Raw genomic sequence first — 72,089 nt, 5'->3', positions numbered from 1 at the left:
CTTCAAAGTTCTGGTATATAGGAAGTAGGCGTGGTTGTGAAGCGATTTGGCCTATTTTCACAACATATCATTGGGATGTAAGGAAACCATAACATACCAAGTTTCATTGAAATCGGTCGAGTAGTTCCTGAGATATGGTTTTTTACCCATAAGTGGGCGACGCCACACCCATTTTCCATTTTGTAAAAAAATCTGAGTGCAGTTTTCATCTGTCATTTCTTATGTGAAATTTAGTGTTTCCGACGTTTTTCGTTAGTGAGTTAACCCACTTTTACTAATTTTCAACCTAACTTTTGTATGGGAGGTGGATGTGGTTATGATCCGATTTCTTTCATTTTTAGACTGTATTGGAAGTGGCTAAAAAAAACGACTGCAAAAAGTTTGGTTTATATAGCTCTATTGGTTTGCGAGATATGTAAAAAAACTTAGTAGGGGGCGGGGCCACGCCCACTTCCCCAAAAAAATTAGTTCCAAATATGCCCCTTCATAGTGCGATCTATCATACCAAATTTCATTTCCATAGCTTTATTTATGTCTTAGTTATGGCACTTTATGTGTCTTCGGTTTTCGCCATTTTGTGGGCGTGGTAGTGGTCCGATTTTCATCATTTTCGAAAACAACCTTCCTATGGTGCCAAGAAATAAGTGTGCTCAGTTTCATCAAGATATCTTAATTTTTACTCAAGTTACAGTTTGCACAGACGGACGGACGGACATACAGACATTCCACTCTTCACCCTGATCACTTTGGTATATACAGTGGGGAGCAAAACCGTCAACATGTTTACTGAATGCGACTAAAGGTCCTTATATCTTTTTTTCTACTAGCAGTATCGGCAACATTTATACACCAAAATAAAGATAATAATTCAATTTATTAAAAATAGAAAACAGAACAGCTTTTTTTTATTCTTGAACGAAAATATACGATAAATTCCATTTACAAGTCATTTTGACAGTTTTTCACCACTGTATAAGTATGCCATGAAAGTCCCGCTATATTTACCGGAATGGCTGGGTTCGGTAATTACATGGAAGTTCTGAGTAGAGACGGAGTTAACAATTTATATTAGTAACGTTTTGTCTGTCGTGGCGATTACTAAAAATTATTATATATTATATTAAAATATGCGGACGAAGTCGCGGGTAAAAGGTAGTATTTATATAACCCTATATCTAACTCGTTTAGTTTTGGGTGTTACAAACAACCGTTATGTGAACAAAACTATAATACTCTCTTTAGCAACATTTGTTGCGAGAGTATAATAATGCGCAACTTATTATATATATATATACTAGCTGACCCGGCGAACTTCGCCCCGCCCAATTTTTATTTGAAATAATTAAAACGCTTTTTTAACTCTGTTCAAGGCCATTTATTTGTATGGAATGTTAATATATTCAGGGAATAACGTCTCTGATCAATTTTAATATTTTTGGCGAAGTTCGTTCTTTGTTTTGTTGTGTAGCGTGTAAACAAATAAAGAAGATGGCTCTCCAACTCGCTAACATGACACAATTTTAAACACACATTTTACGTTTAATAAATTTTAGCTAAAATAAACGTTTGGACTTTTAATATAACAGCATCTGCATAAATAAATGTATTCTCATGTAGCGCCATCTACTGCAATTGCACATATAGCTTTAAATTTAACTCCAAATGTACTCCATGCTTATGTTGTGCTTAAGATAAAACAGGAAAATAGTGTTTTACAGTTCATACTTAGGCTTAAGCAATGCTTAAATAGCTGATTTTTGTTTTGAATTTGCTTTGAATAATAGCTTTCAATAACAGCTTATACTTTTCCTTCAATTCCCATAGGTGCTCCGACTCGCTAGTGATGAAATTTGGGGTTCTTTTGTTTTTTTCATCAATTTTGATATAATTTTCCTCGCAAATTTATGTGTTGTCTGTTATAATTTAAATATTTCAAACATATTTTTATTAATGACATTTGTAAAACATATGTTGCCCATAACGTTGCCATATATCATAATAAAATTTTATAGAAATTAAGCATTGACTGTGAAACGCAAACCGACTACTCAGTTTGCAACAATACGTAGCTAAGATTTTATTTAGGCACAACTTAAGTATGGACTGTGAAACCGGGCATTAGCCATACAAAATTCTATACCTAAATGCAAATGAATGAAATTTTTTTTTTGCATTTAGGAAATACATGCAGAAATCAACTCTGCGATTTCCTAAATTCCTCTGAAATCTCCCAAATTCGAGGAAGATTTACTGGAAAAGAGTGGCAGCATTGCTTATTTGTCTGACCATACATATGTACATAACTTTATTTATTTCACGGATTGTATGTGATTTTTTCTTAAATTTAGAATATTGGAAGTCATAGATTCGTATAACTTTACCACAAATAATATAAACTTAACCAACGCATTTTCATTTAATGTTTTTAGCAAGTGGCAGCTTTTGTTATGACAGCCTAAATCCATGAAAATTTAGAAAGGAATGTAGCGCCATCTACTGTAACATAGCGCACTTAGCGCCATCAACTGGTGGATAGCTCTTTGCTAATAATAAACAAATAATTTGCAATAAATAAATAATGCGACTATAAGGAGAGTTATAAACTATCCTATCTTTCAAGTTGGACCAAACTGCACACAGTGTTAAAGATTTCATTAAAATCGGTTCAGTAGTTTAGGAATCCATCGAAAACAAACACGTGAGTTTTATATATTAAGACTAGGACAATTCACAATTTGGTGCAAATGGTCTTGCATAGTTGCAATTGCAAATGAGCGAGGCATATTGTTGCTTTTACACTAATAAAATATTCAGCGAATTTGCAATTGAATTGTTTCTGACGTTTTTCGTTAGTGAGTTAACGCACTTTTAGTAATTTTCAATCTGGCCTTTGTATGGGAGGTGGGCGATTTCTTTAATTTTTGGACTCTATAAGGAAATGGCTAAAATAAACGACTGCAGAAAGTTGGGTTTATATAGCTTTATTGGTTTGCGAGTTATATACAAAAAACCTATTTGAGGGTGGGGTCACGCCCACTTTTCCAAAAAAATTACATCCAAATGTGCCCTCTCTAATGGGATCCTATGTTCCAAATTCCATTTTCATAACTTTATTTATGGCTTAGTTATGACACTGTATAGGTTTTCGGATTCCGCCATTTTGTGGGAGTGGCAGTGGACCGATTTTGCCCATTTTCGAAAGCAACCTCCTCAGGGTGCCAAGGAACATATGTTCCAAGTTTCATTAAGATATCTTAATTTTTACTCAAGTTATCGCTTGCACGGACAGACGGACAGACGGACGGACAGACATCCGGATTTCAAATCCACTCGTCATCCTGATCATTTATGTATATATAACCCCATATCTAACTCTTATATTTCTTGGTGACACAAACAACCGTTATGTGAACAAAACTATTATACTCTGTGCTCTGTGCAGGTTGCGAGAGTATAAAAAATCTAAGTTCTTAAAATTAAAATTGATTTAGATATTTAGGTTTTAAGTAAAAAGGTTTGCTTTATCGAAGTTTTTATAAGAAATTGTCTTACGTTGCAGTCTTTAAAACTACCGATTTAAATAATTTTTAATTATTGTTTTCTTAGTCGTAGTTCTAGCAGAGCTCGAACTGCAAAAGTTGCTAGAAGCAAAGAATCTGAAGAGCAGACTCAGACGCGTCAGATGTTAGATTCTCAGCGCCACGCATCTCAAAGGGCCTCTGAGATGTTTACACAGACTCAGGCCCGTCAGACCCTGGATGCTGAACTCCACGCATCTCAAAGAGCTTCTGAGACAGTGGAACAGACTCAGACACGTCGAGTTTTAGATGCCGAACGTCACGCGCAATTGATTGCGGCAGAGACTGATGAAGATTCACAAAGACGACGTCTTTTAAATGATGAACGGCAGGCAGAAAGAAGACGTAAGAGAATACTCAAAATAAATGATGAATAAATTATGAATAAATGTTCTTTTTGTTTCTATTTGTCGATACACAACTAAACCTGATTAAATACAAAATAAATGATCGATACACAAAAAATAGAGTGCGTGGAGTCCCTACGGGGATAATGTAAATTTGGTGGTTGACAAACTTACGTGCACGCATATACAAATGTAAGTTTGTATTAAGTATAAACATGCACATATGTATGCGCGAAAGGAAAACCTATCACCTCATGCTCCAGAGGAGCTCAAATTGGCTTCACATGGGCGAATATATCTGGTATTTATTTTGTAAGCTGCTATGCTCGCCCCAGCGCATCAACCATGGAATTTGAAAACTTTCTCCTTGAGCTGTCTCTGGAAATTAGAGGCAAAACGCCTATAATAATAGCAGGCGTTTTTTAATGCATGGTCTACTGCTTGGGGTAGTAGAAGTACAAACCATAGTGGGCGCTTAATTTCAGAGTTTTTGAGTCAAACTAACCTTACGTTAATAAATAGCGGTACAAAAAACACATATCAGAAAGGTAATAAAGGTTCTATAATAGACCTTATGTTTGTAAATGACGCACTTAGCAGACACATGAAGTGCGAGGTGATCACATGGCTATCATTGCTGAAGTCTTAGTGTTCCGAGAAATGGAACCCCTGAGAGGAAACACTTCTCAGAAACGTAGCTGGAAGCAAAATGAGTTCGATGCTGATGTTTTCGAGATAGTCTGGAGTGCAGTAAAGGCACCTGGCGAAGACGCCACCCACTTGGTAACCGCATTGCGGAGACAGCTGGTCGCAGCATGCGACGCAACAATGCGAAGGACAAAATATCACAACAAACGACGCCCAGTATATTGGTGGAATGATGAAATGGCCACGCTAAGGAAGCTTTGTCACTCAGCTAGACGTAACCTACAGCGCCCCCAGGGTAGAGAAAACGAAGGTATCCTTAGAGAAACATTTAAAAGACATAAGAAGCTCTTGAAATCAGCCATCTCCCGCAGCAAAAAGGCCTGCTTTGAAAAGCTCTGCGAGAAAGCAAATATTGATCCCCAGGGAACTGCATACAAAATATGTATGTCGAAGTTCAAAAATAAATCGCAACAACCTAAAAGCGGCCCGTTTATGAAGAAAGTTGTCGAAGCATTATTTCCGACACACGAACCGATTTCCAGAGCTGACCGAAACGAAATTACAGAGTCACCCCTTTTAGTTACGGAAGAAGAACTATTGGCTATAGCGAAAAAAATTAAAAACAACAAAGCGCCAGGATTAGATGGTATACCAAATAGAGCCCTCAAGGTAGCCATAACTTCAAATCCCACCCTGTTTACTAAAATGTACAACGCATGTATAAAAGAAGGGGTGTTCCCCGACCCCTGGAAAGTTCAGCGTCTGGTTTTACTTCCAAAACCAAAGAAACCACCTGAAGAACCATCATCGTACCGACCTCTGTGTATGCTCGACACAATAGGGAAAGTGTACGAAAACATAATAAGAAACCGCTAGGAGCTTGCAATCCAGGAAGCCGGAGGACTTTCAGAGAGACAATACGGCTTCATAAAAAAGAGATCCACTATCGACGCGCTAAGAGAAGTCGTTGACACTGCAAAATGTGCAGTAAGTGGCAAAAGATGGAAAGGTGGTACAAAAGAATATTGTGCGCTGATTACCTTACCCTGGATGTAAAGAATGCGTTCAATTCAGCAAAGTGGGCAAATATATTCAAAGCATTATATACAATACGCGCCCCCAAATACTTGATAAATATTATTATGAGCTATTTTGAAAACAGAAGATTGATCTCTTATGGAACCTCGTGTATGACGGTGTGCTGAGAAAACAACAACCAAAAAATGTAAAACTAGTTGCATACGCTGACGATCTTGTTGTGGTAGCAGTATCTAAACAGCTTGGTGACCTTCAGAACAAATGTAATGAGTGTATAAATGGTCTGCGCCAATGGTTCTCTTCCATGAGCTTGGAACTGGCGGAGCACAAAACAGAAGTATTGCTTATAAGTACCAGGAAACTTGAGGAAAAAATAACCCTAACTATTGGAGAGTGTGCGATTATTTCACAGCCAAAGTTGAAGTATTTAGGGGTAATATTAGACTCTAAGCTTAAATTCAAGGAACACTTGGAGGATGGAGTCATATGTAGAAGTTCACGTAAGTGAGGAAAGTTTCTGACTGTCATTCACTTGGGAGTGGCCAGGAACGATTCTTTTACATGTGGCTCAAGCAGCTCACGACTTCCGGTCTTAGACCAAGTATCCTCTGGGTAGCCAACAGACATCCGTTTTTAGGCGAGCTAAAGTGAGAAGGCGAAACCCGCCTATGCGGTTGTGCGTAGGGTTTGGGACCCACCACATAAAAACACCCCCCAATGAAAAAGAAAAAACAGCCTCGGATGAGAGACCCCAATTTTGATGACGACCACTGCAAACGTTTAAAGGACTACGAAATAAGGGCATGCACCTGGAATGTCCGGACCCTTAATTGGGAAGGTGCCTCTGCCCAGCTGGTTGATGTCCTCGTAAGAGTAAAGGTTGACATCACCGCAATTCAAGAAATGCGATGGAGGGGACAAGGACGGAAGAAGGTGGGTCCTTGTGACATCTACTACAGCGGCCATATAAAGGAGCGCAAATTCGGTGTGGGGTTCGTGGTGGGAGAGAGACTCCGTCGTCGAGTCCTGGCATTCACTCCGGTGGATGAACGTCTAGCCACAATCCGCATCAAAGCGAGGTTCTTCAACATATCGCTGATTTGCGCCCACGCCCCGACGGAAGAGAAGGACGAAGTGATCAAAGATACCTTCTATGAGCGCCTAGAACGTACCTATGAGCGCTGCCCCCGCCACGATGTCAAAATCGTGCTTGGCGATTTCAACGCTAGGATGGGTAAAGAAAGTGTCTTTGGCACAACAGTCAGAAAATTCAGCCTCCATGACGAAACATCACCAAACGGTCTGAGGCTGATCGACTTGTTGTTGTGATAGATGGACGACATGTCTCCAGTGTTTTTGATGTGCGTACGCTTCGTGGTCCCAACATCGACTCGGACCACTACCTTGTAGCAGCTAAGATACGCACCCGCCTCTGTGTAGAAAAGCGTACACGTCAACAAACACAAGGAAGGTTCGACATCGAGCAGCTGCAATCACAACCGACAGCCGAACGATTTTCTACTCGACTTGCACTCCTGCTCTCTGAGAGCACTCATCAGCATCTCGGTATAAGGGAGCTGTGGGACGGCATATCAAACTCCTTACGTACAGCTGCAACCGAAACCATTGGTTTTCGGAAAAGTCAAAAAAACAGCTGGTATGATGAGGATTGTCGTCTCGCAGTGGAGAGAAAACAGACTGCCTACCTCGCAATGTTGCGATCGACCGCAACACGAGCGGGTTGGGAAAGATACCGAGAGCTGAAGAGGGAAGCGAGACGCATTTGCAGACAAGAAAAGAAAGAGGCCGAAATGCGTGAGTATGAAGAGCTTGACAAGCTGGCCGACAGGGGTAATGCTCGAAAATTTTACGAAAAGATCCGGCGACTAACTGAAGGTTTCAAGACCGGAGCGCACTCCTGTAGGATCCCCAGAGGTGATCTAGTTATTGATGACCAGAGTATACTGAGTTTGTGGAGGGAACACTTCTCCAGCCTGCTGAATGGCAGTGAAAGTACAACACCAGGAGATGGCGAACCCGATTCCCCAATCGACGACGATGGAGCAATTACAATTACAAAAATTACAATAGCAATTACCCGCTTGAAGAACAATAAGGCGGCGGGTGCCGATGGATTACCGGCCGAGCTATTCAAATACGGCGGCGAAGAGCTGATAAGGTGCTTGCATCAGCTTCTTTGCAGAATATGGTCGGAAGAAAGCATACCTGACGATTGGAATCTCAGTGTACTCTGCCCAATACACATAAAGGGAGACCCCACAATTTGCGCCAATTACCGTGGGATAAGCCTCCTCAGCATCACGTATAAGGTTCTGTCGAGCGTATTGTGTGAAAGACTAAAGCCCACCGTCAACAAACTGATTGGACCTTATCAGTGTGGCTTTAGACCTGGAAAATCAACAACTGACCAGATATGCACCATGCGCCAAATTTTGGAGAAGACCCGTGAAAATAGGATCGACACACACCATCTCTTTGTCGACTTTAAAGCTGCTTTCGACAGCACGAAAAGGAGCTGCCTTTATGCCGCGATGTCTGAATTTGGTATCCCTGCAAAACTAATACGGCTGTGTAAGCTGACGTTGAGCAACACCAAAAGCTCCGTCAGGATCGGGAAGGACCTCTCCGAGCCGTTCGATACCAGACGAGGTTTCAGACAAGGTGACTCACTCTCGTGTGATTTCTTTAACCTGCTGCTGGAGAAAATAATACGAGCTGCAGAGCTAAACAGAGAAGGTACAATCTTCTATAAGAGTGTACAGCTACTGGCGTACGCCGATGATATCGATATCATTGGAAACAACACCCGCGCCGTTAGTTCTGCTTTCTCCAGACTGGATAAGGAAGCGAAACGTATGGGTCTGGTGGTGACCGAGGACAAGACGAAATATCTCCTGTCGTCAAACAAACAGTCAGCGCATTCGCGTCTTGGCTCCCACGTCACTGTTGACAGTCATAACTTTGAAGTTGTAGATAATTTCGTCTACCTGGGAACCAGCATTAACAGCAATAACAATGTCAGCCTGAAAATCCAACGCAGAATCACTCTTGCCAACAGGTGCTACTATGGACTAAGTAGGCAATTGAAAAGTAAAGTCCTCTCTCGACGAACAAAAACCAAACTCTACAAGTCTCTCATCATTCCCGTCCTACTTTACGGTGCAGAAGCGTGGACGATGTCAACATCCGATGAGACGGCACTAGGAGTTTTCGAGAGAAAAGTTTTGCGGAAGATTTATGGTCCCTTAATAATTGGCAACGGCGAATACCGCAGGCGATGGAACGATGAGCTGTATGTGTTATTCGACGACATAGACATAGTCCAGCGAATAAAAAAACAGCGGCTACGCTGGCTAGGACATGTTGTTCGAATGGATGAAGGTGCTCCAGCTCTGAAAGTATTCGATGCAGTACCCGCTGGTGGAAGCAGAGGAAGAGGGAGACCTCCACTCCGATGGAAGGACCAGGTGGAGAGGGACTTGGCTTCGCTTGGAATAACCAATTGGCGCCAAACTGCCAGAAGGAGAGATGCGTGGCGCGTTGTTTTGGACTCGGCTATAACCGCGTAAGCGGTGTCTACGCCAGTCAAGAAGAAGAAGAAGAAAGTTGAAGTATTTAGGGGTAATATTAGACTCTAAGTTGAAGTATTTAGGGGTAATATTAGACTCTAAGCTTAAATTCAAGGAACACTTGGCGTACACGGCAAATAAAGCAAAGAAGATTTATAACGCCTTATCAAGAATGATGGCAAACAGAGGATGCGTGCGTTCCAGCCGGCGTTTTTTAATTGCAAAAGCCATGAGCTCCGTAATATTATATGCAGCCCCAATATGGGTCCAGGCGCTAGACATAAAAGCATATGCAAAACCAATAAATGTTGTACATCGACTCTCAGCAATAAGAGTAATAAGTGCTTTCCGCACTATATCCGGCGAAGCGGCTGAAGTACTGGCAAGTATACCGCCCATAGACATCCAGGGTGACGAATTCGCAAGATTAAACGAACTCTCAGAAATAACAGAAACCAAAAAGAGAGACGAGAGAACTAAGAGCATAACAATGTGGCAGCAGCGGTGGGAAACCTCAACTAAAGGACGGTGGACCCACAGACTCATACCTGACATCCATTCGTGGATAAATAGACAGCATGGGGACCTTGATTTCCACTTGACCCAATTATTAAGTGGTCACGGATGCTTCAGAAGCTACCTATATAAATTCCGTCATGACACTAGTCCGTATTGTCCGATGTGTACAGAGTCCATAGAAGACTGTGAACACATATTTTTTGAGTGCCCCCGATTTTTAAGTACAAAAGATAGGCTTAAAATTGCCCTAGGAGGTAGTCTAATGGTGGAAAATTTGACTGCACTCATGTGTCAGTCCCCCGATAAATGGAAAGCTGTTAGCGACGCAACAGCTTTTATTATGACAGAACTTAGACATTTACAACAGATTAGGCGTCAGTCAGTCCGTACTATAGAGGAGACTTAAAAAGTCTAGTCACTCCCACGAAATAATACTTAATCCGGTGGTTCCGTGGGAGAGTCTTGTGTTGGGAGTAGGTTAGGGTTAGCGGATTAAAGTTCCGCACTCCGGCTTTCGATGCTTCCCCCTACTATAAACAAAAAAAAAAAAAAAATATGTATGCGCGACGCTACATTGCGTTGTTGGTAGAAAATCGGCTTGTCGTAAATGTGTATGAATATGTATGAGCATGCAAACATATCGACATACATTTTTGGCGCTTGTTGTTTTTGTAGAACATTGCTTTTGATTTTTGGTGGTTGACAAACTTACGTGCTCGCATATACAAATGTAAGTTTGTGTGTTTGTTCAGTGACATATAAACATGTACATATGTATGTTTATGCATAATGTTGCTGTTGCGCAACAATTATCGCAAATGTTCCGAACTCGTATAAGAATTATAACTTCAAAAATCTGATTAAATATGAAATAAATAGTGGCACAGATAAACGAGCAAATTAAGTCACGAGTGGGAGGTGATATTGTTGAGTTTTTCTCTGTAGACACTGTAATGGATACTGAACAAGTAACATCATACCCTGTAGAATTTCTTAATTCTTTAGAACTTTTGATGCGGAATTTAGATGCACCAAGACTGTGTAATGGCACACGGTTGCAAGTAACAAACCTCGGTCACAATATTGTAAAAGCAATCAATATGACTGGAATGTCAAAAGGTGAGAATGTTTTAATCCCCCGTATACCCATAATTCCGACAGATTTGCCATTCCAGATTAAGAGATTGCAGTTTCCGCTAAAAATCGCATTCGCTATGACGCTAAATAAAGCTCAGGGGCAAACATTAAAAGTAGCCGGCATTAATTTTGAAAAGACTTGTTTTTCTCACGGACAATTATACGTGGCTTGCTCACGTGTTTCAAGTTCACAGAATCTCCATGTGTTGACCAGAGAGGGAAAAACAAAGAACATAGTTTACAAAAATGTATTACAGTAATAAGGCCTCTTACTTTTAGCTTCCTACATTATCATACTACTTACATTAAGTTAGAACTTCCTACGCAGACGATGTTGCGGATGTCACACTGTCTAACATCATGGGTTGGCAGGTAGGTAGTTAGTAGTATTTTAAACCGATTTACATTATTTGCTTGTTATATTTACTAAGGAAACAATCGGAGCTATCCATAATGTGCTTAGGTTTGCTTTTGAAGAAATTTTGATGTGAAGTTGAGGGCCGGAACACGATAGTGGGACATAGTTGCAGGGGGACTTACAGCCGGGAGAAAACGAAAAAACGTATGCGGACGAAGTCGCGGGTAAAAGCTAGTATTTATATAACCCCATATCTAACGCTTTTATTTCTGGGTGACACAAACAACCGTTATGTGAACAAAACTATAATACTCTGTGTACTCTGTAAAAATGTGTTGAAACTTATGGGGAAAGTTGTTAGGCCTAGCTGGCAGGGAAACGTACATAAAGCGGAAAATACATTTGCAGACTTGTCTGTACCACATGTCAAGTAAGGCATATCGTCGCTTCGTGTAAAGCCTGGTCTGCATCCCAAATTTTAGGTCTGCATACAAGTATGTAGAAGATTGAAATGTTTAAATTTTTCTGCTCGTTGTTGTCAATTATTACATAAGTGCGCATGTACCTTAATATCAAATATAAACAAAATATCTATAAATTACATACATATATACTAATATGAAAAGTCGTTTGCGCATTGTATGTATATAAGCGAATCTGTTTGCGTACATTTACTAGTAACATAGAAATTAACACCATTTTTCTCATTTAACACTGAAAAGACTCAAATCTGCTATTTTCGAGTCCATTGATGTTAAGCTGTGGTGAAACATGCTAATAATTTTCTGTGGTGAAACACGCTCATCTTGAGTACCCCTGAGGAAAGAGGACCAACTTGACTTTCGGCACACCATGAACCTTCCCTCTGTTGATACTACCAATGCAAAGTGCTTCGGCTTGTATGAAGACGAGGTCATAAATACTGAAATATCTCAAGCTTTTTTGAGAAACGAGAAGTTACGAAAAATTAAGGGGGTGCGCGATTAATACCAAAAACACCAAATTGCCTGTGTGGAAAAGTTTATAAAAAATTTCCGATTAAAAGAAACACGTCCGTATCGTTCTCCGGTTAACTACAAGAATTCTTTATTCCGTTTTATGGAATCTCTTAGCCTAAATCTTAAAGTAACGGCCTAAACTAGTGGTAATTGTAAGTATATATTACAAAAGGGTAAGTATCAGAGAACTGCAAAAATTACTATTTTCTTGATTTACTCATACGCGAACTTTTTCATTCCACTCAACTCACTGAAAAAAAACAGAGTGATAAGTAAAAATCAACTCAATTTGCCGTACACATCATTCTTTGGATTTTGAGTCCTCGGTTCAAAATTTCTCACTCAATTCAACTCACTGAACAAAAGTCAGCGTTCAATAAAATGAGCCTGTGTTGACGAAAGCATCATTCGGTTCAATTTGAGTTGATCGATTATGAGTAAACAATTAGCGACAAGACGACACGATGTGAGCGTTACGACTGCATGTACCGTAACAATTTCTATGCAGTTTGTTGTTGTAGCTTGTCTTGTTCTTCTTCTCACATTTCATCTGTGCAGAAAAAGTACCGCTTGCTGCGCGCAACTAAAGTTTCTAGACTCAACTTAGGTTGATTCTGCAGAGTTTTAAATAAAACCAAATAAATGAAATTCTCCTGGTTATAATTTTTATTCTGATCCAATCTTAAGACTGACTATAAATGAATAGATCATCAAAGTAAGTCGGTAACTTCAAATATGCTAAGTGGATTGTGGGAAGTGAGTGCCTGGGATTTGTGGAAAGTGAGTGCCTGGGAAAAGTGTGGATATGGAAGTTAGGATATGTGTAATGTGTATAGGAATGTGGGAAGTTTTGGAATGTGGGATTGAAGTGTGTTTATTATTATTAAGTGTGCTTATTATAATAGTGTGTTTACAATATGAGTATGATCTGTTTAAATTTGGGTACGGAACATAACTCCTCCCCTCTTAGATTCGAGATTCTCCCGGATCTCGTAATAGCTTAATGTTTAATTTAAATTGAATGAGTATCTAAAATGTTCTTATATATTTACATATAATATTTTTTTTTTTATATAAGTAATGACAGTAGCTGTAATAAGTCACTTATGGTGTGTAATTTAATAACAGAAAATATTCATATATATGTGATATATTATTAGGGTGCGGAACATTACTCCTCCCCTCTTTTTTTTTTTAAGATATAAATGTAAGTAACAGTGGGTGTAATAAGTTTAATGTTATTGCAATATTATAGTATAAGCAAATAAATTTAATGTAATTCAATGTCAGGTTCAGCGTTTTATTTTTTTTTTTTTACATTTTCAATAGCTGTTGTTTTTTTTATATAATTGTACATTTCCAATAGTTGTAATCAATTTAACGGCAATTTATGGTATAAATAACATTGTAGTATAGATAAATATGTCAGGTGAGTTCAGTCCTGTTGGTGTCAGTTATTATCAGTAAAATAATTAGTAGAAGGGTCTGCAAATTTAAGTGGTCTTTTAATGTTCGTCTCGTGAATGTTATCTAATTTGAGTTTCCTAAACTTAGGTTGTTCTTTGTGTCGTACATTGCTATAATTTTTTACAAAACCTATTTTCCTGTTTTCAATATAGTCTTCTCTCTTTGTATTAAGTTTATTGTTTCTTATTTCCTTCTGTAATTGAATTCGCTGTTTTATTAAGTCTTTATTCGCATTATTATAATGGACGTTATGAGGAGTATCTTTGATAGTGGAGTGAAAAGTGTGGTTATATAATTGAATTACTTTAGACATTTGTTCCTTGATAGGAAGTTTTTCTTCTAAATTTTGTGATCTGATTTTTTCTGTAATTGTATTATTGAGACGTTCTACATCTGAGTTACCTGTATGACTGTTAGGCTTAGTGAAATGTGTTTGAATTTCTTGTTCTTTGCAGAATTGCTTAACATTCGTATTATTGAATTCATTATCAAAAACAAATTTATTTATTTTTCCAGAAAGAGATAAGTATAAACGCAATTTTTCTACTAAGGTTACACTGTTTCTGTCTTCTAAGTAGAAGCTTACTGCGTGTTTAGAAAATTTATCTAAAAACATTATAAAAGCTTGTTTAGAATTAATATATGTGTCTACATGAACAATTTCATCTATGGTTGATGGTGTTTCTGTCGTACGAAATTTCTTTTTGATCGGATTACTGTCATATTTGGCCGCACTACATCTTTCACAATTATTAATTACTTTATGTATTATATAAAGTAAATTTGGAAAATATATTACGTGTTTCAGACTTTGATAGTTTGCTACGATGCCAGCATGACCAGATTCTTTGGTATGGTAGAGTGCAATTTGTTTAATTGCATGTTCCTCATTTTCCATGTCTTTTGCAAAATAAGAGCATTTCACAAATTTAGTACTGCAATTATTTCCATATAATTCAATTAACTTAAGTTGGACCTTATTATACAAAAAATCGCTTAATTCTGAATAAATGGCAGTTTTTCTGTTTGTAGTATGTCTTCGAACTATATCAGCAATATTAAGAGGTATATCATTTTTTTCAATATAAATACGTTTGTTGCCTAAGATATGTTCAAATTCCTGTGTTTTTTGTTCAACTAGAATTATTTGTGATTTAAATCTGTTAACAATAGTTTCCAAAATTGGAATATGATCATTAGCGTTCTCTTCTTGAGAGTGAACAGTGGCCATTGTGGAAAATAAATCATTTTGTTCGTTTATAGCATTTATTTCATTTTTGCAAGCATCTATTCTGCTGAGAAAATCTGCAATTTTGTTATCTTTTCCATTGATATAATCAATTTTGGCGTCATATTCACCTAATTGTATTAACCAACGTTGCAATCGAGGATTTATATCTTTGCCATTATATTTAGCTTGGAGCCACTTAAGTGGTTGATGATCACTTTGAAGATCGAATTCCCTACCAAACAAATACGGTCTAAAATATTGTGTCGCCCAAACAATAGCTAAAAATTCCTTTTCAATAGCTGAATAGTTTTTTTCATGGTCATTGAGCGTTCTGGAAGCATAACAAATAGGGTGCCCATCTTGGGATAGTACAGCACCTAATGCAAAATTACTTGCGTCCGTTGTCAGCTTGAATCGTTTGTTAAAATTTGGATAATGTAGAACTGGATATTTTGTTATTAATTCTTTTAATTTTTCAAAAGATGTGATGTAATTTGGGTCATTTAGATTGATCTTGTTATCTTTTTTTAGATAATAAACCATCGGATAAGCAACTTTAGCGTAATCTCGAATAAATTTCCGATAGTAGCCTGTTGCTCCTAAAAATGATTTGATTTGTTTTTCAGTGGTTGGCAATTTCAGTTTTTGTATTACTTCTACTTTTTTATCGTTAGGAGTAATCCCTTGAGAAGTAAGAGTATGACCCAAAAATTGTGTTTGTTTACTTAAAAAATTACATTTATTAACTTGGATCTTCAAGCCTGCCTTTAATAAAGTGTTAAATATGATTTTTATACTGTTTAAGTGCTCTTCTAAAGATGTGCTAAAGATAAGTATATCATCCAGGTATACCACACATATTTTATTAATATGTTCTTTCAAAACTGAGTTCATCAGCCTTTGGAAAGTGGCTGGAGCGTTTTTAAGCCCAAACGGCATTCTGACAAATTCAAAATGACCATGAGGGGTACTAAATGCTGTTTTCTTTCGATCTTCTGTTTTGACCTTAATTTGGTGGAAACCCTTAGCGAGATCTATTGTAGTAAAGTATTGTGCTCTTCCCAGTTTATCAAGAATAGAATCAATATTAGGTATGGGGAACTTATCACTTACAGTATTTGCATTGAGTTTTCGATAATCAATTACAATTCTCCATTTTTTTTGGGAGGAATCGTCGACTTTTTTGGGTACGATCCATAGAGGACTATTATAGGGAGACGAAGATTCTGTAATTATTCCTTGCTGAAGCATATCTTTTATTTGACGTGATATTTCTTCCTCATGAATTATGGGGTATCTATAAATTTTTGAGTAGATTGGATTGTTTGTTGTTGTAACTATTTGGTGTTGAACATTGTGAGCAAATGTAAGATTATCACCTTCTTTGTAGAATAATGATTCATATTTTGTTATTAATTTTCTTATTGCTGCCCTTTCTTCGCTATTTAGATGTGAGAAGTCTAAATTTTCAATAGCTGTTCTATTTATATGTGACAAATGACATATATTTACATCAAAAGGATATTTTTCAAAAAACAATTTTCTTTTGCCTACTTCTATATAGTCATCATCATTGTTAATGGTTGCTTTGAAGGCTTTCAAAATGTTTCTACCAATGATCGCGTTGTAATTTTTGTTTTTCAAGTTGACCACTTTCCAAGATATAGTTCCGAATGAAGGAAACTCTTTCGGAAAAGGTGTAATTATTTTATCTGTAATTTTATCTCTTCCATTTATTGTAGAAAAGTAAATTGGGGTTTTGAGACTTTCTAATTCAAAATTATTAAGAGTATTCGGGCCTATTACACTAATGGTGGCTCCCGAGTCTATAAGACACCTAATTTTTTGGTTGTCTATGGTTAATGTAATTATTGGTAATCTTGATTCCGAGGCTCTTCGTGAAAATTTATGCTTTCATTTGTTCCGTCAGTTTTATATTGATCTTCAATATTTTGGATCTCCATTGGTTCAGTCGGGTCAATAGTCATATAGGACATTTTTGTTTGAGTTGAATTTTGTGAATTATACTGTTTTGTGTTGTTCGACTTATTATCATTAAATTTGTGATAATTATTATCCGTCCTGTAATTATTTCTGTTTAATTTGTAATTGTTGCTATTCGAACAGTCGTACTTTTGGTTACTATTGTTGTTGTAATTGTTATTTTGTGTCTTATTATTCGAATTGTATTGGGGTTTACTTGTGGTCTTACGGTGGCCAAAAGCAATCGTATTATTTTCATCTAAAAGCTTGTATTTTGTATATTTTTCTTTAATTTGGTCAAGAGTATTCGTTTCAGTCATAAGAGCTCTAGTTGATGGATGTATTTTGTCTAAGAGAAGGTCAATTAAGTCTCGTTCTATATTATGCGGTTCATACATATCTTTTTTGTCATCGTCAAAAAATTGTAGTTCTAACAGATCGTATTTTGCTGTAATAAATATACTTAAAAGTTCTCGTAAATTACTCACTTTGATATATCTACACTTATTATATATTTCGCCATACGTTGTCCTTGGATGAAGATGTTCTTTCAATTTCTTTTTTATTTCTTCCCAAGTAGCATTTTCCTTTATTTCACGGAGACATTTAGCTGCATCACCGCATATTTTTTCCGGGATTATTATTTGTAGTCCAAACTCCTGTACAGCTGGATCATCAGAACACAAGCCTAATGTTCTTTTCACCGACTTTGTAAACTGCATTAGATGGCTTGTTCCCTCCAACTGTTTCAAGTGGCGGAACTGTTGTAATTTGTCTCTATTATTTAGAGATAAGTGTTGTTGTTGTACTAACTCCTGCATTGCTGCTGTTGTAGCACCTTGGTTTTGTATATGGTGTGCTTGAGTTTTAATTGTATTATCAAGCTCTTGGAGTTTTAATTGTTGTTGCTCAATAATAGCTTCTTGTCGACTGATCATCAGTTGAAGCTCTTCAATTTGTTCACTATTCATTTTTCTATTTACATCAAATTTGTGTGTCATTTATTGATATATGTATGTATTTTATGAATTGGATTCAAAATTATAGTTTTTTTTTTTTTTTTTTAGCTAATCACCGATTTTTTCGTATTCATTAAGTTTTTCTTTCACAAATAATGTTTTACTAAAATCTTTCTGTAGTCACTGATTTTTATTTATCAATTACGCTGTTTTTGCACATTTATGACACATTAATCTGTTAGTTTTTTATTTGTAATAAATTTTTATTACACCACTTTTGTGTTAAAACTTTTTTTTATAATGGAACTTTTTCGGGTCGTTTGCCGACTGCGCCACTAAAGTTTCTAGACTCAACTTAGGTTGATTCTGCAGAGTTTTAAATAAAACCAAATAAATGAAATTCTCCTGGTTATAATTTTTATTCTGATCCAATCTTAAGACTGACTATAAATGAATAGATCATCAAAGTAAGTCGGTAACTTCAAATATGCTAAGTGGATTGTGGGAAGTGAGTGCCTGGGATTTGTGGAAAGTGAGTGCCTGGGAAAAGTGTGGATATGGAAGTTAGGATATGTGTAATGTGTATAGGAATGTGGGAAGTTTTGGAATGTGGGATTGAAGTGTGTTTATTATTATTAAGTGTGCTTATTATAATAGTGTGTTTACAATATGAGTATGATCTGTTTAAATTTGGGTACGGAACATAACTCGCATGAGTAAAATCATACGAGTTGATTTTTGCGAGTTGAGTGTTGTTCTTGTTTAAAACAATGATTGTTGAACCGAATGAGCAAGCGCCCGAAATCGTTATATTGAACATGAGCCGAACAAACTCGGAGTGAAACAAAAAATTGCACACACACGAGTGAATTTAAAATCAACAACGAAAATGTGAGCTCAGGCAAGTTGGATCGGCTGATCCGAACAGTGTGATTATTCGGCTGTTGAGCGCGTACGAATGTTTTTCATTCAGCAAATTCCGTTCTCTGGTAAGTATAATTATCTTTCGTTAAACATTGTACTAGATTATGTTAAGGTAAGTATTCAGGTAAGTAATAGATTAGTGTTATAAATTCATTATTTAGGTAAGTATGTAAATTTTATCCTATACATTTTCCACACGTGTCATCAGGGTATCAAGAAAATATTATATACCGAATTTCATATAACAACGAAAGCAGCACAGAACGCCAGTCAATAACGGCCAGCAACAAACGCACCAACAAGTAAGCAGCTATCTGCAAGCGAGCATACAGTGGAGAAAAGCATAACGCAAGGTGAGAAAGCACAAACCAAAAAAGGTCCATCTGTACAGATTGGCATTGACTGCTACATCAATATTAAAAGGAAATTAAGTCTAGGGAGGTCAGCAGTCTATCCTAAAAAGTTTCAAGGCGGCACGTCCATCAAGAATAAACCTGAAGTTTTAAATAGCAACAGATTTGCCTTACTAAGCAATGGTTCTGATGATAATGTGAAGGGTACCACCACAGTCGTGTATGCCAAACCATCCCCAATATATTTGCGCGAGAGTAGCTCAAATACTCTTGTTACTAAATTAAGCGAAATTGTAGGTACAAAAATTTTCCACATAGTGCCTTTAAAAAAAGCCAAAATAGATGAAACGCAAATACAGACATACACTGAGAAAAGCTTTATGGATGTGGTAAAGTTTTTGTCAGATAAAAACAAAAATTATTATTCCTATCAGCTGAAGAGCTCAAAGGGTCTAGCTGTAGTAATTAAAGGTATAGAGTCTTCCGTAGACTCTGGTGATATCAAAGAAGCTCTTGAAGAATGTGGCTTTGAAGTTAAAACTGTCGTAAACATCTTTAACAGAAATAAAGTACCACGACCCATGTTTAGAATTGAATTGGTGCCGAATTCTAACCACCTTAAAAAGAACGAAGTGCATCCAATATATAATTTAAAATATTTGCTACACCGTAGATTAACCGTAGAAGAACCACACAAAAGAAACGGTCCGGTACAATGCACCAACTGCCAAGAGTATGGGCATACCAAATCATATTGCACTCTACGCAGTGTCTGTGTGGTATGTGGAGATTTACATCCCATCCTCAAAAAAGGGGATTTAAACAAAAAATGCAGCAATTGTGGAGGAGGTCACACCGCCAACTACAGGGGTTGTCCTGTTTATAAAGATTTGAAATCGAAGTTGTCACAGGGGATTCAAGCACGACGTAACCAAATGTTCCATATTCCCCGGACCATAAATCTTCCGCAAAACCTTACTCTCGAAAACTCCTAGTGCCGTCTCATCGGATGTTGACATCGTCCACGCTTCTGCACCGTAAAGTACCTTCTCTATTTAGCTCTGCAGCTCGTATTATTTTCTACAGCATCAGGTTAAAGAAATCACACGAGAGTGAGTCACCTTGTCTGAAACCTCGTCTGGTATCGAACGGCTCGGAGAGGTCCTTCCCGATCCTGACGGAGCTTTTGGTGTTGCTCAACGTCAGCTTACACAGCGGGGATACCAAATTCAGACATTGCGGCATAAAGGCAGCTCCTTTTCGTGCTGTCGAAAGCAGCTTTAAAGTCCACAAAAAGATGTTGTGTGTCGATCTTATTTTCACGGGTCTTCTCCAAAATTTGGCGCATGGTGAATATCTGGTCTGTTGTTGATTTTCCAGGTCTAAAGCCACACTGATAAGGTCCAATCAGTTTGTTGACGGTGGGCTTTAGTCTTTCACACAGTACGCTCGACAGAACCTTGTTTTTGTTGACGTGTGCGCTTTTCTACGGGTGCAGAGGCGGGTGCGTATCTTAGCTGCTACAAGATAGTGGTCCGAGTCTATGTTGGGACCACGAAGCGTACGCACATCAAAAACACTGGAGACATGTCGTCCATCTATCACATCATGATCGATCTGGTTGCGAGTGATTCGATACGGGGACAACCAAGTAGCTTCATGGATTTTCTTATGCTGGAATCTAGTACTACAGCACGCCAAGCACGATTTTGACATCGTGGCGGGGGCAGCGCTCATAGGTACGTTCTAGGCGCTAATAGAAGGTATCTTTGATCACTTCGTCCTTCTCTTCCGTCGGGGCGTGGGCGCAAATCAGCGATATGTTGAAGAACCTCGCTTTGGTGCGGATTGTGGCTAGACGTTAATCCACCGGAGTGAATGCCAGGACTCGACGATGGAGTCTCTCTCCCACCACGAATCCCACACCGAATTTGCGCTCCTTTATATGGCCGCTGCAGTAGATGTCACAACGACCCACCTTCTTCCGTCCTTGTCCCGTCCATCGCATTTCTTGTATTGCGGTGATGTCAGCCTTTACTCTTACGAGGACATCAACCAGCAGGGCAGAGGCATCTTCACAATTAAGGGTCTCGGCATAAATATATTTCACATATTAACCGATTTATAAGCTATTAAGCTCATCGTATTTTTGAAAATCCTATAAGTAGGTATTCTCATATCGTCACGTAAATTGCAAAAGGCCGTAACTAACATTTTTAGTATTTTACAGGAGAAGCATAAAACATTATAGATTAAAGACTACTTAAAGCTATATATCCAAATTGTAGATTTTAGCTTAGAAAACAAAGACGGATTTGTTTCTGAAAACCAAATTAATGGGAAAACAGCAGTTTTTAAGAAATGTTAGTTACGGCCTTTTGCACTCTATTTTTCTGAAACCAAAAAGCCGTAACTACTTGAAAAAAATTGTGTATAAAATGAAAGCAATGGTTAAAATAAGAAAATGCTTAAATGTTTTATTTGTCTCTTGTTGATTTTTCTTTGAATGAGGGAGTGGGTTGAATCACACCCCATTTGTGTATGTCCCACTATTAAATATTTATGTTCTACCGTTTTGTTTTCTTGAACGCATAAAGATAATATTGCATTAGAGGGAATTACATTTCGGTTCTGGTAGAAACAACCATCGGAATATATACAGAGGTAGTAAAAATTATTTACACATCGGACGTTTTTTTTACAAGTTTCACACAAAAAGCATTCACTTGTTGTTGTTGTTATCGCAAAGTAACAAAATGCTATGTTGTTGTAAACCTTGATCTATTCCTGAGCGAATGAAGTCATTTTGGCTAGAATAGCTAGAAATATGGCGGAGAATTAAGCAAATGAACTGAAGTGCGAGTAGTCAAAAGTATTTACACACATTTTTTTTGCGTCAAAAGTATTTACACACAACTTGAACTCTATTATCCTGTTCTTATATAGTGATAACTTTAAAATTTTAATGTTCAGTATAAATTCCTATTCTAAGGCGATAAATTCATAATTGGTTACATTACCATTGGCATAAATACCAGCCTGCTTTATGGTCCGAATTGATTCAACACAATTGTGCGCTAAGTTAACGGTTAATTTAGATGAAATGTCGGTAATTTCGGCTCCTTCATTAGTAAATGCTTTACGTTCTGATGTTATTTTGTTTTGATCTTCTGGCGAAATATTGGTGCCATGGGAGTCATTGAAATTTACCCAATTCCTCACCATTTTCTTATTTAATCCAAGCGTAGATAAAAACATATGAAAGCACACTTGAACACGTTTAGAATAATGTTTTAAATAGTAACGTTTTGTAATTGATCTTCTAGAGTTCTCTACACCAATTCGCTTTATGTTTGCGCGCTCAACAAGATTAACGACATACATTTTTTTTTTGATCCCATGACATTTTCCAGAACCCATTAAATATTTCCTTACGATTTTCTTCGGAAAATGTAGAATAATTCCGTATAGCACTTTTCTCACAGAATTTTGAAATACATCCAGTTTTAAGTTCTCTTGGAGCTTTTTTCACTAATATGCCTTTCGATAGTCCCATGTATTTTTTTCCTTTCAATCGGTTTATTATATTTCCAGACCTTTTATTTTTTTTTTTAAGCTTTTCATTGCAACCATTTTCACAATTAGTACTCATTTTATTAATTTTGTTTTATTCCGTGAATAAAGACAGTAACACAATAACACAATTTGATAAAGAATGAAAGATAATGAAAACAACTGTAATTACGGATAACACAATGTGACACATTGAAATTGAATCAAAGAGAATGAAAAAGGGTAGTTACGGCTTTTTGGTTTATGAAATTGTTGAAATTGTAGTTGCGGCCTTCTGATTCTCGCCTATAAAGTCGTTATTTTGGACGTATGCATGTTAAATTTGCTGTGTACCCGTGTTTCGGTTAAGTACTTCATATATATATATATATTTGGCGTAGGAACCGCTTTAAGCGATTATAGCCGAATCCACCAGAGCGCGCCACTCATTCCTCCTTTTTGCTTTTTGGCGCCAACTGGAAACACCAAGTGAAGCCGGGTCACTTTGCACTTGGTCTTTCCATCGGAGTGGAGGTCGTCCTCTTCCGCGGCTTCCTCCAGCGGGTACTGCATCGAATACTTTCAGAGCTGGAGTGTTTTCTTCCATCCGTACAACATGACCTAGCCAGCGTAGCCGCTGTCTTTTTATTCGCTGAACTATGTCAATGTCGTCGTATAAATCGTACAGCTCATCGTTCCATCGTCTGCGGTATTCGCCGTTGCCAATGTTTAGAGGACCATAAATCTTGCGCAAAACCTTTCTCTCGAAAACCCCAAGAGTCGTCTCATCGGATGTTGTCATCCTCCACGCTTCAGCGCCATACATCAGGACGGGAATAATGAGCGACTTATAGAGTTTGATTTTGGTTCGTCGAGAGAGGACTTTACTTTTCAATTGCCTACTCAGTCCAAAGTAGCACCTGTTGGCAAGAGTGATTCTGCGTTGGATTTCAAGGGTGACATTGTTGGTGTTGTTAATGCTGGTTCCCAGATAAACGAAATTATCTACAACTTCAAAGTTATGACTGTCAACGTGACGTGGGAGCCAAGACGCGAGTGCGCTGACTGTTTGTTTGATGGCAGGAGATATTTCGTCTTGTCCTCATTCACCACCAGACCCATACGCTTCGCTTCTTTATCTAGTCTGGAAAACGCAGAACAAACGGCGCGGTTGTTGCTTCCGATGATATGAATATCATCGGCATACGCCAGGAGCTGTACACTCTTGTAGAAGATTGTACCCTCTCTATTTAGTTCTGCAGCTCGTATTATTTTTTCCAGCAATAGATTGAAGAAGTCGCACGATAGTGAGTCACCCTGTCTGAAGCCTCGTTTGGTATCGAACGGCTCGGAGAGGTCCTTCCCGATCCTGACGGAGCTTTTGGTGTTGCTCAACGTCAGCTTACATAGCCGTATTAGTTTTGCAGGGATACCAAATTCAGACATAGCGGCATAAAGGCAGCTCCTTTTCGTGCTATCGAAGGCAGCTTTAAAATCGATAAAAAGATGGTGAGTATCGATTCTTCTCTCTCGGGTCTTTTCCAAGATTTTTCGCATGGTGAATATCTGGTCCATTGTGGATTTTCCAGGTCTAAAGCCACACTGATAAGGTCCAATCAGTTCGTTGACGGTGGGCTTTAGTCTTTCACACAATACGCTCGACAAAACCTTATATGCGATATTGAGGAGACTTATACCACGGTAGGTGGCGCAGATTGTGGGGTCTCCCTTCTTATGGATTGGGCAGAGCACACTAAGATTCCAATCGTCAGGCATGCTTTCTTCCGACCATATTCTACAAAGAAGCTGATGCATGCACCTTATCAGTTCTTCGCCGCCGTATTTGAATAGCTCGGCCGGTAATCCATCGGCCCCCGCCGCTTTGTTGTTCTTCAAGCGGGTAATTGCTATTCGAATTTCTTCATGGTTGGGTAATGGAACATCTATTCCATCGTCATCGATTGGGGAATCGGGTTCGCCATCTCCTGGTATTGTACTTTCACTGCCATTGAGCAGGTCGGAGAAGTGTTCCCTCCATAATCCCAGTGTGCTCTGGACATTCGTTACCAGATTACCTTCTCGGTCCCTACATGATAATGCTCCGATCTTGAAACCTTCTGTTAATCGCCTCATCTTTTCATAAAATTTTCGAGCATTACCCATGTCGGCCAGCTTTTCAAGCTTTTCATACTCACGCATTTCGGCCTCTTTCTTTTTACGTCTGCAAATGCGTCTCGCTTCCCTCTTCAGTTCTCGATATCTATCCCACCCCGAACGTGTTGTGGTCGATCGCAACGTTGCGAGGTAGGCAGTCTGTTTTCTCTCCACTGCGGAACGACAATTCTCATCGTACCAACTGGTTTTTTGGCGTTGCCGGAGACCAATTGTTTCGGCTGCAGCGGTATGCAATGAGTTTGAGATGCCGTTCCACAGCTCCCTTATATCGAGATGCTGTGTGCTCTCAGAGAGCAGGAGTGCAAGTCGAGTAGAAAATCGTTCGGCTGTCGGTTGTGATTACAGCTTCTCGATGTCGAACCTTCCTTGTGTTTGTTGACTTGTGCGCTTTTCTACACAGAGGCGGGAGCGTATCTTAGCTGCTACAAGATAGTGGTTCGAGTCGATGTTGGGACCACGAAGCGTACGCACATCAAAACCACTGGAGACATGTCGTCCATCTATCACAACATTATCGATCTGGTTGCGAGTGATTCGATCCGGGGACAGCCAAGTAGCCTGGTGTATTTTCTTATGCTGGAATCTGGTACTACAGACGACCATATTTCGGGCCCCAGCGAAGTCGGTCAGCCTCAGACCGTTTGGTGATGTTTCGTCATGGAGGCTGAATTTTCCGACTGTTGTGCCAAAGACACCTTATTTACCCACCCTAGCGTTAAAGTCGTCAAGCACGATTTTGACATCGTGGCGGGGCAGCGCTCATAGATGCGTTCCAGGCTTTCATAGGAAGCATATTTGGTCACATAGTCCTTCTCTTCCGTTAGGGCGTGGGCTCAAATCAGCGATATGTTGAAGAACCTCGCTTTGTCTGTTAGCTACCCAAACGGATGTCTGTTAGCTACCCAGGGGATACTTGGTCTAAAACCGGAAGTCGTGAGCTGCTTGAGTCATATGCAAAAAATCGTTCCTGGCCACTCCCAAGTGAATGGCAATCAGAAACTTTCCTCACTTGCGTGAACTTCTACATATGACCCCATCCCCCTTCATAATCAATTAAAAAGTCAATCTTGAATTTTTTGTTATTTACGGCCTTTTGCATTTTAGGTGACGATATATTCATATATAAGGGAAGTTATGACCCGATTTTAACCTTTGCTGGTACAGAGACACACTATTAGAAGAAAAATATTTCCTCTGAATTAAATTAAGATACCTGAGAGATTTACCGAAATTTTCGGTGAAAAGTTACCATGGATCACTGAGTTCTTCATATTCGATATCCGGAGCATTGGAAAGTTATAGTCCGATTTCGACAAATTTTTCACAAGTGATGCCACAGATCATATACAGTATTTGTGTAAAGTTCTATTTTGCTATCTTCATTAGTTCCTTATCTATATATTATAAAGTGAAGGAATAAGATGGAATTCAAAAATGAGTTATATGGGAAGTTGTCGAAGTTGTCTGATCATTTTGATAAATATAACCCTATATCTAAGTCGTTTAGTTTTATGACTTACAAACAACCGTTATGTGAACAAAACTATAATACTCTCTTAGCAACTTTTGTTGCGAGAGTATAAAAAAAAACCAAAAGCACAAGCACAAAGCCCAAACAGCATTGAAGTGAGAGACGCAACCAAAGGCAAAGCAGCGCAGCAGCCATCACAGAAGATCGGCAGCAAAGGCAGGCAGAGCCAAAGGACAGCAACAAAAGGGAACAGTGGGGTTATTGCATTAGAGCGGAGAGAACCCCATAAACCAAAGTGCAAGTGATAGAATTGAAATAAGTACTTGTGAATTTTTCTTTGTAATTTGATTTAAATAAAGAGTGACTAAGGACACATCAATCTTTGTTTGTATACTTATACGAACACTAGGCGTGCAAGTGCATTGGGACGATTACCTAGCAAGCACTTTTCAAACAAATTTTAATGAAACGTATTTAATTGGTTCTGCACTAATCTAATTTAATTTATTTTTTATTGAATTCATTATTTTTTATTTCGAAAGATTTGTACGCTTCACAACTAAACAACGCGTTAATTCAGTTTGCAGTTTTCCGTGATTGGTGCTGTAACTTTTAAACTTATTGCAACATATTTGAAATTTTTTCAAATTTAAATCAAATTTTAAAGTTTTAGAAACGATTTTGCGCAACATATTTGCAGTTTCGGTTAAATTATCAGATACAGTGGAATCCATCAAGGCTGAGAGAGCTTTCAACCTATACGGACGTGTATTTGATGCGCTCCGTGATTATTCTCTAAAACCAAAAATTAAAAGAAAGTACGTAAAAAGCAAAACAATTTAAAAAGTGCATTAAGCCAAGCGTTAGCCAATACCGCCGAAAGTGCTAGCAAAACAAAAAAATCACAAAAAAAGTGTACAAACAATAATAAATAGTAAATAACAAATTATAAGTGCGAGAAATAAACAATAACAATAATAAATTCTCTGAATGCCTACTTTAGCTTTGTTGAGTCTGCAAAACTAGCTCCTACCAACAAACACGGAAAAGGTGAGAAGGATGAGTCATCACAGCGATCAACTGAGCAGAGTTTAGAAACAACAAAAGCAGCTGAGAACGGCAGTCTACAACGGCCAGCAACAAACGCACCAACAAGTAAGCAGCTACCTGCAAGCGAGCATACAGTGGAGAAAAGCATAACGCAAGATGAGAATGCACAAACCAAAAAAGGTCCATCTGTTCAGATTAGCATTGACTGCTACATCAATATTAAAAGGAAATTAAGTCCAGTGAGGTCAGCAGTCAATCCTAAAAAGTTTCAAGGCGGCAGGTCCATCAAGAATAAACCTGAAGTTTTAAATGGCAACAGATTTGCCTTACGAAGCAATGGTTCTGATGATAATGTGAAGGGTACCACCACAGTCGCGTATGCCAAACCACCCCCAATATATTTGCGCGAGAGTAGCTCAAATACCCTTGTTACTAAATTAAGCGAAATTGTAGGTACAAAAAATTTCCACATAGTACCTTTAAAAAAAGCCAAAATAGATGAAACGCAAATACAGACATACACTGAGAAAAGCTTTATGGATGTGGTAAAGTTTTTGTCAGATAAAAACAAAAATTATTATTCCTATCAGCTGAAGAGCTCAAAGGGTCTAGCTGTAGTGATTAAAGGTATAGAGTCTTCCGTAGACTCTGGTGAAATCAAACAAGCTCTTGAAGAATGTGGCTTTGAAGTTAAAACTGTCCTGAACATCTTTAACAGAAATAAAGTACCACAACCCATGTTTAGAATTGAATTGGTGCCGAATTCTAACCAGCTTAAAAAGAACGAAGTGCATCCAATATACAGTCGCCCAATAAAGTCTACATACCCCCCCGAAAATTGCAATTCTGAGTCATCTATGCACAATGGAAAAATAAAATACATACCAAACGAACTCTTATTAAGAGCAATAAGATATTTTGACAATTTTTTTTGTCAAAAATCTAATGGCAAAATCGGTCCACTGCCACGCCCACAAAATGGAGGAAACCGAAAACCTATACAGTGTCATAACTAAGCCATACATTTTTTTTTTCAATATTTGTTTATTTATTGAATCTGCTCTTTGGAGCCTAACAATAAGTTATTAAATCTTAATTCTAATTAAAACTAGACAAGCTCAACCAAGTGATTGAGTTGTTTTGGTGAAACGTTGCTCATCAGTGTGCTGGCATATCTCTTCTTTTTAGACGTGATTGATTGAAAGAATGTACTAAAGCGTTAGCCAATGGGTTTGGGTGATCTCGGAGTTTGGATAAATATTTGTGTCTGCTGTTCTCTACTTCTTTCTTTACCATGAGAATACCAAGATCTTTATGGATATTTTCATTACGCTCACCATGGTAGCACGTGATTGTTCTAAGCATTTTTGATTGAAATCTCTGAATTATATCGATATTGGTTGCACAAGTCGTACCCCACAGTTGAATGCCGTACATCCAAATCGGTTTTATTATCGCGTTATATAACAGAACTTTGTTGTCTAGGCTAAGTTTTGATTTTTTTGTTTAGAAGCCAATTTAAATTTCATGCAGGTTATTTTACTAGATATATGTTTTCTATGGTCTTAGGGAAAATGTAACATGCTTGCACTTTTGTTCGTTTACATTTATACGCCAGTTGGTTAGCCATTCTTCGACAAAAATCAAATGATCTTCTAATACTCTTGATGCTATAATTGGGCATTTGTTTCGGCTCACTAAAGCTGTGTCATCCGCAAAAGTTGATGTCAAAACATTACTAGCTGTTGGAAGGTCAGCTGTATATATTATGTATAGAGTTGGCCCTAAAACACTGCCCTGAGGTACACCAGCTCTTATTGGTCGTTCTTCAGATATGAAGTCTCCTACTTTGACAGTAAACTTTCTATTTTTTAAATAACACTCCAAGGTTTTATGCATTTCGAGAGGTAAGCTTTTTTTAATCTTAAATAAAAGCACGTCATGCCACACTTTATCGAACGCCTGAGCCACATCTAGAAATATAGCAAAACAGTACTCTCTATACTCGAACGCCCTTCTGATTTCGTTAGTAATTCTATGTACTTGTTCTACAGTGCTATGTTTTGCACGAAAACCGAATTGGTGCGTTGGTATTACATTATTTTCATGGAGGAAAGGAGACATCTTTGATAGTAACACTTTTTCAAATATTTTAGAAAGACAGGGTAGACTGATTGGTCTGTATGAAGACGGCTGTGTCAAGTCTTTACCTGGTTTCTCTATCATGATTATCTGCGACTTTTTCCATGAAATTGGGTAGTACCCGAAACTGAAAATAGCGTTAAAGAGCAAGGAGAGCACTGTTAAAGCAATATTTGGTAACTCAATTAGCATTTTTGGAGTAATTTTATCGTGTCCTGCCGACTTTTTTGGATTCAGCTCTTTTATGATTTTAATAATTTCAGAAGATGACGTTTGAATAGACCCAAGCGACTCGTTAGCGCTATTGGAGATGATTGGCAGCTTAAAGCTGTTCTTTGGGCAATTTGGTTGAAATACCTTTTCTAGGTGATTTGCAAAACAATTTGCCTTATCCTCGTCGCTTCGTGCCCAGTTTCCACCCAAGCCTCTTATAGGCAAATTGGAGTCGACTGGAGGCTTCATTGACTTTTGGACTTTCCAAAGAGAATTTCGTTTGCTTGAGTTTGGACACAGTTTCTTTATATAATTGTGAGTGTGGTATTCTTCCTCACGTTTAAGCGCTGTTTTTAATTTTCGTACAGCATATTTTAGTTGAAGCTGAGTAGAAGGGAAGCGATTTAACTGCCATTCACGTCTAGCTCGCCTTTTTTCATTTACAAGCTTTTCTATTTCATTATTAGTGATTTTTCTTCGGCTAATTGGTTTATTATTTCTGTTTGGTGTTGCTATGACAGCTGCATTTGATATTACATCATTAAATTCTCGTATGCTTTCATCAATATCTCTTTCTGTATCTATTTTTAAATCAATATTAATGTGGCTACTCACATATTTTTTATATTTTAACCAGTTCGTTTTGTGAGATGTCAGACCCACTTATGGCTCAACGAATATGGGTTGTTCACACAACTTTATTAGTACAGGTGAATGGTCAGAAGATAAGTCTGTACATGTATCAACTGTCACAAGCGATCTATCTATATTTTTGGTTACAGCGAAATCAATTAAATCTGGTAGTTTGTTCACTGGGCCAGTATGTGGGCTTGCCAGGAGATATTATATCAATGTTATTGTGGTTCATAATGGTTTGGTACAGCTGGCGTCCTTTCGGATTAATAAGACGTGAACCCCAGTACATGTGTTTTGCATTATAATCTCCACCTGCTAGAAATCTATGACCTAGCGTTCCAAAAAAGTCTTTAAATTCGCTATCTGTAATTTTCAAACGAGGTGGGCAGTATATAGCCGTTAGATTTAAATCAGAATTCCGATTTTTTAAGGATATTGTCGAAGCTTGCCACGCCCACAAGATGGAGGAAACCGAAAACCTATACAGTGTCATAACTAAGCCATAAATAAAGTTATGAAAATGAAATTTGGAACATAGGATCCCATTAGGGAGGGGCACAAGCCAAACTTTCTACAGTCATTTCTTTTAGCCATTTCCTTATATAGTTCAAAAATGAAAGAAATCGGATAATAACCACGCCCACCTCCCATACAAAGGTTAGGTTGAAAATTACTAAAAGTGGGTTAACTCCATAACGAAAAACATCAGAAACACGAAATTTTACATAAGAAATGGCAGAAGAAAGCTGCACTGAGATTTTTTTACAAAATGGAAAATGGGCGTGGCGTCGCCCACTTATGGGTCAAAAACCATATCTCAAGAACTATTCGACCGATTTCATTGAAATTCGGTATATAACACTTTCTTGACACCCTGATGACACGGGTGGAATATGGAATCGGTGCACAACTACGTCTACTTCCCATATAACCCAATTTTGAATTCCACCTGATTCGTTCACTTTATAATGTATTCATAAGGAACCAATGAAGCTAGCGGAATAAAACTTTACACAAATACTGTATTTGAGCTGTGACATCACTTGTGGAAAAATTGTCAAAATCGGTCTCAGTTTCTCTCTGTACCTGAAATGGTAAAAATCGGGTCATAACTTCCCCCAGATCCCATATACCTAATTATAAGTAATATTAAATTAAGTGAGCGTATAGTCTTCGATACATTGTATCTTGGTGGTGAAAACGAGTGAAATCGGTTTAGGAATTACCTCAGTCCCCATATACTATTTATGATGATTTTCGTTATTCTATTGAACTTTATGCCGAATATATGGGTCGAATTGTGTTGTCTTTATAAAATTACATCAATAAATTGCGAGAGTATAAAATGTTCGGTTACACCCGAACTTAGCCCTTCCTTACTTGTTATGAAATATTTTTTTTAAATATAGAAAAATTAAAAAAAATTTGTCAAAATATCTTATTGCTCTTAATAAGAGTTCGTTTGGTATGTAGTTTGTTTTTCCATTGTGCATAGATGACTCAGAATTGCAATTTTCGGGGGGGGTATGTAGACTTTATTGGGCGACTGTATAATTTAAAATATTTGCTACACCGTAGAGTAACCGTAGAAGAACCACACAAAAGAAACGGTCCGGTACAATGCACCAACTGCCAAGAGTATGGGCATACCAAATCATATTGCACTCTACGCAGTGTCTGTGTGGTATGTGGAGATTTACATCCCATCCTCAAAAAAGGGGATTTAAACAAAAAATGCAGCAATTGTGGAGGAGGTCACACTGCCAACTACAGGGGTTGTCCTGTTTATAAAGATTTGAAATCGAAGTTGTCACAGGGAATTCAAGCACGACGTAACCAAATGTTCCATATTCCCCGTAATGACATTATAGATATCACAGACCATATTCCAAAATCTAGTAACATTAAAAATAATACTGTACAAATGCAACCACCGCAAAATCACCCAAAAGGTGGTATTGTAACTATGATTATAAATCTTACGCAATGTATGTCGTAATTTATGTCTACTATGCAAAACATGATCCAAGATTTAATAAAATCACAAAACCAAATGCTGAAAACTTTATTAAGTAAAAAATGAGCGTACTAAATATCCGTATATGGAATGCTAACGGTATTCTTCTACTTCTTGTTGACTGGCGTAGATACCGCTTACGCGACTCCCTCCTTCTGGCAGTTTGGCGCCAATTGATTATACCAAGCGAAGCCAGGTCCCTCTCCACCTGGTCCTTCCGTCGGAGTGGAGGTCTCCCTCTTCCTCGGCTTCCACCAGCGGGTACTGCATCGAATACTTTCAGAGCTAGAGCACTTTCATCCATTCGAACAACATGACCTAGCCAGCGTAGCCGCTGTCTTTTTATTCGCTGGACTATGTCTATGTCGTCGAATAACACATACAGCTCATCGTTCCATCGTCTGCGGTATTTGCCGTTGCCAATGTTTAAGGGACCATAAATCTTCCGCAAAACCTTTCTCTCGAAAACTCCTAGTGCCGTCTCATCGGATGTTGACATCGTCCACGCTTCTGCACCGTAAAGTACCTTCTCTATTTAGCTCTGCAGCTCATATTATTTTCTACAGCATCAGGTTAAAGAAATCACACGAGAGTGAGTCACCTTGTCTGAAACCTCGTCTGGTATCGAACGGCTCGGTGAGGTCCTTCCCGATCCTGACGGAGCTTTTGGTGTTGCTCAACGTCAGCTTACACAGCGGGGATACCAAATTCAGACATTGCGTCATAAAGGCAGCTCCTTTTCGTGCTGTCGAAAGAAAGTCGACAAAATTCGGCGCATGGTGAATATCTGGTCTGTTGTTGATTTTCCAGGTCTAAAGCCACACTGATAAGGTCCAATCAGTTTGTTGACGGTGGGCTTTAGTCTTTCACACAGTACGCTCGACAGAACCTTGTTTTTGTTGACGTGTGCGCTTTTCTACACAGAGGCGGGTGCGTATCTTAGCTGCTACAAGATAGTGGTCCGAGTCGATGTTGGGACCACGAAGCGTACGCACATCAAAAACACTGGAGACATGTCGTCCATCTATCACAACATTATCGATCTGGTTGCGAGTGATTCGATCCGGGGACAGCCAAGTAGCCTGGTGTATTTTCTTATGCTGGAATCTGGTACTACAGACGACCATATTTCGGGCCCCAGCGAAGTCGGTCAGCCTCAGACCGTTTGGTGATGTTTCGTCATGGAGGCTGAATTTTCCGACTGTTGTGCCAGAGACACCTTATTTACCCACCCTAGCGTTAAAGTCGTCAAGCACGATTTTGACATCGTGGCGGGGCAGCGCTCATAGATGCGTTCCAGGCTTTCATAGGAAGCATATTTGGTCACATAGTCCTTCTCTTCCGTTAGGGCGTGGGCGCAAATAAGCGATGTGTTGAAGAACCTCGCTTTTATGCGGATTGTGGCTAGACGTTCATCCACCGTATGAGGACATCAACCAGCTGGGCAGAGGCACCTTCCCAATTAAGGTTCCGAACATTTCAGGTGCATGCCCTTATATCATTATCCTTAAAACGTTTGCAGGGGTCGTCATCAAAAGGGGGGTGTCTCAACCGAGGCTTTATTTTTCTATTTTTCATTGGTACTCCGTTTTTATGTGGTGGGTCCCAAGCCCTACGCACAACCGCAGAAGCCTTCTCACTTTAGCTCGCCTTCAAACGGATGTTTGTTAGCTACCCAGAGCTGCTCGTGAGCTGCTTGAATCATGTGGAGAAGAATCGTTTCTGGCCACTCCCAAATGAATGACAATCAAAAACTTTCCTCACTTACGTGAACTTCTACACATGATCCCATCCTCCGATGCAGTCTAACGCATGGTTAAATGCGGTCAGAAAACTTCACGTCTGCCTAAACTGTTTATCAGACACACATGAAGTCAAAGATTGTAAAAGCATGTTCAAATGTGCTAAATGCAAACAAAGACATCAGTCTTTGATTCACCGGGATCAGAGAGAGGAAATAGCTCAGTCACCCGCACAGACCCAACTGAGATTTCCACTAAATCTCATATGGCCTCCATTATGGTCAATGTATCAAATGAGCCGACCAGTCGAAGCATGCTCTTAGCTACAGCTATGGTGACTATATGTCACAACGAGATCACCTTTACTGTCAGAGCCCTGATCGATTCGGGATCTGAAGGAACCTTCATTACCAACAGTCTGCAAAAACGCTTAAATCTGACAAGCAGGAAGGTCAGAGTTTGAATAATACCGTGTCGGGACGAGTTCAAACGGTATGCTCAATCACCATTGGCTTGCCCCGTAACAAAGGTTTAAAATTAGAAACGGAAGCATTGGTACTACCAAAACTGACTGGACTGCTTACGTCCAGATCAATCAGCCCTTCAATTGTTAAAAGGTTACCCAATATCCCCTTAGCGGATAATAATTTCCATACGAGTCAAAAGGTTGACTTGTTCATCTGAGGGGATATCTACCCGAAAATCATATTAAATGGTTCTTCGGTTCCCTCATTGCCCAACGTACAGTGTTAGGCTGGATTTTAACAAGTTCTGTTCCCTCCGAAGAAACGAAGAATAAATCGACTTACGTCACATATTTCAACGAGGTATCTTTAGATAATCAGCTTTCCAAATTCTGGGAACTAGAAGAAATACCGAAAAAACCATTTCTCACTGTAGAAGAACAATATTGTGACAGGTTATATTCAAAAACAACCGTTAGAAACAGCGAAGGGCGTTTCATTGGTTCACTCCCATTAAAAGTTGTTCCAGCTGAAACTAGCAGAATAAAATAAAAGGCACATTTTGCTTCTGAGTACTCAGATTTAACTAAAAATGTACCTATTAATAAAAAATCTTCCATTCTATCATTAAATCCCTTTGTTGATGATAACGGAATCATAACAGTAGGAGGACGTTTAACAAACGCTCCCTCCCTCAGCTTCGATGAGCAGCATCCAATTATACTACCTTACAACTGTCAATTTTCAAAATTATTGGTCAAATTTATTCATATTACTTCCCTTCACGGAGGTAATCAACTTGACTTGCGGATCCTAAGGGCAAAGAATCTAATTCGCACTGTGATACATAATTGTAAGATCTGCGTTTTATATAAAAAACGATAGCAAACACAACTTATGGCATCACTTCCCGCGCCACAAACAAATCTCACAAGGCCCTTTGAGTCTACCGGAGTAGATTTCACTGGTCCATTCGACATAAAAACTATACAGGCCGAGATTGCCTGATAACAAGTTTGCTTTTCAACAAGGGCTATCCATCTTGAAGCCACTAGCTATTTATCTACGGCCGCATTCATGAGCGCTCTCACAAGATTTGTATCACGGCGAAGCTGTCTAAAACACATTTATTCGGACAATGGCACCAGTTTCGTTGGAACATCGAAAAAAATTAAGAAAGATTTCAAAGCCTTCTTGAAGACATGCCCTGACGCGATAGCCAACTCCAGAAATTTACCCCACCTAAACTGGCATTTCATTAAAAATTCACTTCAAAAAATTGTCAGGATCTATGAAGTACACATTCGAGGAACTTTCCACGCTGTTAGCTCGAATAGAAGCCTGTCTGAACTCTCGGCCTATGAGTTCTATGAGTGCGACAGCGTAATACGCTGTAAACATTGCGGCAGCCCTCACCATACAATGCTCCATGGCATTAGTTCAGATGCTGAAGAACTAGACGAGGATGTCGTAGAGTTAACATGGACACAACAAGTCGAGCTAGAGGCAGCGGAAATGGAAGAAGAAACCATCGCTACGACGGATTCGATACTTTCTCAATCATGTCAACCGACGTCATCAGTCATGCAACCAAGGGAAAGCTCTGACCAACGATGCCTCTCCCGCATACCACCGACGCCAGTAAGGTCTCTGGAAGACCACACACTTCAACACTTCCATAACATAAGACTCGCAGACAACGACTTCTACAAGTCAGCGCCAGTCGAGGTAATTTTGGGAGCGGACATCTACTCCCGGCTGATACTGCCAGGGTTACAACCAACGATAGTGGGACAACTCCGACCTCGGAATGTGGTAATTTCTTTGCAATTTGCTGGCATGGCAATGACCGTCTAAGACGCCATTTATCTCAGCGCCATTTCCCGGCCCGAACCAGTCGCATGTTAGTTTTAAGTAATAATTAATTAATTGTAAACTGCATTTAATAATTAATTGTAAACTGCATTTGCAGTAATACTGCAAGGCGGCCGGAATGTTGACGCCGCGCCGGCCTAATTTCACTACTACATCTGTGTCAGAAGAGAGATCACTACTGCGAAGCTATTTCGAAATCTTATTCGAACGCAACCAAATATTTGAAGTTGCGCTCTTGCTTTGCTTCTTCTTACTCCTTCCTTTGCGACATCTCAGCCGATCCAGACGTGGTAAGTGAAATTCCAATATATTAAATAAAATTATAATTATTACAAAAAATATTTGTTCTTTTTTTGGATTACTTTGTGTGGAATCAATTACGCCCTCTATTTCTCCACGGCCAACCACAACCACAAAACGAAGCCCACCGTACTCCACCACCTGAGCTAACAAATTCAATTATTTAATATTTCTTTACAATTCATTTTCTTATTTATTTAGTTTTAGGTTTACAAAGATATAAATGTACGTCGATTGACGGAACACCGGCCACCTTGACAGGATTACTTTCCTTCAAACTCCTTCGGAAGTAAGGCCAGTTTGTGGATGCGGCGCTTAATTGTGCCCGTCTTCGTTGCCACGTCTGCGACTCGCACCTTGCCGTCTTGCCCTTCGACGGTTGCGACGACGCGTCCTAGTACCCACTGCTGCGGCGGCACGTTGTCCTCGTGGACAAGAACAAAGTCGTTGAGCTGCATATTGCGTGTGGGATGCAGCCACTTGTTCCGCTCCAGAAGGCCCGTTAGATATACTTTGGACCACTGTCGCCAAAACTGCCAAAACGAACTGGATCTACTGGCACCTTCTCTGGGGGTAATGATCGCAGGGAGCATCCTATTAACAGATACGCTGGTGTTAACGCCTCGCCGTCGGATCTTGGCTCAGAGGTACTAGAGGGCGAGAGTTGAGGATGGCCTCCACTTCGGCCAGTAGTGTTGACAGCTCCTCAGTTGTAAGTAGCTCGTTGCCGATTACGCGCACGATGTGGTGTTTGGCGGACTTCACCGCGGCTTCCCATAATCCTCCGAAGTGCGGTGCCCTCGGTGGTATAAAGGTGAAGCTGAATCCTTCGTCTGCGGCGAATCCCTTCACTGCTGGACCCATTGCGTGAAACGCCTCCTTCAGTTCGCTCAGCTTGCGATCGGCGCCGACGAAGTTAGTGGCGTTGTCGCTGAATATCTTCGTCGGAATTCCTCGGCGTCCAATGAACCTTTTCAGGGCGAAAATAAATGAATTAGAAGAAAGGTCCGAAACTAATTTTAAATGTATTGCTTTTGAAGTGAAGCAAACGAAAACTGCAATATATGTTTTGACTGGGGGTCGACCGTGTTTTTTTAATGTTGTAACTATTGGACCACAAAAATCTACGTCACATATAAGAAAGGATCGTAGTGCTCGAAGTCTTATTGTAATATATATGCGACCACACGAAGCAATTTTTTGTGAGAAGACAATTTTTCAATAAGATCCAATATTGAATTTTTCTCAGTGGTCGAAGTTAGTGTGAATGTATCTTTCTTCTTATCTAATGCTTCTTCTTCTAGTGAGAGCTTGAAGTGGGTATTGAATGGCCATAATGCAGGTTCTTCTAGGAGGAACTGTGGACCGCCAAACCATATCGAATTATTCAATTCGTCCACGTTACAACCCCGAGACACTTGATCCGCAGGATTTTGTTATATACTTTGTCAGTCAACTCTTGGATTTCGGACATTTCATTTGCGACGAAGGTTTGTAATGAGGATGGATGCGTTTTGATCCAATGTAAAACGATTTCAGAGTCTATCCAAAATGTAATATTTTCGAAATGTCGACTCAACATAGGCTCTACTCTTGACCATAATTTCGAAAGAAGATGTGCTGCCGAGAGCTCGAGACGCGGAAGAGACTTGTTTTCAGCGGAGCCACTCTAGACTTTGCAGTAAGCAGCATACATTTAATACCACTAGCAGATTGGCGTCGCATATATACTATGCACTATCCATACGCCCTTATTGAGGCATCGGCGAAGCCATGTAGTTGGCAGATGGCACTCGACTCTACGTTTACATAACGAGGAATGCTGATTGATGAGAGCTGCAGTAGGTTGGCTTTGAAGTTCTGCCAGCTAGTGTCAAGGCGTAATGAAATCGACTCATCCCAATCTAGTTTTTGGATCCAAAGCTCTTGCAATAAGATTTTTGCTTTGGTAACTAGAGGGGCTAGTAATCCAAGAGGATCAAAAAGGCGAGCAGAAACTGATAATATATTTCGTTTAGTGGCTCGCAGATCATTAGAATTGTCATCTAAGACAAATCTAAACATGTCCTCTTTCGGCAACCAATGGATTCCTAACGTTTCAGTGGAATTGTTGTCATTGAAGTTTAATGACTTTTCAGTATAATCACTGTCGAAAAATTTAGGGTGGTTGGAAAACCATTTCGTTAAGGTGAATCCGGCCGAGTGTCATATTTTAATTACCTCACTTAATAAAAGATCTAGAGACTCAAAATTTTCGGATCCTGTTAATAAGTCATCGACATAAAAGTCTCTTTTAATGGCCAATAAACCGAGTGGATATTTAATTGTATTGGCATCACTGAGCATTTGCAAACACCGTGTTGCGAGAAATGGACCAGGCGCAGTGCCGTAAGTTACAGTGTTATGTCGAAAAATTTGTATTTGCTCTGAAGGATGCTCTTTCCACACTATGAGTTGACAATTTCTGAGTTCTTCATGCATAATAATTCGACGGTACATTTTAGTAATGTCCGCCGTTAGTGCAGACTTATGTAAGCGAAAACGTAGAAGAGTTGAGTATAACTCTTCTTGGATGGTTGGACCTACCATCAAAAGTTCATTCAATGCTACTTGAGATGAAGATCGGCTCGAAGCGTCAAAGACAACACGTAATTTGGTTGTAGTGCTTTCGGGCCTTAAAACAAATTGATGCGGAATGAAGTAGTGTGGCTCACTCGGGATCTTATTGTTCGTTGGGCTCATGTGTCCATGTGCTCTATATTCATTCATAAAGTCCAGATACATTCTACGAAGTTCTGGATCTTCCTTCTCTCCAGGGCCTGAAACCGCCCAAAAATAGAGCCCAAAATTTACTACTGAATCTATTGACGTTAAGTCTTCTTCAGCTTGGCATAATGTGCTATGTACTCTGGGAGGAGAACTTAAATTGCTGGCGTATTTGCCAGATACAATCCACCCTAAAAGGGTCTTTTGTAATATTGGTTGGTTAGGACCATTTTTAATTTGGCCAACAGCTAAAAGATCGAAAAATGTTTCTGCACCCAATAGGATGTCAACTTTTTTAGATTTGTGGAATTTCCCACCCATTAACATTAATGTTATGGTCTGAATGATTTGCCAAAATACTACATATTATCCAGAATTCCGCCGAAAATTCGTAATTATTTATCCGCGACTTAACAAACGCGTTTAATTTTGCCCACACTTTTGTACTGGAATTGCCAATTCCGATCACGCTTAACGTTTTGTGTTGGCGTTGAATCCGCAACTTCTGCGCCAAGTCCTCCGTCATGAAGTTGACCTGGGATCCTGAGTCCAGCAACGCTCTCGCAGGTAGGTACTGTCCACAACTTGTCCTCACTTGGCTTACTGGTTAGGAAACTGGATACTGGTGCAACAATGCACACACGTGGATCGGGTGGCAGGATCGACCTTTGTCATTACGATATGTATAAGTATCGCGTTTGTTATTTGTTTCTTATCGCCCAGCGATAGCAATGAATCGTATACCGCTGATACTTCGTCAATCATTGATCGCAATGAACGCGCGGATGGCTTTGGGGTGATTGGCAGCTCAAATAGTTTAGATATTGTATTGAAAAATATCAAACATTTATTATGCTAAGTTTTTTTGAGATTTGCCAACGTTTTCGGGTAATTTTCATCCGACATTTGGAACGCTTTAACTGTTCCCAAAGCCTCACCAGATGAACAATTAACCAAATGGTTAAATTTTTCAATATCTGGGATATTTGGATCATTATGAACTTTTATTATGAAATTTTTAAATTCCGAATATTTTCCCCTGAATTTCGGCAAATTCATTTTTGGGAGCCGTGAGCTGTGAGAAGCTACGTAAGATGTTTCGGCTGTTGATGTTATATTTTTTGCTAAAATTTATTTTATTATGGACTTCGTTCCAATGATAATGTCCTCTAACTACCCTCGGGCCATGTCGTCTTCATCAATCTCTTCAATTTTGGATTGGCATGTCATTAATTTGTCAATATGTGAATTTAAAATGTCGAGCCGACATTCTAATTCAATTGGATCTAATATTTTAAGTCCGTCAACTCCTTACTTGGAGACAGGCTTGAGATAGTTGGCTCTGCTTTGCTCATTATGTTTAATTTGAATTGAAAATTCCCGAAAAATTATTTTGCAAAAAAAAATTAATATTGGGAATCAAACGGCGAAAACGAAAATTATCAATTCCCAATTTACGAAAAAGAAAAATTGAAAATAAACCAATGAGCAAATTACAAAATAGCACAGAGAGTAAATGTGATATGGAAAAGTTTGTTCGAAAATCGATAAAATTCGAGGGAGAGCCAAGAATTGAAAGTGTGCACTTTTTGTTATTAATTTTATTTTTTATACTCTCGCAACAAATGTTGCTAAAGAGAGTATTATAGTTTTGTTCACATAACGGTTGTTTGTAACACCCAAAACTAAACGAGTTAGATATAGGGTTATATATACCAAAGTGATCAGGGTGAAGAGTGGAGTTCAAATCCGAATGTCTGTCTGTCCGTCCGTCTGTGCAATCTGTAACTTGAGTAAAAATTAAGATATCTTGATGAAACTTGGCACACTTATTTCTTGGCACCATAGGAAGGTTGCTTTCGAAAATGAGTAAAATCGGACCATAGGTTGTCAAGGCCCCATATATCGAACATGAGGACCTCGGTACTTCTAACCGAATACTATGGTTTCCATCTTTCAATGGACTTCATACAATATGTATGACGAATATGTGTGTCAAATTGTGTATTATATAATATTAATAAAGTTAAATAAATAAATTGCGAGAGTATAAAATATTCGGTTACACCCGAACTTAGCCCTTCCTTACTTGTTTTATCTTCTTTTTTTTTGCACCACTTTCAATAAATCGCACTCGTTACCTGCTGTGAGTGCGAAGGCGATTTGCCCGCAGTCACGTCCCTTTTGCCCATGATGCAGCAGTAGCTCATTCCCACGAAGAGTCAGTAGTGTTGTTTATGTAGCGTCGGTGGCCAGTGTAGCAGCAGTGATGACGTTGGCGTTGACGTCGCAGCGGCGATGGTGGTGACGTAGTAGCAGCAACAGCGAGGATGGATGATAACGTAGGTTTTGTTTTTTAACTGTAAATTCTAACTGATCACCGCACAATAAATTTGGTACGTATTTTTATTATTATTATTATTTTTTTAAACGGTATTGTACCTCTACACCGGCACTTTTTCCTTAACGGATTTAGCGGCACTCGAATTTAACTGCCACCAAGTTAAACACTTCAGTACGACTTTTTGTGTAACTCACTGTACCCTTTGCTTATATACATATACAAGTACGCATGTGTACATATGTATTTTCTTTTGATCGCTTGCACTATTTTCTTGTTCGCGCACCTTTTCTATTTCGCACGTTTTATTGTCACACTCTTTTATTCGCCACTTTGAACACTTGTACATATGCCCCTCTTTGTTCTTGTTGTTTTTGTTTTTTTTTAGATTTAGGAAACTAGAGGTAATTATTTAGTATTAGCACATTTATTTCACTTCTTTTCACACACTTATTTTCACGTAACGTTGGGTAAGTATTGTTGTTATATACACTTTATAATTGTTATTTTTATTTATTATTTTATTTTATTTTCTTTTATAGGTATTGGGTAAACGCCGGTAAGTATATAGAGTATACGTATGTATGTATATTTATTTATGTATATATTTTTTAATTATCCTGTTTTCCCTTTTTACTAATTTACCACTACACTGTATTATCGACACTTGCACTTTATATACTTCTACTTTTTATTTTATGCACTGTATATTCGTTATTGCACTGTTTGTCTTATTTGTTAATTTCACCACACTTCTCACACTTTACTATATAACAAATTGTTTGCTATTTACTTTATGCATATGTATGTATATATATATATATATGTGCACCATTATATTTTAATCTTTTATGTTTGTTTTTTTATGTTTAGTTTATATGTTTAATTTTTATTTGTTTTCACTTCACTGTCACGAAAGCCGAAAACCGAAAAGAATTACAGGCAATTGGTACGAAAAGTAAAGGTAATTGGAAAGAAAGAAATTAGCACTAACACTATTAGTTGGCACTTTTAAATAAGTTTTTAACTAAAATTGCGCACAAAGTCCCTGCTCGGGCGCCATGAAAAATCTCAAGCTTTTTTGAGAAACGAGAAGTTACGAAAAATTAAGGGGGTGCGCGATTAATATCAAAAACACCAAATTGCCTGTGTCGAAAAGTTTATAAAAAATTGCCGATTAAAAGAAACACGTCTGTATCGTTCTCCGGTTAAATACAAGAAGAATTCTTAATTCCGTTTTATTGAATCGCTGAGCCTAAATATTAAAGTAACGGCTTAAACTAGTGGTAATTGTAAGTATATATTAAAAAAGGGGTAAGTATAATTATCTTTCGTTAAACATTGTACTAGATTATGTTAAGGTAAGTATTCAGGTAAGTAATAGATTAGTTGTTATAAATTCATTATTTAGGTAAGTACATATGTAAATTTTATAATTTAATGCATATAAATTCAATTATATAATATTTCTTTACAATTCATTTTCTTATTTATTTAGTTTTAGGTTTAAAAAGATGTAAATGTACGTCACTTGACGCAACAAATACTTTCCCGTTGAGATATCGCAAAAAAAGCTGAACATGATTTGTCGTTATAGTTTCCCCCATCCAACCCCTACATTCAACCAATAAGAATAATATCATATAAAAAAATCATGTAGGAAAAAATCAAATTATCAACCAATTTAAAACAGTTCATTATTTCACTACCATTCAACAGCCATTATAATTAGAACAAAAACTTATAATGTCTCCTCTAGTAAACCGTACACAGATTGATATAACGACGATTTAGCCTTCTTTCCAAGCTTTTTAGCCCAATTATAATGAGTTTGAACTTAAAAATAGTTAATTCAAAGGTCATTATTATTTTGACAATTGCAATACATCCTTAACTTTCCTACCCAACTTTAACACTTTTATTACCTTAACACAATTAAAACTTTATGTAAACAAATAGAAGACGCAACAAGAAAGTACAAAAAATAGTTGATATAAAACACTTATTTCACTAACAGCCGGTTTCATGAAACAAATTTAAGTGAAAAATTAGCTATTTCAGTTCCACCATTTGACTTAATTTTCATTAAAATTATGTCGCTTTGCTATTTAAATATTGTCATATGTAACTATGGTTACGTTTTTCTATCAGCTGATTTCCAATATTTTTTTCCATTTTGACAAATAAATAAAATTTATTGTTAACATAAATATGCTTTTATTCTCTCTAAGATTCATGCCTTTTAATTTTTTGTATGTGAAAAACCAAAAAAATTAAGTACAAAGTTAAATAAAATTTAAAATTAAAATTAAATAGAACTTAATTTTCCATGAAAAAATTTCGTGAAACCGGCTACTAAAACACAAATCACGTTAGTCTTAATTAATTTCACAAGTTAAAATAAAATACCTTTAACATCAAAATCCATTAAAAATCATCTTGATTCGTTAACCTGAACAATTACCAGAACAAACCGTTGTTGCTGCGATATTAAAAAAAGGTGCGTAGAGTCCCTACGCGCGGAAGAAGTTATACTTCTTACTGATATTCCAAGAAATACATATCATTTTGTATGAAAGAAAACTAGCGAGAGGGAAAGGATAAAAATATGGTGGAGTGACCAACACTTTCTTAAATTCACATTTTATAAATTTATTATGTACATTTTATAAAGCAAAGTTCAAATCAATTATCATTTCTGGGTTCTGACGGATTGGTATCTATAATATTTACAATTGGATTATGATATCTAAAATACGATATGAAATGCCTCGCGAATACCGCATCAATAGTCGTACCTCCTTTTGTCGTAGGATCATTTCTAATGAAAATTTCTCTCTGAGGAATGCCAGTAATGGTTCAGCTTCAAGCAATGAGAAATTTACATTGAAATCTCCCGCAAGGAGTACCGGTTGTTCGCTATACTCTACTGGTTCTCCGATAATATCTGCAAAAGCTTGCGAACCTGCAGTTGACAACGGTAATAAAGCTTTACCGATGAACAATTTTATATCTCTCATCGATGAATTTGGTGATATATAAATGGCAATTAAATTAAATTTTTTACTATTATGATTATCGCTAGGGTTCATTTTGCATTCTTGCATATTTGCAATTGCAAATGAGCGAGGCATATTGTTCTTTTACACTAACAAAAACTAAAAAATTTGCAATTGCAAATATGTACCACCATTTGCACCAGATTGTGAATTTCCCTTACTCTACTTATTGACTGCATTATTATATATAATTATTTGTATAAAACCTTGAAATTTATTCACTAAAATCACCACTAAGAAGTCGTTTTATCCATTGTAACCGAGCGATCATCGAAGAAACATCATTTCTAATATGCCACAAGACAAACGCTGTCTGATAAAACGATATACGGGTGCTAATATTTTCGATTTTCAAAGAAAGTAAATGAAGAATGACTACAGAAATGATTCTGTGAAGTAGTAGTATTTCAACCAAAAGTCACATAAACTAGTTGAGTAAGCATACAATCATACATGTGCGTACACATGTGAATATGTTTATACGTACACATGTGAATATGTCACCAACCAAAAGTATAACTTAACAAGTAAGGAAGGGCTAAGTTCGTGTGTAACCGAACATTTTATACTCTCGCAATTTATTTATTTAATTTCATTAATATAACACACAATTTGACCGTCACATATGTATATATATGGTATAAAGTCCATTGAAAGTTGGAAATCCTAATATTATGTATTGGGGAGTTAGGTGAAGTTATAACCCGATTTCACGTATTTTAGACACGGAGACATATTATTAAAAAAAAAACATATTTCCTCCAAATTTCTTCAAAATATCTGAGAGGAAATAAATAATATCTGATAGGGCAATACCTGAAAAAACCGCTCCTGAAAGTTTCGTTTATATAGTTTTAGTAGTTTACGAGATATGTACAAGAAACTTAGTAGGGGGCGGGGCCATGGCCACTTTCTCAAAAAACTACATCCAAATATGCCCCTTCCTAGAACAATCGTTTGTACCAAATTTTGCTTTCATAGCTTAATTTATGGCCTAGTTATAGCTCTTTATGTGTTTTCGGTTATCGCCATTTTGTGGGCGTGGCAGCGGTCCAATTCAGCCTATTTAACCTTCTTATGGGAATACGTGTTCCAAGTTTCATTAAGATATCTCCATTTTTACTCAAGTTACAGCTTGTACGGACGGACAGACGTTGTTGCGAGAGTATAAAAATAATGCGCAAGCATACAATTATACATGTGGGTACACACATTTATCAAGCGGCGTTCAAAAACTTCAAATGTGAGTTGTACAAATCAACCTAAATCATTGTGAAGCGGCTCAAGAACTTTTGACACAGACAATCTATGAGAAGAAGGTAGATGCGGCGTTAGTCTGTGAACAGTATAAGAACGTAAGTTCCGGTACCTGGATTTCGGACAAAGAGAGCAAAGCTGCGATATGGGCTTGTGGGGGTAATACATTCCAAGACATGTCGCTCCAGAGAAAATCCTATTATACACGTGTGAAGATTAGTGATACTTCTACAGTTGCTATATCCCCCCTAGTGTTCCGCAAAGCGAGTATGAAAAAATCATTGACGAACTGGTTCATGCCGCCCTAACTACCACACCAAATGTGGTAGCAGGCGATTTCAATGCGTGGGCAATGGAATGGGGCAGTAGTTGCAGTAGTTGCGGTGGGGAAATGCGCTGCTCAAAGCATTCTCGTTGCTAGACGCTGTACTACTCAATACCGGCGGAGGAAATACCTTTGAAAAGAATGGTCGTGGATCAATAATTGGTATCACGTTCGCTAGCAGTACACTGGTTAGAACAGCAAATTGGAAAGTGTGCGACTTCTATACTCATAGTGATCACCTTGCTATTATGTTAGAAATCGACAAGCGAGTACAAACACTAGCCAGCCGAAAAAAAACACTTAAATAAGGATAGAAGGTCGAAACGCTGGATGAGAAAATCTTTGAAATCATGTTGAGCGAGGACCGAGGTAGTTCAAACCATGTAGATCGCCAAGCCGAAATGATGGTGAAGCACGCAAGCAACGCCTGTGACGCTGCGATGTGTAGGAAAGTAGTACAAAGCTCATACCGAAAATCTGCATACTGGTGGAACGCAGAGATTAATAGTCTAAGAAGCGAATGACATAGGGCAAGACGACGCTCTCTAAGAAGCTACGGTACTCCAGAGCATATAAGACTGCGCGAATGCTTCAATGAAAAAAGAAAGGAGCTCAAGATGGCAATCAAAAGAAGGTAAACGAGAACCCATGGGGAGATGCATAATCCTAACCTATCCTCCTAGAAAAGGTGGTGAAAACGCTTTTCCCTGCGCAAGAGTTGCAATCGAGCAGAAGGATACCTGCGATGGTGGAAGATTTAGTCATTGACGAGAAGGAGATAATTGAAGTGGCGGAGAATTTCGGAATCGCAAAGGCGCCCTGACCGGACGGCATCCCAAACAAGGCACTGAAAATCGCTATAAAACATAACGACAAAAAATTTACCGAGCTTTATACACGCTGTCTAAATGAAGGAGTTTTTCCCAAGGTATTGAAGAAACAGCGCCTGGCTCTTCTTCAGAAGGCGAACAAACCGGCAGGAGAACCGGGTGCATGCAGACCACGCTGCATGATCGACACAATGGCCAAAATATTAGAGAAGTTAATCTGCAAACGCTTGGAGTACCACCTAGAAAATGAGCCTTCTGGACTATCCGAAAACCAATTTGGCTTCAGAAGAAACTGATCCACAATAGACGCGGCGAAAGCCATAGCGGGCACCAGATGGATGTTCGGTGAAAAAGAATACTGTACAGTTGTCACACTTGATGTTAAAAACGCTTTCAACTCGGCATACTGGCCTCACATTATAAGGGCACTGGAGGCGAGAAATATACCAAGGTATCTGTTGCGTATAATTAGAAGCTATCTGTCTGGCAGATTGCTATTCTACGATACCGATGCAGGCCCAAAGAAATACGTAGTGACAGGGGGAGTACCACAGGGCTCCGTACTAGGTCCGTTATTGTGGAATGTGCTGTATGATGGAGTGCTATGCTTATCATTATCAAAAGGGGCCCATATAATTGAATATGCGAACGGCATTGCTGTAACGATCGTTGCGAAGGAATTATTTCAAATCCAAAACATCTGCAATGAGACTACTACGCAAGTTAAAGATTGGCTTACACGAACTAAGTTGCAGCTTGCCGGAGAAAAAAACGAAGCGGTTCTCATTACGAGTCGAAAAGGACTAGAAACAGCCACTCTGAATATTGATGGTTATAATGTAGTAACACAAAACACCTTACGGTACCTAGGCGTTATGATTGATACTAGGCTCAATTTCAAGGCGCACATCGAAAAACGTGTTTTAAAGCGGTTAAAGTGACTGCGTCCTTGGCGAGAATTATAGCCAACATTGGTCGCCCTAGTCATAGTAGAAGAGCTCTATTAGCTAAAGTTAGCCAATCAGCACTGATGTACGCTGCTCCTATATGGGCGATATCGCTACGCCAAAAAGCTTGTGTCAATAAGGCGAAGAAAGTTTCCAGGCTAAGTGCCATGAGAGTTGCCTGCGCGTTTAGAACAGTGTCGCATGAAGCAGTTAGTATCATAGCTGGTATCATCCCACCCGATATAATGGCTTCGGAGTATAGCAGAGTCTATCAAAAAGCAAAAAGCATGAAAAGGCGCCTAACGGACGATGTGCGCAAAAAGGAGAGACAGGTGAGCCTTAACGAGTGACACGCGCAATGGGATGTGTCAGAAAAAGGAAGATGGACATATAGATTAATTAACAAGTAAGGAAGGGCTAAGTTCGGGTGTAACCGAACATTTTATACTCTCGCAATTTATTTATTTAACTTTATTTATATTATATAATACACAATTTGTCCCACATATTCGTCATATATATTGTATAAAGACCATTGAAAGTTGGAAACAGCTATTAATTTCAATTTTTTTATTTTTTAACTTACAAATTTTTATGCAAGTAGTAGACGTCTAGGATTTTCTGAAAATTTATTGATGATTTTTTCTTCAATGAGCTGTTGATGTTCTTTCACAAATGTGCGATGCACGCTCATCAGACACAATCCAGATGGTCTCTCTTCTCCCATCGTGCTCCGAAGCCAAATTTTAACTCTCCTTAGAGTACTAATCAATTCAACAACTTCAATTTCTTTTAATTCCATTTCTGATAAATTTTTATTTTTCCATAAATTGTACCAAAGTTTCAATTCATTACTGACATCTAAATCGTAATGCTTTTCGAATAGTTTCGAGTTTTCAAAAACGGCTTCAATTGAACTTTTGAGCATATACAATGGATGCAACCGAGATAGCGCAAATGCTGAAGTTTTTTCACGGGCAAATCTTATTTTAAACGGAGCTGTTAAGGAGTCAAGATATGGAATCACAATACAGCGTCGCCAGTACTCATCTTCGTTGTTTGCTGGAGGATTGCTTCTATGCTTTTGTTTTACATCTAAACGCGGTAAAGATAGTTCTATATCTAGCGCAGTTGCAACTATTCGCGCTTGTGCAAGGAGTTCATTCGTTACTTGCTCTGCATTGCTACGATCGTTTTCAATTACCTCAATAATATTTTCACTATGCTCACGTATTAAACAAACAAAAAATAAGTATTCTGCAAACATTCCAACTTTACAAATATAATTTTGTTATTTCATTGGAATATGCTCACCTACTGCAATCATATCAATTGCTTTCGTTTGCAAAATATTTACTGTTGGTTCCAGTAATGCAGAGTATTTTGCAATTGTCATTAGGGAATCGATAAAGACCGATTTTGTCACCGCTGAATGAAGCTGGTATGCACTATTTTTTGTGCTATAGTTTCCATCTATGGATAATTTTTCCAGTCCTTCAACAATTTCAGGAAAATTTTCAGAAAACTTTCTTACTGCCTTATATTTTTCCGACCATCTGGTTTCACACAAACGTGATATAGTAGGCGCACCCAACACAAGATTCTTTTAAGAGTTCATGATACACCAAAAACTTATCTATTTCTTCAGCAATGTCAGAAGCAAACCAATTGAAAGCTGCTCTCTGCCGGATATATCAGCAGTTTCATCTGCTAAGACGGTGTAAGGATTTGTTGTTTTTATATCATTCACAATAAGTTCTTTAATAATTTCTCCGAAATTTGTGGTGAAGTATAAACTGCGTTGCGGTGACCTGTCTGTAACTGTTCTTTTAACTTTGAGTCGCCTGAAGTGATTCGCAAGTTTATTAAGTCTAGAAGATCGCCCTCGTCGGAATTTCTACCCCTGAGAGGCATGTCGTGTGTGCCGTAAAATAACACACATGAAATAATAGATTTTATAAAATTTCTATTATCTTCCTTAGTTTTCATATGGAGTGTTTTCAATTGTACGTCGACGGGCACATTTTCAATAAAAGCCTTCGCTGCAGCTGCTGCAGCAATGTGGAGACTTGTTTGAGAATGCTTTTTGGAGAACTCGTCCATTTTTTTTTAAATTTGTGAATAGTTGGATCATAAATTAACCCAATACGCCTTGCACCGATCCAGGAACAGGCGGAAACAGCACACAGTACTTACAAAGTGCACCTTTGAACCGCTTGGAATACACCAACCACGGCGCATATACATATATCCAACAACTCATGGTTGAATTTTCTTTGCAAAGCTTTTGCATCAGTTTTAAAATCATAGGCAGCATTTGGAACCCACGGACGAAGTAGAATCTCCTTTTTTTCGACAGACAGCTGCGAAGCTTGCCCAACATAGCGGCCCACATCATTTACATGGCATTCCTCAGTGACATCTATTTCCATAGAAGAAGCTGTATTTGCTTGCGCCTCAGCAACAGGCACAGCCGATTGTGATGAACAAGCGCTCACAAGAGCTTCTTCACTTCCACTGCTGATGTCACGAACATGTTACCTCTTAACAGAAGAGATACCTCGAAAGTAATAGCAATAGTAGACAATCAAAAGTTTATAACCTATTTATAAATGCTTACCTTTTTAAAGAAAATTTCTTATATCCATGAATTTTGCATTTGTAAACTTGTAAACATGTAAACTTAATTTTTGCACTTGTTTGAAAGCTACCTGTTTTGTTTGTGATCTAAAGATGACAAAACTATCGATAGTTATCATTGTGCTTTGTATTAACGGCTGGCAATGTCAAAATGAGTTGTGACAATAATGCGTCAGATAGCGCTCAGATCATTCAGCTATTATGAATGTTGAGTATTTAATAAATAAATGCATAACAAGTAAGGAAGGGCTAAGTTCGGGTGTAATCGAACATTTTATACTCTCGCAATTTATTTATTTAACTTTATTAATATTATATTATACACAATTTGACCCACATATTCGTCATTTATCTATATATATAAAAATGAATGCCATTTTTCGTTGTGACTTTATAACTGAAGAACGGGCTCACCTTTCCAAACCAAATTTTTAGGCTTTGTTTGGACTATTCAGTAGATGGTTTGTGTTTAAGGATTAATACTAAGGTATGAATAAAGAGCCATTTCAAGTAGTGGTATTTTAATTAATTTTGTTATATAAAATCGCTTATTGTGACAAAACTATAATTGTTACAAAATTATAATGATGTCGCGACGTTTTTTGTCGATAATGATAATTTCTACAAACTTTGTTATATCTTCAATCGTTTTCGCAGCATTCGCGATTAAAGAAAGTTTTTTGGTATTTTTTTTTTACATTATCGGAGTTTTGGTAAGGAACCCTATATTTTTTTAACTAAATATAGCCTATGTTACTCAGGGATAGTATAGCTTTTCAACGGTGAAAGAATTTTTCAAATCGGTTCAGTAGTTTCGGAGCCTATTCGACACAAACAAACAAAAAAACAAACATTTCCTCTTTATAATATTAGTATAGATATACAAACAAGAATTTTTGTTGCGAGAGTATAAAAATAAGGTTCTACAAAATGTGGAAGACTGAGCCTAAATGCCAAGATCTGGATCGAAAAACGTCCATGATCATGAGGAAAATTGAAACCTTCAAAATTAAAATGGCAAATCTAAGTTTGGAAGTAACGATAAAGAATTATCAACTATGATATTTGCAATCATTATACAATGATATTCAGAATATGAAAAACAAATTAGATTTCAATGAAGAAATTGAAATCATATATGAGCAAATAGGTGAAGAATTTTTTCAAGAGCTTTGTTATTTTAATCGACAATTACAACAAGAAGAGCTAAAAAATACTTGTCGAAGTAATTTGGATAAAGAAGAATTTATAATAATTCCAAAATTCTCTTCATCTACCACAACAAAGCTGGTTAAAACAAACCCAATCCAAAAAAAAAAGAGGAATAATAAATATTCCAAATTTAAAAAATAAATTAATGCATTTTCCAAACCTATCTTCTGAAGTTGAACGAACTAAAGTTGTTAAAACAAGTGATTCAGAAGAAGAAGAATTTATAATCGTTCCAAATCTCAATCTATTTTCTAAAGCTAAGAAGAGACCAACTAAATTAGTTGAAGATAAGAAAGTAGAAGAAGAAGATTTTATAATACTTCCAAAATTCTCTCTATCTTCTGCAAATGAATTGGTTAAAAAAACTAAAGTAGATGAAGAAGAAGAGAAAGAATGGAACGAAAACAAAATTATAGAATTACAAGAAGAAGCAAATAAAACTGAAAAAGAAGAGACTACTGAGCACCCTACTACTGAGGAAAAACCAACCGAAATGATTGAAACCTCAGAAGTAGATATACACAGAATTAAAAATGAAAAAGCTGAAACTGGAGATCAAGAAGTCGAAAGCAATATGCTCGCCAATGAGCAAATAACCTGGCATTTTTCTCCTCCACATTTTGGAGAAATGTGGAAGGCTGGAGTTACAGATCAAACATACAAACTTTCAACGTTATTAAAATGCGGGGACACCAACTACTGTACTGCAAGGTTCGAAGACATCACTTTAATCGACATACAAATATATAAAATGCAGAGCGACATTAATCCGAAGCTGAAACCGATCGTAACAACTATAAAGGAAATAACAGAAGACTACCTAACTACTCCTCAAATAAGCAAAATAGACGACAAAGAACAGCAGAGAAAGCTGCGAAAAGGCATTGAGAAAATCAGCAACAACGAACTAAAATTAATATTATTCAATATTTATAAAATTTATACAGTCCACTAATCTTAAATAATAATTTCTTTCCCTCGGCAATATGTTCAAACATCATTGCTATAAAAATAAATATGTATACATAAATAACCACATAAACATATATGCATTAATATGCAACACACATACATTAATATGAGGCACGCATGCATCTATATTCAACATGCATGCATTCAACTATTAATAAACAAACATATTTATATGTATGCACAAGATAACCTATTGGTTATAAAAATACATTTGGGCAATTGCTTGTGTGCTTTTAAATAACCCCTTATCGTGCAACATATAAAATATACATATATACATACACACATACACATATAATTAGTTCTTAAGATAATTCTAATAATTGTATATAAGTAAGTAAAAAACCAAAATAAAACTAGAATGAAATAATTTCTCAATAAGGCTAAACTATCACTTATTTTCCCCCACCAGCGGTAAGAAATATTTGACACAGCTGGTCTAAACAGGTGTATTTTTCCACAAATTCCTTTTTAATGACTCGAAGGACCATATAGTGAATCCTTCACAACAATACAATAATTTTGAGTTTTATAATAGTTGCGCTTTTTGCAAGAATTTCGATATGAAAAAAAGGTAATTAAAAAACCACGACGAAGCCTGCGACGATGCTGCCTTATTCGGTCATGATAGCAAAAAGCTGCTTTTTCCCAATTGTTGGGATCAACGTATTTGTTAACGTTATTGTGTAAAAAGTCTCCAGTGCGATGTCCTCAAGTTGGTGTGCGTTTGTGTGTGTTGAAATGTGAAGTTATCGTGAGAGATTTATGCGTGTGTGTTAATGTGGATGGTAGGTGATGCTATGGTGAGTATGGTGTCAGCGATGCGTATTGGATCGTTGTTTTTTTGTTTTTTTTTTTTTTGTTTCCGAAGGAGGAATCTTCAAAAGATACTGGTAATGTATGTTACCAGTATGCACGATTCATACTGTCCGCTAAAGATACACCTCATTCGGGACCACGCCCAACTATGTTGGACTTGCGAAACAGTATGCCTGCCTACTAAACCCTGAACTCCGGGTCCTATAGCTTGTAATTCCACCTGCGGGACCGCCGTTAAGCACTACTTCGCAGGAGCAAGCTGTGCCACTATGCCACTTCAGATACTCCTCGCAGTGTTATTCATTTTGTATTACCCTTCTGCGCTGCCGTTCTTTAACCCTAAGTTCTTGGATCGCTATAGCGGTCCACTCCTTCATTTTAGCCCACACCAGCCGCGATTGCAACATGTTTTTTTTCAATATTTCCTTATTTATTGAATCTGCTTGTTTTTAAGCCTAACAACAAGTTATAAAATCTTAAATCTATTTAAAAGCTAGCTCAAGTGATTGAGCTGTATTGGTGAAACGTTGCTCTTTAGTACGCAGGCATATCCCTTCTTTTTAGGCGTGTTTGATCGCAGGAATGTACTAAAGCATTAGCCAATGGGTTTGGGTGATCATGGAGTTTAGATAAATATTTCAATCTGCTGTCCTCTACTTCTTTCTTTACCATAGGGATACCAAGATCTTTATGGATATTTTCATTGCGCATGTACGATGGTGAGCACGTGATTGATCTAAGCATTTTCGATTGGAACCTTTGTATTATATCAATATTAGTTGCACAGGTCGTACCCCACAGTTGAATGCCATACATCCAAATCGGCTTTATGACCGCATTGTATAAAAGCACTTTGTTGTCTAAGCTAATTTTAGAGTTTTTATTTAAAAGCCAATTTAAATTTGCAGCCCTTATCTTCATGCACATTATTTTACTAGATATATGTTTTCTCCACGAAAGCCTTCTATCTAGGTGAATACCAAGATAGGTAACTTCATTCGCTTGAGGCACTAGAATATTGTTCATTTTTACTGCCGGGCACATTTTTGGTCTTAGGGAAAATGTAACATGCTTGCACTTTTGTTCATTTACATTTATACGCCAGTTTGCTAGCCATTCTTCGACAGAACTTAAGTGCTTCGCTAATATTCTTGATGCTATAATGTTACGACTCACTAAAGCTGTGTCATCCGCAAAAGTTGATGTCAAAACATTATTAGCAGTTGGAAGATCAGCTGTATATATGATGTATAGAGTTGGGCCTAAAACACTGTGACTCACTATGTTACCAGGCGTCATTACTTCATTAATTATCTGCTCTACCGAGGTTCTCTCCTTTACATATCTCGAGCAGGAGAAAAATATATGTTCTGCATTTTCTTCTGCACTTCTGCAGAAGGAACATTCAATATTGTCATCGTGGCCGAACCTGTGGAGGAACTGCATGAAACAGCCATGGCCAGACAGGAACTGGGTCAGATAGAAGTCTGTCTCTTCATGTAGGCTCTCAATTTAGGTTGATACGTTCTTAATGAGTCTATAGGTTCATCTTCCTTATCTGCGGCATTCCATTACGCTTGCCCCTCGTTAAGACTCACCTGTCTCTCCTCTTTGCGCTCATCGTCCGTTAGGCGCCTATTCATACGTTTTGTTTTTCGATAGACTCTGCTAAGCTCCGAAGGCAGTTTATCCGGTGGCATAATGCCAGCTATGATACGCTTAGTCTGGAAACTGTCTTTGCCTTGTTGGCACATGTTTGTTGATGTAAAGCCATCCCCCATATAGGAGCCGCGTACATCAGTACTGACTGACTAACTTTAGCTAGTAGAGTTCTCTTACTATGGCTGGGTCCGCCAATGTTGGCCATGATTCTCGATAGGGCCGCTGTCACTCTAGCTGCTTTGCCACATGCTTTCTCGATTTGTGCCTTGAAATTCAGCCTCGCATCGATCATAACGCCGAGATACCTCAGTGCATTTTGTGTTACAACATTGTACCCATCAATATTGAGGGTGACCATTTCCAGTTTTTTCCTGCTCGTGATAAGAACAGCTTCAGTTTTTTCCCCAGCAAGCTGTAGTTTTGTTCTGTGAGCCAATCTTTGATTTTAGCAGTGGTCTCATTGCAAACGCTTTGAATGTGAAAAAGTTCCTTCTCAACGATCGTCACGGTAATGTCGTCCGCATAGCCAATTATTTGGGCGCCTTTTGGCAGGGGAAGACCTAACACACCATCATACAACACATTCCATAATAACGGACACAATACGAAGCCACCTGTCACCATGTACTTTTTTGGGCCTACATCGGTATCAGACAGATAACTACTAATTATTCGCAGTAGATACCTCGGTGTATAATGTTCGGCCAGTATGCCGAGTTGAAAGCATTTTTACGTCAAGTGTGACAACCGCACAGTATTCTTTTTCACCGAACATCCATCTGGTGCCCGATATGGCATTGGAGGCAATATCCGTCACTTTTCCGACAGCGTCTATGGTGGATCGACGTCTTCTGAAGCCAAATTGATTATCAGATGGACCAGATGGCTCATCTTCTAGGTGGCGTTCCAGACGTGCGCAGATCAACCTCTCCAGTATTTTACCCATGGTGTCGATCATGCAAAGTGGTCGATACGCACTCGGATCACCTGCCGGTTTATTCGGCTTCAGTAGTAGGACAAGGCGCTGTTTTTTTCACACGTTTAAAGGGGTCAGCTTCAGCGCTAACTCCACTAGTGCTAGTCGTTCTCCTGGTCAGTTCCATTTCTGGCATCTTGTTACCACTGTCGCTCATCGTCGGGGATTGCTTATTCGCTTAAACTTATTTTGCAACTAACCTGCTACTACAGGCCGTCCGGTTATCCGCGACCTGCCGACCCCCCGGTAGCTTTGAGCTCAGGTATACGTCCCACCGGGTGGTATACGTCCCACGCGTATTGGAGCGTGTTAAATGATGTGTGTGGTATGTATTGTTGAATGGTATGTGTCCGGGCTAACTAGTAGTGTGGTGCGTAGGAGACGGGGCAGATGATCATTTATACATTATTAGAAGACATATTAGAGGATGGAGTCATATGCAGAAGTTCACGTAAGTCAGGAAAGTTTCTGACTGTCATTCACTTGGGAGTGCCCAGGAACGATTCTTTTGCATGTGGCTCAAGCAGCTCACGACTTCCGGTCTTAGACCAACCAATGAATAAGAAGCAAGCCTCGGATGGGACACTCCCTTTTGATGACGACCACAGCAAACGTATAAAGGACTATGATTTAAGGGCATGCACCTGGAATGTCCGGACCCTTAATTGGGAAGGTGCCTCTGCCCAGCTGGTTGATGGCCTCGTAAGAGTAAAGGCTGACATCACCGCAATCCAAGAAATGCGATGGGCGGGACAAGGACGGAAGAAGGTGAGTCCTTGTGACATCTACTACAGCAGCGATATAAAGAGCGCAAATTTGGGATTCGTGGTGGGAGAGAAACTCCGTCGTCGAGTCCTGGCATTCACTCCGGTAGATGAACGTCTAGCCACAATTCGCATCAAAGCGAGGTTCTTCAACATATCGCTGATTTGCGCCCACGCCCCGACGGAAGAGAAGGACGAAGTGATCAAAGATACCTTATATGAGCGCCTAGAACGTACCTATTAGTGCTGCTCCCGCCACGATGTCAAAATCGTGCTTGGCGATTTCAACGCTAGGGTTGGTAAAGAAGGTGTCTTTGGCACAACAGTCGGAAAATTCAGCCTCCATGACGAAACATCGTTAAACGGTCTGAGACTGATCGACTTCGCCGGGGCCCGAAATATGGTCGTCTGTGGTACTAGATTCCAGCATAAGAAAATCCATCAAGCTACTTAGCTGTCCCCGGATCGAATCACTCGCAACCAGATCGATCATGTTGTGATAGATGGACGACATGTCTCCAGTGTTTTTAATGTGCGTACGCTTCGTGGTCCCAACATCGACTCGAACCACTATCTTGTAGCAGCTAAGATACGCTCCCGCCTCTGTGTAGAAAAGCGCAACACAAGGAAGGTTCGACATCGAGAAGCTGTAATCACAACCGACAGCCGAACGATTTTCTACTCGACTTGCACTCCTGCTCTCTGAGAGCACACAGCATCTCGGTATAAGGGAACTGTGGGATGGCATATCAAACTCCTTATGTACAGCTGCAACCGAACCCATTGGCTTTCGGAATATTCAAAAAAACAGCTGGTATGATCAGGATTGTTATCTCGTAGTGGAGAGAAAACAGACTGCCTACCTCGCAATGTTGCGATAGACCGCAACACGAGCGGGATGGGAAAGATACCGAGAGCTGAAGAGGGAAGCAAGACGCATTTGCAGAGAAAAAAGAAAGAGGCCGAAATGCGTGAGTATGGAGAGCTAGACAAGCTGGCCGACAGGGGTAATGCTCGAAAATTTTACGAAAAGATCCGGCGACTAACTGAAGGTTTCAAGACCGGAGCACACTCCTGTAGGACCCCCAGAGGTGATCTAGTTGTTGATGACCAGACTATACTATGTTTGTGGAGGGAACACTTCTCCAGCCTGCTGAATGGCAGTGAAAGTACGACACAAGGATATGGCAAACCCGATTCCTCAATCGACGAAGATGGAACAGATGTTCACACAATCTGCGCCAACTATTGTAGCATAAGCCTCCTTAACATCGCTTATAAGGTTCTATCGAGCGTACTGTGTGAAAGACCAAAGCCCACCGTAAACAAACTGATTTGACCTTATCAGTGTGACTTTAGACCTGGAAAATCAACAACAGACCAGATATTCACCATGCGCCAAATCGTGGAGAAGACCCGTGAAAAGAGGATCGACACATACCATCTCTTTGTCGATTTTCAAGCTGCCTTCGACAGCACGGAAAATAGTTGCCTGTATGCCGCGATGTCTGAATTTGGTATCCCCGCAAAACTCATACGGCTGTGTGAGCTGACATTGAGCAACACCAAAAGCTCCGTCAGCATCGGGAAGGACCTCTCCTAGCCGTTCGATACCAAAAGAGGTTTTAGACAAGGTGACTCGCTGTTGTGTGACTTCTTTAACCTGATGCTGGAAAAAATAGTTCGAGCCGCAGGGCTAAACAGAGAAGGTACAAAGAGTGTACAGCTACTGGCGTACGCCGATGATATCGATATCATTGGAAACAACACCCGCGCCGTTAGTTCTTCTTTTTCCCGCCTGGATAAGGAAGCGAAGCGATCTGGTGCTGAACGAGGACAAGACGAAATATCTCCTGTCATCAAACAAACACTCAGCGCATTCGCGTCTTGGCTCCGACGTCACTGTTGACAGTCATAACTTTGAAGTTGTAGATAATTTCGTATACCTAGGAACCAGCATCAACACCGATAATAATGTCAGCCTTGAAATCCAACACAGCATCACTCTTGCCAACAGGTGCTACTATGGAGTAAGTAGGCAATTGAAAAGTAAAGTCCTCTCTCGACCAACAAAAACTAAACTCTACAAGTCCCTCATCATTCCCATCCTACTTTATGGTGCAGAAGCTTGGACGATGTCAACATCCGATGAGACGACACTAGGAGTTTTCGAGAGAAAGGTTTTGCGGAAGATTTATGGTTCCTTAAACATTGGCAACGGCGAATACTGCAGAATATGGAATGATGAGCTGTATGTGTTGTTCGACGACATAGACATAGTCCAGCGAATAAAAAGACAGCGGCTACGCTGGTTATGTCGTGTTGTTCGAATGGACGAAAGTGCTCCAGCTCTGCAAATTTTCGATGCAGTACCCGCTGGTGGAAGCAGAGGAAGAGGGAGACCTCCACTCCGATGGAAGGACCAGGTGGAGAAAGATCTGTCTTTACTTGGTATTACCAATTGGCGCCAAACTGCCAAAAGGAGAGATGCGTGGCGTGCTGTTGCATGCTGAAGAAGACATTTTTGTACATTTTGACAAAAACCGTGAGATGGATTTTTTGCCTATGGGCGGAATGGTTTCATTCCATTCTACCTGCCATTTGTCAATTCACTGCAACGAAAGATGAACTCATCACGAATGTTTATCCGAACTTTGGCCAAAAATACCGGTGTTGATGTCTTAAACTATACCATTCAAAGTCAACTTCCGGGAGATTTGTGTTCATGGCAATGTGATGGCCATTTTTAAATAATTAGTTACTCCTAAATAATTTCACTTTATCGAATAGTTAACCCGAATAGAATTTAACATATGTACATATATATACTTTATTCACAGCAATGCGTGGCCCGGCCACTAGTCTAATTATAAAAATTATCATCTTTAAATAAATTAATTAATTAATAAAAAACATAGTGTTACAATTAATGTTTCCGCAGGCGTTATGCTTACTTGGTAGTTTGTATTTAGCTTAAAACTTTAATGTTTTTCATTTTGAATTTTTGTATATCTACGTTCTGTTTTATTTCAATGCACACCAAGCGTGACAAAAATACAAAATTTGTTGCCACGTCGTATTGCGTTGCGCTTGGTGTGGGTAGAGCAAAACTCGGCTTTTTGTCTTTTTAGTCAAAAACGTTTTTGACTAATCCGGTGTGGGTTCACCCTTAGTATTAGAAAATTACATAAACTTCATAGGTTTATTTTTCAGCACATACGCACATGTATCTAATTCTTATTTGAATTCATTACTATTAAGGGTAATGTTATTTGCTAAAACATTATTATATGATTCTTCAAGTAATGGTAATGAATTCCAATAAGAATTAACTTCACTATCGTATGTGCTATACAAAGAAAACTTAGGAGCTAATACATAGTATGTCTAAAGAAGACAGTAGAGATACTTCAAAAATTTTTACTTAAATTGAAATATTGTAGCTTAAACTTGAATTTAAAACAGTTGTTATTTAAAACAATATTGTTTATTAGATAAGTTAAATTTTAAGAAAATGTTTTTAATCGTAATCAACACACCAGAATAAGACAATGGATGTAGAAGATATTTCGAGTTTGACAGTGGAAATTGAGGGAAATTGGATTGAGTGTTCAAGGCAGGAAATATGAATTAAGAGATAGGTTGCTCTTATATTTAAGCAATAGCACTCTGAATGTATTGAAGACAAGTGGCATCTTCACGCCAATGCAGATGGGTAATTTGGTAATCTGTGCTTTAGTTGATACGGGTGCTGGGATTAATTTCATAATGACTTTTCACGGTACTGGATTGAATAACTTGCCATATGAAGCATTTCTGTGAAATGATATTTTAACAAGTAAGGAGAGACCAAGTTTGGGTGCAACCGAACATTTTATACTTTCGCAATTTATTGATATACTTTTATTAAGATAAGACACAATTTGACCCATATATTCGGCAAAATCGAAGGAAGCCTCGGATGAGACACCTCCCTTTTGATGACGACCCCTGCAAACGTTTTAATGATAATGATTTAAGGGCATGCACCTGGAATGTCCGGACCCTTAATTGGGACGGTGCCTCTGACAAGCTGGTTGATGTCCTCATACGACTAAAGGCTTATGTCACCGCCATCCAAGAAGTGCGATAAACGGGTCCTTGTGACATCTACTACAGCGGGCATATAAACGAGCGCAAATTTGGTGTTGGATTTGTGGTGGGAGAGAGACTCCGTCGCCGAGTCTTGGCATTCACCCAGGTGGACGAACGTCTAGGCACAACCCGCATAAAAGCGATGTTCTTCAACATATCGCTTATTTGCGCCCACGCCCCAACGGAAAAGAAGGACGATGTGACCAAAGATACTTTCTATGAGCGCCTAGAACGCCAGCTACTTGGCTGTCTTCTGATCGAAACACGCGTAACCAAATCGATCACGTTGTGATAGACGGAAGACATGTCTCCTGTGTTTTAGACGTGCGTACGCTCCGAGGACCAAATATATGAAAACTGATTGGACCTTATCAGTGTGGCTTTAGACTCGGAAAATCCTCAACTGACCAGGTATTCACCATGCGCCAAATCTCGACATTTTTGTCGATTTTAAAGATGCACGAAAAGGAGCTGCCTTTACGCCGCGATGTCTGAATTTGGTATACCCGCAAAACTAATACGGCTGTGCAAATTGACGTTGAGCAACACCAAAAGCACCGTCATGATTGGGAAAATCTTAGTTGTTTTTTCCGTGTGTGTGGTCGATAGTCGAGAGTGCTCCGAAATTACGTTTAATATACAAGCAATAAACGCTTTGGAATTCCGTAGGCCGATTTGCCGTAGGAGCCTATCATCATTGTCACCACGCTGTATATCAATTTCCTCTAAATAGTAAAATAAATTGGGTAGAATCACTAAAATAAATCACGCAATTATTAAGTTTCTCTAAACAATAACAAATAAAAATACAAAAATAAAAAAACACTCAATTAATTTTCGCGCTAAGATTCAGTGTCTACTAATCTAAAGTGCTTAGCAGCTGTTTCAGTCACACGGTAAACCAGCATATTGTGCAGAATGCACTGCATTATCTGAAAGAATAGTCGATAAAGCAGTTGGTAAGGCAGTTTACAGTACTTAACATAATTATATCTTGATAAGTACTCGATGGACACCCAGACCCCTCCTCCTGGTGGCGGAACACCATGTAACCAAATGAGTACGTTGCTTGAACACATTATGAGGATAGAAAAAATTGCCAATGAATTAAAAAATGAAAATGCGACACTTAAGCTCCAAAATGAAAATTTAAGAAAAGCTCTTAGTAAATATACCGATGAAGCCTCTTCCCCTCCATCAAAAGCAACTTTTGTAGCTGAAACAAACGAAGAAGAGCTTGAAAATGAAACAAACTGGTTGTTAAAAAAGAAAAAAAGCAGGAATAATAAGAAACGCAAGGCAGATTCTTCACCGGATGTAAGTATGATATCTCTGAGTCCGGATGAATCAGTCAGTTATAAATGTAATCCATCACCCCCCGCCAATTATAATATCGGGAAATTTTACAAACCCTTGATGAATTCCTTGTTAAGCACAGAAGTCAAAAATTCGTAGTTAAGCTTACTGGCCCAAGCTCTTGCAAAATAAATCTGTCAGACAGTTCAGACTATAGAATCCTCACAAGGAAATTAAACGAATCGAAAATCTCCTGGTACTCGTACGAGGACAAGCAATTGCGTGATATACGCGTCATGGTAAAAGACCTTCATCACTCTTGTGAGCCGGAAAGTATCGTCAAGAGATCTTCAAAAACAAGGCTTCAAAGTTACGAAGGCCATAAACAAACTTCAATATAAAACAAAAGATCTTTTAAATATGTTTATTATATGATTTGAACATACAGAAAACATTAAGAAAATTTATGAAATTAAACATATTGTAAATTCTGTCGTCAAACTTGAGCCCATCAAGACATAGAAACTTGTGCCGCAGTGCAAATCTTGTCAGGCGTTCGGTCACACTAGAAACTATTGCTGCAAACCACCAAGGTGTGTGAAGTGTGCCGGAAACCATACGACTCTAAGCTGTACAAAACCTGCCGATCTACCGCCGAAATGCTGTAACTGCAATAAAAACCACCCAAACACCAACATAAAGAGCCTCAACAACCAAAAAACATAAACACAAGAGTATCTTCTGCTCCACAGAAGGAAGTTACGAATACAATCCAGGAATCTGGTGAACCATCATTTGCCAGCATAGTAAAAGATGGCAACAAATTGCAACACCAAATGTCTGAAAATCAAATAAATTCGAAAGTAGTTGATGATGTTACCGACAATCTTTCGTTGATTCTCAACAAGCTAAATAAGTTAGAAGAGCAAAATAAACTTATTCACGAACGTCTTAAGCAACTAGAGTGACTGCAAAATGGAAATAGGTAGCAAAAATGAAACCTCTAAAAATTATGACCTGGAATGCTAATGGCTTACTCAAACATAGGGACAAATTAGAGCCATTGCTCCATCTTGAAAAGATTGATATATGTCTTATATCTGAAACTCATTTCTATTCACCCAAATAATAACGCTAGAAGGGGGGTGCAATAATTGTTCGAGACAACATTCACCACTTCGAAGAAATGAATATAAGCATTCCCGAATTCCAAACTACGACTATATCGGTCGACTCTGGGATTGGAAAAATACATATTACTGCAATATATAGCCCACCTATGCATAAAATGATTTATATACAGAGCTTATTTTACAGCACCATGGAAAATTCATTATGGGTGGTGACTTTAACGCAAAACACTCGCAATGGGGTTCAAGAATTACGGCATCAAAGGGTAGAGAGCTATTTAAAACCGCTATGGCCACTGGATGTGACTTCGTGTCTACTGGTAAACCGACCTACTGGTCTACCGATACAAGAAAATTACCTGACTTGATCGACTTTTTTATCATTCGTCAAATAACAAAGGACTTCATTCGTCAAATATGGAAGGATTTCATTACCGTAGACACTGGCTTAGACTTAAATTCGGACCACTCACTAGTGTATTTCATTCTAAATGACCATCTAAAAGAAATCAAGCTACCACCATATCTCTCTAATAAACATACAGATTGGGAGTATTTTAAAGATATGCTTGACAAACATATTGATCCTACAGAAAATATAACAACACCTGATATCCTGGAATATGAAGTCTATGAATTTACGAAAGTTATTCAAGAATCGGCACGGAAAAGTACTCCTGTTCTAAAGCAAAAAAAACTTTTATACTAAATACCCTGCAGATATTCTGGATCTCATAAGTAAAAAGAGAAAAATACGTAAAAAATGGCAAAACATGCGATTTCCTCAATATAAAAAAGAGCTTAACAATTTAACCAAGTTTCTCAGTATCAAAATAAAACAAATTAAAAATCAAAACATTTCGAACTATATTAAGAAATTAACTCCAAACAAAAATACAGACTATTCTCTTTGGAAAGCTGGAAAAAATGCCAGGAAACCGATATTGGCTAATACTCCTCTCAGAAACCCCACGGGTCCTGGGCTAAAAGCGACGAAGAAAAAGCCGCAGCTAGAAGCAACGCAATATGTAAGTAGGGATGCAAACGATATGGTTTTGAAACATCGATGTTTTCGTTAAAAAGCATGGATGTTAGCCATCGATGTCTCGAATATAAAAACATCGATGCATCGATGTCACTTTCAACGATGTTTTATGTCGATGTTTTATACAAAAATTTTACTTCACACCTTCACACTTTTTCGGGTATTAACCCGAAACCCTCTATTTGGATACGATTTATTACATTGAAATTAGATTTTTGTAAAATACGGAAAATCCGTTAAGAGAATGTGCGCTTGGACAATACTGCGGTTACTTTTATGATTTGTTTATACAATTTACATAATTCAGGCGTAGGCTACTGCGTTTGATCAAAGATTCAAATTACTTAATTTTAAAGATGCTATGGCTAAAAGAAATACTTTTTTTTGTTTCAAAAAATTTCAAAAATCGCGTTGATACAACGGAATCTTCGGATGAGTGTGGAACAGAATACTCGTTTGATGTTTGGAACCAGAAAAAACATTTGGTCCACCAAAAGGTGAAATGTAAGCTTTCAAATTTAGCTACAATTACAGGGACGGAATGTTGAAGAGAAAGTGTATCTCGGCTGTTACCTCTACCAATCAGAAGCCAATAGAGTTTGGGTTGACATGAATACTGTGTTTCCGGAGTTGCATAAATAGGCTTATTAATATTTACACATTGTAGCATCTTCAGTGCCGAGTAAACGACTGTTTTCTAAACCCAGGGCAACTATCACACAGAAGTAAAATCGAAAAGAAAAAAAATTCCATATCGTTGTTTTGAAATTCTGTTATTTATTGAGAAAAAACTTTAATAGACATATAATGCTAAGTTTAATAAAATGTATCAATTTAAGGCGTGCTGTTTTAGCTTTTCACACTAAATTTAAAATAAGTTCAAAAATACATCTATGTTTGATGTATCGATGTTTTAATGGCCGATGTTTTTGATTTCGATAGGTTTTGAAGAAACATAGATACATCGAACCATCGATGTTTCATTTTATGATGTTTGCATCCCTATATGTAAGCGAAATTCAACCAACTACAAAAAAAGAAGTGGAAAATATCATCAAAATTAGATTAAAGCCTAAAAAGGCTCCCGGCATCGACTTAATTACAAGTGATGTATTGAAACATTTAACAACCAGAGCATTAACAAAGCTTACATCGATAATAAACGCCTGCTTAAATCTTAAATACGTCCCAATGTCATGCAAGGTATCCGAAATCATTATGGTACAAAAACCTGGGAAAAGTGCACATGAAGCCTCGTCATATCGTCCAATCTCATTGTTGCCTATTTTGTCTAAGCTACTCGAAGCTGTCATTATCAAAAGACTTGAGAACATAATTGAAGAAAAAGGTATCATACAATCGTATACCACATTGCAACCAATAAAAACAGAAGTACCCCAATACTATTGCCACATTAGCTGATGATACCTGCATCATAACGACAGTCAAAAGCAAAGTGGAATCGGCAAACAGAATGCAATCCGCAATTAACGAAATAATGGAATGGACACGGAGATGGTGCATTACTTTAAACGAGACGAAATCAATACACGTAAACTACACGAACAAAAGTGCTAGATATATTCCTTTACATATTGGTAATGTGGTCATACAAAAAAAAGTTGCAGAACTATATCTAAGATATAGCAAAATAAGCTGGTTAATCGGTAACAAATCGCAGCTAACAAGATCAAATAAAACTCTAATAATCAAACGTTGAAACCTATTTGGACATACGGAATTCAACTGTGAGGATGCGCTGCACCGATATACATTCAAGCGATACAACGGTTCCAAAATAAAGTCCTACACAAATTTGTAAATGCGCCATGGTATATACGTACTTCAGACCTGCACCGTTATCTTCATAAAAAAATGGTCCAGGAAGTTATTCACGAGACGGCATTGAAACATTCAGCGAGGTTGCAAAATCATGTAAACGCAGAAGCCCGACGACTAGGAGAGATTAGAAATAGCAGGCGCCGACTAAAGCGAACAACATTCTACGAACTTATACGAAAGTAAAAAGTATTATACGTAATATTTAGTTTCTGAAAAAACGCTTATATTGTATTTATCTTTTAAAATTAGAAAAATTGTACTTGTTACAAGTACAATTTTGTTTTGTTTCACTAGTTGCAATCATATGAAATGTGAAAATATATCTAATAACGTTTCAATAAAAAAAAAAATGATTGGGAAGGACCTCTCCGAGCCGTTTGATACCAAACGAGGTTTCAGGCAAGGTGACTTACTATCGAGTGACTTCTTTAACTTGATGCTGGAAAAAATTATACGAGCTGCAGAGCTAAATAGAGTGTACAACTGCTGGCGTACGCCGATGATATTGATATCATCGGAAGCAACAACCGCGCCATCAGATCGGCTTTTTCCCGCCTGGATAAGGAAGCGAAGCGAATGCGTCTGGAGGTGAATGAGGACAAGATGAAATATCTCCTGTCATCAAACCAACAGTCAGGGCATTCGAGACTTGGCCCCCACGTCCCTGTTGACAGTCATAACTTCGAAGTTATAGATAATTTCGTATACCTGGGAACCAGTATCAACAACAATGTCAGCCTCGAAATCCAGCGCAGACAGGTGCTCTTTTGGACTGAATAGGCAATTAGAAAGTAAAGTCCTCTCTCAACGCACGAAAAACAAACTCTACAAGTCACTTATCATTCCCGTCCTGCTTTATGGTGCAGAACCTTGGACGATGTCAACATTAGATGAGACGACACTAGGAGTTTTCGATAGGAAAATTTTGGGCAAGATTTATGGACTCAGAACAATGGCAACGGCGAATACCGCATACGATGGAACGTCTGCTGTATAGGGATGCAAACATCGTGAAATGAAACATCGATGGTTCGATGTATCGATGTTTCTACAAAACCCATCGAAATCAAAAACATCGACCATTAAACGATACATCGATGTATTTTTAAACTTTTTTAACTAATTTTAAATTTAGTGTAAAAAGCTAAGGGATTCAGAAGCAAAAGCATAAATAAATGAAATGTAGTACGTCTGACGTTGATACATTTTATTTCACTTAGCATTATATGTCTGTTAAAGTTTTTCCACTGTCATTTCTTTTCGATTTTACTTCTGCGTGATAGTTGAACTGGGTTTAGAAAACGGTAATTTACTCGGCACTGAAGTTGCCACAATGTGTAAATATTAATAGGCCTATTTATACAACTCCGGAAACACAGTATTCATGTCAACCCAAACTCTATTGGCTTCTGATTGGTAGGGGTAACAGCCGAGATACACTTTCTCTTCAACCTTCCGTCCCTGTAATTGTAGATAAATTTGACAGCTTACATTTCACCTTTTAGTGGACCAAATGTTTATTTTGGTTCCAAATATCAAACGAGTATTCTGTTTCACACTCATCCGAAGATTCCGTTGTATCAACGCGATTTTTGAAATTTTTTGAAACAAAAAAAAAGTATTTCTTTTAGCCATAGCATCTTTAAAATACGGTAATTTTAATCTCTGATCTAACGCAGTAGCTTACACCAAAATTAAATTGTATAAATAAATCATAAAAGTAACCGCAGTATTGCGAATTCTCCGTATTTTACAAAAATCGAATTCCAATTTAAAGCGTATCCAAATAGAAGGTTTCGAGTTCGAATACCCGAAAAAGTGTGAAGGTGAAGTCAAATTTTTATATAAAACATCGACATAAAACATCGTTGAAAGTGACATCGATGCATCGATGCATCGATGTTTTTAGATTCGAGATATCGATGGCTAACATCGATGCTTTTTGACGAAAACATCGATGTTTCAAAAACATCGATACATCGTTTGCATCCCTACTGCTGTGCGAGTTATACGACGACATTAACATAGTTCAGCGAATAAAAAGACAGCGGCTACGCTGGCTAGGTCATGTTGTCCGAATTGACGATAACACTCCAGCTCTGAAAGTGCTCGAAGCAGTACCCGCCGGAGGAAGCCGAGGAAGAGGAAGGCCTCCACTCCGTTGGAGGACCAGATGGAGAGCGACCTTGTTACACTTGGAATCTCCAACTGACTCCGAACTGCGATGGAATGATCGATTAGGCTATAACCGGCTATATATAAAAGTATATGAAACAAGACAAAATCTATATATACATATAAAAATAAATGACGGTAAGGCTCGAGAACGGCTAGACCATTATTGATAAAAGTTTTAGACGTTGTTCGTGTTGTAGATACGTATACATATGTATAATTTCAATTGTTATTTTGGGTGTTAGATATTGTAAAAGATACATTATTTTAATTACAAACAGAAAGAAAAACTTTTAAAATATTTTTTGCTTAGGCATAATATTTACAAAAAAAAACCAAGTAAAACGACGTCACAGCTTATTTCATGTATGCACTTTTACTGGTATTGGGGCCAATATAAATATTAGCAATAATAAGCAATTTGAATTAAATGATATATTAGGTCCTTATTTAATGAAATTTTATCTTTGAAAGTGGTTGGGGGCTGAGATTAATTTAAATTTCGTAGTGGGTTCTCGTGCATCTATAGAAAATGCGAATTAGTGATTACTCGTTACAAAACTGGAAAATCGTAGAAAAATAATGAAATTGTGGTCTTAAGTAGTTGTACTGCACAATACATTATCCAACGCTTTGTTCGGGGAAATAGAGTGGTTGATAAAGGTCGTGTGGCCCCAAACGAAACATGTACAAAAGCCGATCAAAGATGGTTAATACGAAAAATTAAAAATATTCCCAACAATAGGGAAAGCCAAGTAATCCTGAAATATAAAGCAGAATTCTTCGTTTTCGAAACCAACTGTCTGTTAGTGAGCGCAGTAGAAAATTCAGAGTGAAGTTGCTGAAAGTCATGTTATTAAAGACAAAACATAATGTAAATACGTTATTTTTGTAAATTAAAGCAAATTTAATCTTTTTTATTCAGATGGGAATCTACGATGTGAAAACATAGTTGACGTCACGTAATGATATGGGGCTGGATGTCATCAGCAGGTGTCAAAATCTTGGCTTTTATAGATCAAACTGTGGGTAAAAGTCTTTATTTAAATATATTCAAACATAATTTATTACAAAGTGCTGAAAAATTGTGCATACATGACAGTTTAGGTTTTGCCAGAACAATGATCCGTAGCAAAAATCGCAATGCTATAGTGGGTATGTGAAACTGTCCCTATGTGGTGGAAACGCCGGCACAATCACGAGTTTTAATGTAATTGAACATTTGTGGAGTGTTTTCGAACAAAAAATCGCAAAACATAATATAAGCAACAAGATCTACAAACAGCATTACTGATGGAGTGGGAGAAAATATCTTCCGAATACATAAAAAAACTTGTTGGCTCCATGCAATTGAGGCTGGCTTAGATCTGCTTTAAAGGTTAAAAAGGTTACCTTACGAAATATTAATTTATCTCATTTCTGCCCGATGGGTATTTAAATACCCACGCAACAGTGTTCACGAGAAGAATCATACACCGGAAGTTGTTGGAGATATTGATTTTGTTTTTTCTAAATTATAGAGGAAATGTGAAACAATATACACTCCTTATAAGACATGACAAAATTTGGATTAATAGGTGCTCATTTTTAATGTCAAAATTAAGACATTTTCAAAAATCAGAAAATGTATTTTCAAAGCTTTCCAGCAAACTACAAAATAAGAAATACGAGTGAATTAAATCATAATTGGTTGTTGTAAATGATTTTCATAACAAACAAAAACAAGTAAGGAAAGGCTAAGTTCGGGTGTAACCGAACATTTTATGCTCTCGCAATTTAGTGAAAAAATTTTATTACGACAACGCACAAATAACTATATTTTATTAAGATTGTGTGCGTTATAACGTACCCATAATTTCGGCAAAAAGTTTAATAAAATAACGAAAATCGTCATATATAGATGAGGTAATTCCTGAACCGATTTCATTCAATTTCACCAGCAAGGTACAGTATATCCAAGATATCTTTACATATTAACCACTACATATATGCGGAATAAAGCCCAACGAATTTTTGAAAAACCTATAATTAGGTATATGGGAGCTAGAGGATGCTATTTTTGAAAAACCTATAATTATGTATAATAAGCAACAGTGTTCACGAGAAGAATCATACACCGGAAGTTGTTGGAGATATTGATTTTGTTTTTTCTAAATTATAGAGGAAATGTGAAACAATATACACTCCTTATAAGACATGACAAAATTTGGATTAATAGGTGCTCATTTTTAATGTCAAAATTAAGACATTTTCAAAAATCAGAAAATGTATTTTCAAAGCTTTCCAGCAAACTACAAAATAAGAAATACGAGTGAATTAAATCATAATTGGTTGTTGTAAATGATTTTCATAACAAACAAAAACAAGTAAGGAAAGGCTAAGTTCGGGTGTAACCGAACATTTTATGCTCTCGCAATTTAGTGAAAAAATTTTATTACGACAACGCACAAATAACTATATTTTATTAAGATTGTGTGCGTTATAACGTACCCATAATTTCGGCAAAAAGTTTAATAAAATAACGAAAATCGTCATATATAGATGAGGTAATTCCTGAACCGATTTCATTCAATTTCACCAGCAAGGTACAGTATATCCAAGATATCTTTACATATTAACCACTACATATATGCGGAATAAAGCCCAACGAATTTTTGAAAAACCTATAATTAGGTATATGGGAGCTAGAGGATGCTATTTTTGAAAAACCTATAATTATGTATATGGGAGCTAGGAGATGTTGTGACCCGATTTTAATAATTTTTGGAACAGAGACATACCATTGGAAGAAAGCAATTTCCTCTGAATTACATTAAATTATTTGAGAGATTTACCAGTATTTTCGATTACATTTTACCCTTAGGCGCTGAGTTCAACATGTTCGATATCTGGGGCCTTGAAAAGTTATGGTCCGTTTTCGACAATTTTTTTGTGTAAAGTTTTAATTCGCTATCTTCATTGGTTCCTAATGTATATATTAAAAGTGAAGGATTCAAATGGAATTCAAAATTGAGTTCTAAGGAAAGTAGTCGTGTTTGTGAACCGATTTCGCTCATTTTTTAACTGTGTTGTCAGGGTGTCAATAAAATATTATATACCGATTTTCATTGAAATCTGTCGAGTAGTTCCT

At 38.1% G+C, this 72,089-nt stretch overlaps 1 pseudogene; it reads right to left on the bottom strand.

Annotated features, from left to right (window-relative positions):
* Positions 1-45,162: 45,162 nt before the first annotated feature.
* LOC128923591 (small nucleolar RNA U3) lies at positions 45,163-45,339 on the bottom strand (annotated as a pseudogene).
* Positions 45,340-72,089: the final 26,750 nt, after the last annotated feature.

The sequence above is a fragment of the Zeugodacus cucurbitae genome, chromosome Y, assembly GCF_028554725.1.
Source record: "Zeugodacus cucurbitae isolate PBARC_wt_2022May chromosome Y, idZeuCucr1.2, whole genome shotgun sequence".
NCBI lineage: Eukaryota > Metazoa > Arthropoda > Insecta > Diptera > Tephritidae > Zeugodacus > Zeugodacus cucurbitae.
The sequence above is the reverse complement of the archived record's forward strand: the minus strand, read 5'-3'. Positions and strand labels throughout refer to the sequence as shown.